This window comes from Mixophyes fleayi, chromosome 10 (assembly GCF_038048845.1).
Source record: "Mixophyes fleayi isolate aMixFle1 chromosome 10, aMixFle1.hap1, whole genome shotgun sequence".
Taxonomy (NCBI): Eukaryota; Metazoa; Chordata; class Amphibia; order Anura; family Limnodynastidae; genus Mixophyes; species Mixophyes fleayi.
This window is the reverse complement of record NC_134411.1, coordinates 14,380,301-14,444,471: the sequence shown is the minus strand read 5'-3', so window position 1 is coordinate 14,444,471 and position 64,171 is coordinate 14,380,301. Positions and strand designations below refer to the sequence as shown.

Genomic DNA, 64,171 nt, shown 5'->3' with positions numbered 1-64,171 from the left:
GTGGATGTAAGGGGTATTTGGAGAGATCTGACAGGCATGCAAGGGGCATTTAGTTAGGTTGGATGGCATGTGGAGTGGTGTGATGGGTATGTTGGCCATGTATGACTTTTTGTATCCCCACTTCCCAAAGTTCCCTCCTCAGTTACTGTGAAGAGACTATATGTAGCCCTTTGAACCCTCCTCCATTGGATACAGCAGCGAGGTAAGAGCTGGACTGATTTGGTGATTATTGTGAACATTGTAGCATTTTTGAATATTTTCTTTTTCAATTAGTAAGATATTATAAATTGTTATATTTTCTATGTATGTATGTATGTATGCATGTGTGTTTATACTGTGCATATGTATAAAAGGTAAAGTTGGCTCTTTGCAGTAGCTACAGATATTTTCTGGCTCCTCGTGTCTGACTGGTTGGCCACCCCTACAATAGAGAGTTTGAATTAAGAAGAAATATGAATGAATAATGTAAGAAACAATTTATTTTAAATTTACATTTTTATTCCTGTGAGTGGTTGTGTAGGTAGGGCCCCAGTGCACTGCTTTGCCCAGGAGCCTATTATGCTGTTAAGGTGGCCCTGATGTGCTCCACCCCGCTTTTCCATTTAAATAATTCCTTTCAACAAAATGAAATTCTGTTTCTGCACGTCAGTGCAAAGCTATTCTACACTTAGGAAGGAACAACCCCCGCTCCCCCCCCCCCCCAAAAAAAAAACCCAAAACAAAAACAAACTCCCATTCATGGCCACTCCAGGTGCCCCTGTGTAAAAGTAGACACACTACATCATAAAACATCTACAGTGTAACAAGGAAATCACCAGTGTACCTGCACAATAGGCTTCATTTCCCCGCGTTTGTTCCCATCCTAACAATTTTTAATGGAGCTCGGCAAGTACTTTATAGGTTACAAATCTTTCTGTACCTTGGACACTTACCACAGATGAACCTTACACAGGTGCAGCTGACTGTACAGCACAGTACTCCTGTGAAACTCTTCCATATGAACATGATTGTGATACATCTTGGCTATACCACACATGTGGTATATGTTTGGTGCATCCATCAGAGGTGGTTAGTTTTATATGTGATTTCTATATATTAAAATTTGAGTGGATATTGTTATTGTACTATTTGGTAGTAGCCTCCCATACAGCCTTCATAGGTTATGTTGTTTAATCTGTTCTGACATATAGACACAAGGGGGTAGATCTACTCAAACATCTACAAAGGTGGTGCTGCCCCTGGTGGAGAGGAGGACTCTGCGCCCGCTACAAAGCGGTCCATCCCTACCTTCTATCCCAAATTAGACCTTTAAAACAAATGTTTCAGGAAAAAATACAGAAAGCACTTACCGGCCTCAGAACTGAACATGCAAAACGGGATTCTTAGGTAGACCAACTAAAAACAAAAGTGATTTAATTTTAACAACTGGCACCTCTGCCAGGAGGTAATCCTGTTACATATAGAGAACAACAGTATAAACTCTGATAAGACAAAAGATCTTCTGTAGTAAATATGAAGTCTTATTCCATTCACATCAGGGGGTAAATGTATCAAGCTGAGAGTTTTCTGGCGGGTTTGAAAAGTGGAGATATTGCCTATAGCAACCAATCAGATTCTAGCTATCATTTTGTAGAATGTACTAAATAAATAATAGTTAGAATCTGATTGGTTTCTCAAACCCGCCGGAAAACTCTCAGCTTGATACATTTATCCCCAGATGTGGACACCTCAAGCAGAGAGAAGTGTGTCCTTGTGCAGACAAATATAATCTTATAACAGCATCTGTTACACAATGTAATAATCTGTTTATAGTTTGCTAATATGGTTAAGAAGTTTCCAATAAACATTGGCTACTTTGAGATAAAGAAACAATATACATCAACATTGTTATAACCGATGGCATCTTAAATCTCACTTCACTCTATTTAGCTTGACCTTTCCCATTGTCTTTTAAACCTAAAAGGTAAATACGTTTGTCCTTCTATCACTAGAAGGGTACACACTGTACAAAATTCCTCCCCCAGTCCCCCCCCCCCCTCCGTGTGATACCCTTAAAGATTTTGCCAAGCATTACAAAAAAAAAAAAAGTCCCAATCAGCATGCTGATTCATGTGTACCAACTAAACACACATAACCATAGGCTGAAAAGATCATGACTGCGCACTCCATAGAGATCTATGGACACTGTCGATCGCGAGTGTACACACTGCAGATTGGAACGACATCGTTCCATCATTGAACAACAATTTTAGTCTGGTTTAAAAGTCAAATGAAACGATGCTATGTGCTTTGAAACAATAATTGTTCAACATTGGAGCGTACACACTAATGCAATATTGGCCGAACAGTCGTTTATCGTTTGATTGGCCCAATAACCATCTAAAAACCTAGTGTGTACCCAGCCTAAGAATACAATTAATGATAAAATAAATGTTTACCTATGAAAATACATACACTTTAACAAAAGGTCCATATATCAAGAGCAACTATCAGGTCAGAAATGAGTTTTGTGACCATTAGTAAATCAGGAAATAACAACTGAAAACGTGAGTGTTAGTGTAAAGGCCTGATGGAGATCTTCTGCAATGTGTATAAGACTAAGTACATGGTCGGGGTGAAACACGTTGGCACAGGGGAGAAAATGTGCTCAGCCACCACCCAGATTACTGCCAAACGCTTCACAATGGGTCTCTCTGAAACGGGGGGCCAGGAACAATGACCTCCCCATCCTACCTCACCTGAAATCATCTCTAATGATGCACTGCATTACAAGCAGAATAAAACTACAATATAATTACAGAAGACAGACAGCCAACCTATAAGTACATGAATAATGCGCACACATACTGTATATTGTTCTTCTCTATCTCCAGTAAAGTCATTTAAATGGTAATAGGATTACATTGTTTTGAGACCTTGGGTAGGGAGTTGCTGGTATTTACTGTGATCTGGCCTTTTCTACAAGGCCCCCTCAGAGTAAAAGCGTACTATCCGGATATATAGGAGGCCACCTGCTCAACTTGTTACCTGCAGACATGGAGATCAAAATGTACTTCACTCTGATACTCACCTTCTGCGGCTTCTCCCACATCTTCTCTTCCCCAGGTAAGTTCAGCTCTGTCATTATACTGAACTCAGAGTGATCTATGAAATATCTTTGTTGTTAAACTATAATCTACACAGGCAGCAGGGAGTCTTCTAGCCACCCGTATGGTAATATTCTTATGGAGTAACCTTAAAGGGGGACAAAATCCAGGGCCTTTTCCAGCAACTGGGTCATGTCTATATAATGGACCCTCCCCATTAGGTGCTGCCTATTATAACTCTCATTCCCCTTTGTAGCTGATTACTCTACTCATCTGCCAATCACTGCACTGCTCATATGCTGACTGTAGGGTAAGGCACACAGACTGGTCTCTGCGCAGTACAATACCCATCCGCTCTTTCACGCTACCAGTGTTTGAAGTGGTGAATGGTGACTAGCAACAGGAGTAGAGGAGGAAGAGGTGAAAGAATCAGCAGTAATAAAAGTCAGAGTAGCATAGACATTACTAACAAGGTCATTATTTTTATGTTTATGTAAAAGTCCAAGAGTTAGGAGGAATAATAACTGTAGACAGGAAAGGAATTAATTACGCTCTTTGGACCGGATATAAAGTTGGACATAAGTTCAACTGTTGTGTACAAAATTCTGCTTTGTTCTACTGCGCATGTACAGTAAGCAAAGTAAACTTTAGAATTAAACGTTACTTGAGCTTACTGCCCCCTATGCATTTAGAGGCAGATCCGTGCTGTGCAAACACAAGTTACTTATAATAGGACCAAGCACATGTAAGTGTAATGTGCCTGCAGCAGATCGGCCTATTTTGAATAAGTCACATCTCCAGATACGCGTCTGTAAAGATATGTGTGGTTTACGATAAAAACTAAAATACACAATGTGTATATAAAAATAAAAAGTATGCCCACCCCCCCAAAATAAGTAATCAGCACAGATATTATAGCGTGGGCTGGTTACTGCTAATGCTGGAGGGGCAATGAACATAGGGTCTCTCTGTGGAAGTGGAAACAACCCCCATGCGGATAAGGTCAGGCGTGGGCTGGCATATTTCAGCCCTGGGGGCGCACAGGCGTCCGCATCACATGACACGCCTTCCGGCCAGGCCTTACAGCTGTGAAACTGAGCGGCCCGGGGGACCAATGCCCCCCGGCCCAGCCCGCCCCTGGATACGGTGACAGTACAACAAGGAGACCCGTAGCGTGAGGTCCCCCTATCATAATGTGATACCAGCCCCAGCTAGGGTACAATTCCTTAGGGCATTAGGGTTGCAAAAAAAATATGCGTTATCCCAAAGGAAACCAGATCCATACTAAATAGCGTTGAGGTTTCTCCTGGCACCGCTGGGTAGAAGACTAATGGGTTAAAATAATTATTTGTAGAATTGGAAGACCTAGCAAACTCTGGCAGTCATTAGCTGTAGAGCATGCTAGGGCTTGAGGAACTACAAATGCCAGCATGCCCTGGCAGTCAGACCTGCTGGAACTTGTAACAGTGCAGGTTTTCCAGGTCACAAGTGAAATAATAAGTACAACCTGTGGATCTTTTAGTCGGTCAGTAATCAATACACCGGTGCTCCAGCAAGGAGATATGGAAAACATGCACTGTTAGAGTTCTCTGAGGACTGGTTTTGCCTTAATCCATCACTCTGGCACTCACTAAACCAGACACAATAAAACAGCCCCAACTATAATAATGATTTCAGCTGCAGCTCTCCTTGGACAAATAAATCATATAGTAAATGATCTCAAAATGTATTTAAATTGTCCAAGAATCTCTGTATGTTAGTGATTATAGGATTATCCAGTAGTCTTATTTACTTTATTATTATGCATACATTGTTTCCCTATTATTTGTAATTTAGTATTTTGCTGTTCTTTACTATAGGTTGTAGATTTAGTAAATAATAGCGTAGAAGCAGATGAGGTATAAGATGCTTTTAACCAGACTAAGCGGTATATTTACTAAACTGCGTTTTTTAAAATGTGATATAGCAGCCAATCAGAATCTAGCTATCATTTATTTAGAATATTCTACAAAATGACAGCTAGAATCGGATTGGTTGCTATAGGCAGCATCTCCACTTTTTCCAACCGGCCGTTTAGTAAATATACCCCAAAAATACTTATGTTATCGAGCTCTTGTACTTGTTGAATAAAACACAGCTTCCCTTAGATCTTGAGTAATGCTCTGTTCAAAAGGTGTTTGGCAAAGACAAGTCAGCATTACTTTGGCCTCTATCCTTTGGGGATTAAATCTAGCACAAATCATAATGCGGAGGCACCCAAACTCAATCCCTAAGAGCTTCCAACAGTTCACGTTTTCAGGATTTCTTTAATCATACACAGGTGATTTCATCTATTTTTCTGGGTCAATAATATTCCCATCTGTTTCTACAGACAGAAATGCTGAAAACATGGCCTGTTGGTTCCTCTTTTCAAAATGTATCTTTCAAGTTCCGTTATCACATTTAGCTTTTTTCCATTTTTATGGGGGAAATGGATTTAGATTTTAAATTGTCATCTTGTCTTTCTGTAGTAGTTCCACCCTCCAATCCCCCCTGCACAGCCCCCTGTACGTGGACACAGTGGTACAACGTAGACCATCCTACAGACCAGCCAGATGGAGGAGACTGGGAGACACTGGATAACATCAGGGTCCATGGGTATAAGGTGTGCCGGGCACCTATGGCTATTACCTGCCGCTCCGTCCGATTCCCCTATGTCCCCTTTACGGAGCTTCAGTACAAGACGCAGTGTGACGTGGGCACCGGCCTGATCTGCCTCAATAAGGACAATGTGGACAAATGTGTGGACTTTGAGATCCAGCTGCTGTGCTGTCCCTGTGAACTAGTTCCAGATTTACCTGAAGATGTAACCACACCGGTGCCAACTGTGTATACAGGTGAGTTATTCTCCTTACCAGAGAGCGATTGGTTCATAGCACTACTTGTCCACTGCTCCTGATTAAAGCTGTGACCCTGGAAAACAGGCTGGTTACATGCAGTTCTTTTCCTCAGGGCTGTGGCTAGACAGAAGGGCCTCTTTAGGGAAAATGGTTCATAGGTGGTAATGCAGCTTTAAGTACACATTGGGTCAGTGTGGTCAACCTGCTGGATTTAAAAAAAAAAAAAAGGAAAAAAGATGATTTTGGTGCTTTCTAGTTAAACAGGTTCTGTTAGTGCTGCCCTAATAGTCTAACAGCTCACAGCCAGCTGATTCCAACTCTCCAGGATTGGCATGGCAGCTGGATCAGGCTTAGTGGCATACTTGCCTACTCTCCCGTGAGGCTCCCGAATTTTGGGGAGTCCTCCCGGATGAGTAGGCAAAGCTCCTGCATTCGCCCAAATTCCCAATCGTGTCATTAAGCCTCACCCCCGCTATTCAATACCGTGAATTTTGCATTTTATAGTGGGGGCGGGCTATGGTGACGCGACAATGTCACCACACACCCCTCCTACCCCTTGTCACATGACTTGTCCCCCGGATCTCCCGGGGGGGTGGAAATCTTAAAAGTTGACATGTATGCTTAGTGGGCTTCAGCTTTTCTAAGGTATTTATTTAAAATTATACTTTACTGCAAATATTGTGAAAGCTAAAATTGCAAGAATCACTAAGCTCCCACTTCCCGGCCTCTACATGCTATAATCTTGTTAAACGTTGTAAAGAACATTTTATTTTATTTTTTTTGCATATAAAATACCCAAGTAAGGTCACTTTTTCCACTGGACATTCTAAATCTGTCACTACCAGTATGCACTGTGCTCTGACTTGAATGCACCGGACATCCCACCTAAAACCACTGTAAACAAGTTAAAAGTACAAACCTTGTTTCATACCAGCGTTAGTCTGACCGGAGTCTCACATGGCTTTTCTATCCTGTGTTGTTGGAAGACCCTGGTATGTCCACCATCAAACCCTCAGGTGTAGATATATCAAACCTGCTAAAAAAAACAGGCCTGCAAAAAAATATGCATTATCCCAAGGGAAACCAGATTCATATTGAATAGCATTGGGGATTCTCCTGACACCACTGGGTGTCGGGTTAATAATCTATAATATTACGATTATTATTTGTGGAATTATAAGGCCCAACAAGCACTGTCAGACATTAGCTGAAGTGCAGGCAAGGGCTTGTAGGACTACAAATACCAGCATACCCTGGTAGCCAGACCTGATGGAACTTGTAATTTAACAAATTAATTTAATTATTTTAACTCCTTAACCCAGTGTTTCCCAATCCCAGTCCTCAGAGAGCCCTAACAGTGCAGGTTTTCCAGGTCTTACGTGAAATAATTAGTACCACCTGTTGGTCTTTTAATACAGGATGCAGTCGGAATGTCAACAGTTAAAAGACAGTTAACAGGTCGACATTCAGAATTTCGAAATGTTCATTAAGTCGACTGAGTTAAAAAGGCAAAATTGTGAATGTTGCCAGGTTGTAAAGTCGCCAGTCACAATGTTGACATAAAGCATTAGATTTAAACCGAAATACAGAGGGGAAAAATTGTCCCCCCAGCTTATCCAAACCTAGTACTAGCAAAATCAGGAAAACAAAAAGCATAGGGTCTTATTTCACAATTACCAGCACTAGGCTTTGCCAGCCGGGACTGGTGGCACTATAGCAGGGAAACATGCGGAGTCCCCCTCCCATAATGCCAAAACCAGCCCCAGGATGGAGTCCCCTGGGAGATCAAAGAAAGAAATGCAGACCCCACCCCTGCCATGGGTGTACTCAGCCCCATGCTGAAAGTACTAGAGCTCTTCCCACAACCCTGGGCAGTGGGTGTTCTGTAATAGTCATTGAATTAATGTAAAAATAAAAAATTTTTCTGGTGCCCTCAGGTCACAACATGGTCAGGTTGTCATTAAGTGTCTGGGCATGCTGGTGGTTGTAGTACACAAGCACCAGCATTCCCATAGTTGCAAGGGCTCGCTGGGACCTGTAGTGCACCAAGAAAAAATTTAAATAAAATAGACAAGCGAGAAAAGTATTTTTGTTGAAGTAACAACAAAACATCCCTCATACACCCTATTCATCACACACATATACCCAGGGTCTTCATCTCGATCAGACGATCCATGGCTTGGCAAAACAAAAACCCCGATAGAAAATGCAAACCTAGCTCCGAAGCGCTTCGGATGCAAAATGAGCTATTACAGCACTAGCCCACGGCTTGAACTCAAAGACAAGTCAGCATTAATTTGGCAACTTTTCCTTTGGTTTTGAATTCTAGTACAAATCATAATGCAGAGATGCACAAACTCAGTCCTCAAGAGCTTCTAGCAGTTCATGCTTTTCAACCCTGCACATATGTTGATCTATATTTCTGGGTCAGTAATTGTTTCTGTTCTACAGCCAGATATCCTGAAAACATGACCTGTTGGTTGCTCTTGAGGACTGGGTTTGAGCACATCTTTCATAATGTATCTTTCAAGTCCTGTTATCACATTTGTACCAAACAGACATTTAACTTTTCTCCATTTTTTTCTGGAAATGGATATTACTTTATATTGAATTGTCATCTTGTCTTTCTGTAGTACCACCACCCTCTAATCCCCCCTGCACAGCCCCCTGTACGTGGACACAGTGGTATAACGTAGACCATCCTACAGACCAGCCAGATGGAGGAGACTGGGAGACACTGGATAACATCAGGGCCCATGGGTATAAGGTGTGCCTGGCACCTACGGCTATTACCTGCCGCTCCGTCCGATTCCCCTATGTCCCCTTTACGGAGCTTCAGTACAAGATGCAGTGTGACGTGGGCACCGGCCTGATCTGCCTCAATAAGGACAATGTGGACAAATGTGTGGACTTTGAGATCCAGCTGCTGTGCTGTCCCTGTGATCTAGTTCCAGATTCACCTGAAGATGTAACCACACTGGTGCCAACTGTGTATACAGGTGAGTTATTCTCCTTACCAGAGAGTGATTGGTTCATAGCACTACTTGTCCACTGCTCCTGATTAAAGCTCCCATATGTATGACTCTCCCCCTACCAGGAGCCCTGGAGGTCTGCTACATGCAGACCCCTGTTTTTCCCAGGGCTCCCCCATTTCTCTGACCACAAGTCACACTCCTGGTCACACACCCTCTCACCCCCTCCAACACCATTTAAATATGGTTCTCTTTGTTTTTCGGTTCTGTGTTACAGAACCAGCAGAGACCCTAGAATACGGGCTGGTTACATGCAGTTGTTTCTCCAGGGCTGTGGCTAGGTAGAAGGGCCACTTTAGGGTAAATGGTTCCTAGGTGGTAATGCAGCTTTAAGTACACATTATGTCAGTGTGGACAATCTGCTGGATTTTAGGAGCTTTGCATGTGGTCAAACAGTGTTAGGGTAGGGCTAATAGAGCTAACAGCCAGCTGATTGCAACTCTCCAGGCTTGGCATGGCAGCAGGATCAGACTTAGTTTTAGGGTGCTTAAGATTTTGTTTTAAGTTAGTTATTTTAAAACATACTTTTTATTGAAGATATTGTAAATGAGAACGTTGCAAGAATCGTTTAGCTCTCACTCCCTAGCTCAGTGTTGGCTAACCTGCGACACTCCAGGTGTTGTGAAACTACAAGTCCCAGCATGCTTTGCATATATATATATATATATATATATATATATATATATATATATATATATATATATATATATATATATATATATATCAGCTTATTGCTGGAGGGGCATGCTGGGACTTGTAGTTTCACAACACCTGGAGTGTCACAGGTTACCCAACACTGCCCTAGCTGATGTCATCATTCAGTCACTGCACACAAGAGGTTTAAACACAGCCATCAGCTTAGAGATTCGTGCAATGTTATAATTTACCACCGAGGTAGGAGGCACAAAATACCTCATGCCGCAGTGATGTCACACTTATTCCTAGAGATTTTAATAAACGTCTTTAACATGTTTATTGGTTCAGTCCATTCGATAGTTGCTAGAGAATTGATGGATTGCAGTGTCAGGAATATTGGTTCCACCCACAAAATGTCAGTCACTAGTGGGTTCACTAAGAATAGTCCCTTCTGTAAGGAAATAGACAAGGACTGAATTATACATTTCCTCAGATCCATTTGTCAAGATGGGTTCTGAAAATTCAGACTAATTTCACCAACAATAAAAAGTTTTTACATGTGTAGTAAGATTTGTATTTAAAAATAAAAATGCACCAGACGCTAATCAATTCATGTGGTGATTGAAGTGAAATTAAAATAGAGCTCCTGTAATAGGATGAAATGGGAGTATCACTGAAGAGCAACATTAATATGAACTACATAAGTGATCTTATACGTTATCATTCCTTGATAAAGAATGGCACACCGGTATTCATACATATCAGATCCAGCAATGTCAGTAAGAGCGCATTTTATCATGAATGAAGCCTCTGCATTATTTATGTCCTTCTCTCGAGCGAAAAACAAAAAGTTGCAGAAAAAATATTTGATATGTTGGAGAGGGGTGAATTGTACGGTCTTGCTTTCGTTTGCGTTGCAGAACAAAACAGAAAATTATTCAGTAGTTGCTCAGTGAATGCTACCATATTTGTGCAAGTTTGTCCCTAAATCACTCTTATTGAATGAATAAGCTGCCCGGTTACCAGTAGTGCAGTGCTGTAACATCCAATGAGCAGCCTCATTTTTACTTTTTCAGTTAAAACATTAATTGAATTGTTCTAGTTCTCAGTATATGCAACATAGTACCACTCACATTCATATAAATACTACTACTGTACTTAAATCCTCTTTTATGCTTAAATTAACATTTTAATAGCACCTTTCTGTCTGTGCTAGTTTCCCCTTATTGACGTACTATATTGTGCCAGAGCTTGAGCCCTTCTAAACATTTTTTTTGCCTTTTGCAGAGAGTACAGCCAGTCCCTGCCAGAACCCACAATGCACCTGGACACAATGGTTTAACACTCACCAGCCAACCACCGGCCCCGACGGCGGAGATTTTGAGACCCTGAAATTGATCACTGACCGGGGATATCCTGTATGTGCTGCTCCTAGTGCAGTGCGATGTCGGTTAGCCAGGTTTCCCTATATACCACTGGAAGAGTTATACAACAAGCAGGAGTGCAGTGTATCTAATGGTCTGATCTGTCTAAACAAATACAATCAATCCTGTTTGGATTACGAAATCCAATTTTTGTGCTGCAATTGTGACGTCCTCGACAGGAAGTCCATAAAGGTTCTTTCTGAAAGTCCAACACAACCAGCTACAGCAGGCCTCTTTGAGGGAAGTGCACAGAAGCAAGCAAATGATATAGAACCAACAGCTAGAATGACTGCCGCGTCTGGTATTCAGACTCCCGACGATGGTTCAGGGATGGTTGGTGAATGAGAAAGAGACCCCCATTAAATTCAAGAAAAGGACTAACTCGGTTACTGCAATTGACAAAGTATTAGCAAACCTCAGAATTTTATTATTAAAGTATTCACTTCTATGTTGCTTTGTTTGGTGTTGATTGTGAAACTATTCAAAATGAGTTTACATGGCATGTCAAAATCCTTAGTACTAGGTGCCTGATTACCAGTTACTCCACATATACTGTGTGGGTTGTGTAAACCCTCATTAGGAAACCTACTTATGTATGTGAACCTTATATCGCCCTCGGTTTCCTCCACTATTTTGTGCACTGAGTAGCAATACCCATCTCTGTATCATTGGTGGAGCCTGTGACTACAGAGTGTATGTACACAATGGTTACATTTCAAGCAGAAGTTAGGTATCAGCATGATTAATAACATTAAAAAAAACATTTTTTTGCATATAAAATACCAACTTGACTTTCAAGATCTGTCACTACAGTATGTACTGTGTCCTGACTTAAAGCATAAATTAAATGCCCCGGACATCCCACCTAAAAACACTGTACACAAGTTTTTGAACCTTGATCCATAGAGATTTGTTTGACACCAGAATCGAGTCTCACATGGCTTCTCTCCTGTGTTGTTGGAAGCCCTGCTCTGTCCACTATCAAACCCTCAGGGGTAGATATATCAACCCTGCTACAAAGGAAAAGTGGAGGTGTTGCCCATAGCAACCAGATTCTAGCATTTATGTAGCACTTTCGAGAAAATGATAGCTAGAATTTGATTGGTTGCTATGGGCAACATCTAAGCTTTTCCTTTTTTTATAAGGTTTGATAAATCTACCCCTCAGTCTGTTGCTTCTCCTGTACAAATTCATGCCTCTGTCCCAATCACACACAGCCCTGCCTTCACTTACACCCTTGTGGGCGAGTCACTGCCTTCCAGGGCCAGCCGACTCATCTATTGTGATAATCTGTGCTGCTGTGAGCATCCCATAGATTGTAAGCTTCTTACCTCGGTCTGTATTATTCAGTATCGTTAAATTACTGATTTTGTTCCCAATTGTAAAGCGCTATACAAATAAATGATGAAGATTCTAACGATCTGATAGGTTACAGGGTTTTCTACCACTGACCACTTATAAACATGGACTTGGGAGGAGCTAAAGAATGATAACAAAGGTACTATGACCCCAGTCAAATGCACCTTACAAATCAAATAAGGAAATATCCGGTAAAATTAAAAACTTTACCAATAGCTTCACCTCATCATCGATTTCTCCAAAGCTAAAGGGCATAAAAAAATACAAACAGTGCTTATATATCAGTTTTGAGAAAAGAGAAGGTTGGGAAAAAAACGTTTATATTGAGCATAATTATCCATTTATTAACTTGGGCAGCTTATTAAAATGACAAACAGACATTTACAGCATAATGTGCATTAAGTTACACTTAGTAGGGATAGTAAATAGTCAGAACTGCAGCTGGAAAATCAGGAATTACAACAGTATGTATGATACAGTTACTTTACGTATGTATGTGTGTATATACAGATATACATACAGATATATACACACATATATACACATACCACAAAATGCCTCATAGTACACAGTGCACTGCAGTCAGCATTAATTACATAAATTAAACATAAGTACAGAGGTTGATACACTGATATGGAACATCCTTATTTTGAGTATTCAAAGAAAAAGACATGAAAATGCTGTTGATTGCTGCACTGTCCTGCATTCATCACCATACTATACAAACCAACTATTGGAACTGTAATTAAATTGGTCAGCTGCATTATTGCACCATTTAAAAAGAAATAGCAACAGTAGGACAGCGATGAGGGCATAGTCCGTTGACAAACCCTGTTTTGTATCCAGCTGTTCTTTCTATTGCCCCAGAACTGTACAGCTTTCATTTATCACCGCAGCCTTCACCAACTATTGCAAATTTAAAATAAAGGACGAGTAAGCCATTTTGTTTTTTTAATCCCCCTTCTTAAAAATGACCCCTCAGCCCCTTGGGTTGTTCAGTCAGATGTACTGCCGCAGAGACAGTTTCTCCAATAAAAACCTGCCCTATCCTAGGCTCATCAGCTGCATGAGCTTGTAAGGGGCCATCTTTACTGCCCACCCTGCTTCCGGTCTGAAGACCTGAAAGGGTATTGAGGCTGAGAAGGATCCTCCCACAGAACCTACAGTGATATAATAGAGACCATACAGTCAGTAAATCATTTTGACTTCAACCTATGACTTGATTCCAACCTGACATATGAATAGTTTTTAATAGTTCTTAAGAGTGACACCTATGTCCCCAATTGTAATATATATATATATTTTTTTCATTCTTCTTAGCCAGCAGGCAATTCCAGCTATGCACGAGCAGCACACATGCGCTAATCACTGCTCAGTGGTGGATGTCATTGTGACTCATTGCAGCGCTAGGCTCCCTGATACACTGTGATATGCTACATAGGACTAGAATGTACCATCACATATAGCAGAGAATATGTCTGGAAGTGAGAGGAAATGCCAACACACTGCCAAATGCAGTAATATGCTAACAACATTTTGATGGAAAGCAAGTCTACATAGACCTCCATCAGTCTTAAGAGCCTCCTCAAAAGTGATGAAGGTGGACTGCACCCCCCCACCACCACCATAAATGGTGATGGCATATTGCATGAAATCTTCATTTGCAGCATTCGGCAACGTGTGCTGAGGTATCCCAGAACCACAGAGACTGTGAGCGGCCATCAGCTCCTGCAGCTTTAGCGGAAAGAATCCCTTCCTTAATAAAGGTGGTACTTTGGAAACTTTCAGTCTTAAAACAGTCCAATAATTCCAACTCATCTGAATATTGATAATCACAAGCCATAAACACATCTATATATAAATGAATATTAATGTGCAGTGTTCTCCCCAGCACGCACCTATTTCCCGGGTGCTGCACCTGGCTGATTTTATTTGTTACCCAGCTCTTGGAGCCCAGCAGAGTCCTGTTATAATAGAACAAACCATTGTTTCTCCTGTTGTAAAAGGCACTATGTGAGCCAGCAGTGTGTGATAGACCACCGGTCTGACCTGGCAGGTGTGGGCAATAACCTCCAACATTTTTCAAATTATTTTGGAAAAGAATCACACTGCCCCCACCCGGTTACTTCTTAATGCCACCCACCCGACTGGCAACATTTTCTGGGGAGAACACTGATGTGTATCGCCATTACTAATGTTACTCAATGTAATGTATTTATTGTTCTCTTCTTTCCCTATATTATAGCACATAATGTGCATACTAATAATATTACAATGACGACGTGCAACTCTGTAAAACCAAGCAACCATTCATAAAATTCCCTGTAAGGAACCAGCAATATTGTGGAGAAGGGTATGAAGAAATAAATATTATAGCACATGGGATGCTTACAAGCTAATTACATTATTTCAATCTGTGGAAAGTACATGGGTCAACTCTGCTGCAGCATTAAAATGTAGAATCCTCAGCAACAGTGGAATCACCAATGGATGCCTGTATGAGACCAAATACATCAAATGCTCAATTCTCTGCCATGTCAATTACTTATAAAAGATTCTAAGAAGAAAAAAAAGCTTAATGAAACCAGAGTTGTAAAAAAATAAAAAGTATTTTCTCAAAGGTGAATCCCAATATTCATTTACTACTCACTGTTTGGCACACAAAATTCCACTGGTTCCACCAACACTATCCACAGTTCCCCCATAAATACCTGACACAAAATAGAACATTTAAATATAAAGATGGAAATAATGACCTTTGGTTTCTCAATCTCTCGAGCTTCGGCATAGGAGTAATTTCTTCTCAAGATAAGTGATAATTACAAGGGGAAGGTACATTATTTTAGAGTGGATCTGTCACCTACACACAGAGGCAGCATTTGTGGGCTAGGACTTAGTACATATCCTACCTCAGGTCTCCGTGGTATCAGAAGTTCTTAGTGTATTGAGATATTGCGTCAATCTCTGAAAGAGCGGCCTGTACTGGCTGTAAGTGATGGGTCTACGTTAAAGGGATAGGCATAATTAGAATATTTTGCTATGCATATCACATTAAAAAAAAAAAGAAAACATTTTGGAGACGTATAGTTTTCTCCTTAAGTCCCTCCTTTCCCAGATGTTGGGTAGTAGCCTACAGGGGTATCAGCTGCAGGGACAACCATACAATAGCTATAACTGTCATATAAGTGATAAATCAATAAATAAGAGGGGGTAGTACTAACGCATGTGCAGCATTTTGCATATTTTCCACCTGCACGTGGATGGATCAGACCTGTGCATTGTCACCAGCTGAACATAAAGTAGTCTAAATAAGGCAGTAATTGGTCACCCTATGATTAGATCAGCCCATGTGCGCAGTCATTGGGCAACAAGTTGCCAATGCTCAGCCACATTAACAAATGACTGGATCTGACAACGTGGCAATTTGGCATCCACAATTGAAACACTTTGGGTCATCTCCACAGTCCCTTTAACCCGTTTCTCATAGTAATGAATACAAATCATGGAGGATAAACTTTTGCACAGGACTCTCTCAACAAAACATGTCCCCACAGTTCTGAAAACGGGGGATCCCCACTCCAGTAAGCGGTTACCTGAAGTCATGTGCCCAACTGAGAGCTGTGTCCCCTGCCTCTATGCTTCAGGTAACAGAAGCCGCTATTAACCCCCCCCCCCCCCCCCTCTGTGTTGCTATAAGAGTAGAGTATGTTATATTGAAAAGTGTTTGTCTAAAGGTGAACAACGCCTCAAGGCTTGAAAGTCCCCTAAATAAACATCAAATGAAACCTGCAGCTGAATAGTGATTGAATATATTGTTCGTACATGTTGTACAAGGAAATGCATCTATTGTCTGTATTTAGTGCTATAATGCCGAGTAATATCTGCAGCTTGCAATGATGATTTCCCTACTGAATGTATGGCCTGTCATGAAGTGTATGACCCATTAAAATTGGCTATATAAAACTGCTCATTACTTCTGTTACAGAAACTTTGCACATCACTTCTTTCCCGTTCCCAGCTATTGCATCTATTTTAAAATGTTGTGTTACCCACGCGGCGTGATATTCCTATTAAAATCACAAACTGATACATCTGCACACGACAATAAATAATTAAAATAAACCTCATTTGATGCATATAGTTGTGCTTTGCTGCAATTCTGGTCACTTTACAGCAAAGATGATCAGTTTCTTCGCTAAGGTTGGACACGTCTCCTCAAATGTGTCCCAACTAATAGTGTGTAATGGCATTCTGGTTTAGAAGCGGTCTGAACGATACACGTTTACATGCTAATCCTTGATGTTCCTACAGGATACAGAACATCACTAGAAGACAGGTTTCCTCCACCCACCACAATAACGCTTTACTAGACCATAACATTGCTCCACAGCCTGTGAGATTAAAGAAACATATATATAGTAATAGATTATTGGATTGTCTGAACCAACATGGTGCCATTGAAGAATAATCCTGTGTTAATCTTTGTAGCATTAATCTAGTGTAGTCTATTTGTTAGGACACAATTAAATACATTTTCAACTAAATCCTACACCTGAGCATGTTCCACACGAATGGGCAATCAAAACAGGTCAATCTTCTACGAATCCTAAAAACAATTTTGGACATTTGTAAAGCTCATTCCCTTTATAAACAACATCGCTTATTGTAAACCAAGCTCAGAAGCAAACCGAGAAGAAGGGATCTTCACTCAGGAGGACACTGCGGGGTCAAGAGTTATGTAAGGGAATCCCCAACTTGGGTAACTGTTTAGAAGATGCTGAGATCACAATGAACAATGAGCAGCCACAACATAACATTTTATGGGTCGGGAAAAAAAAAAAAGTCAAAGGAGATTCCATCTTGGCAAGTCAAATAGGACACTGGCAGGGGGAGGGACAACCAAACAGTAGGAAGGTGGTGCCACTAAGAGTCTTCTACCATCTGAAGCAGGGAGTTGATGGCAGCTTCCTTGTTGCCTCGGTGTTCCTCCAGGACTGATTTGATGACCTCGGGGTCCATGGTTGGAAACATATCTTGTAGGGCTTTTAGGTCCTCTTCCCGAGTCTGGTGCTGCGGGTTTAAAGCAGGCTGTGGTAAAGTCAGTGGTATTCCGGGATTGTAGACGGTCGGCATACCTAGGAGCACAAAGAGATCTTGGGTAACATTCACTAATATATTCTCTATTTATTTATTTATATTTTTAATTGCAGACAACAAACACCCTTTCAAACGGAAGAAAGGGAAATAGCAGTGAGGTTTACTACACAGCTAAACAATGCATCTCTAAAAAGCTTCATTAGTTTTCAGAGTAGCCAAACGCCTGTCTCCAAATACAGGTGACTTTTAGGAAAATATTTATATAAGGTCAGATAATCTACTGTTGAGAGTTCTGTTTTCACCCCACAACCGGCATAACTAGCCAGTACCAAGCAAATCAACCGCATTTGCCGTGTGAAAATATGGAGGTGTAGGAAGGGGCAACAGAACCGTCACAATCCAATGCTTTTCCACAAATGTGTACTGTGCTACCCTCTCATAATGGAGCAATGACCATGATGCCCATCATTGGTATATTAAACGTAGCTTTCATACTAATAGAAGGGTGAATTGGTGCAAAGAGCAAATGACCATCTTCCAACCCCACTAGAAGGCCTTAGTGATGTCAGTTATCCACCAAACAGCTCGATTTGTTCAACTTGGACAGCCATTTGTATATCTAATCTACATAATGATCTTGCAGTTCGATTCTTATACCAAACAGAATCAAAGTGTGTGTGTCCAGCGTAAGGATCACTAGATGCACGGTTACACAGAACAGATTGTTTGGGTTGATATATAGTAGAATGGATGTTCAAGTACCTATAAATGACCCACAAAAAATGACCTCCATGACTCCACACCAGTTTCCTAACAACTAGCATAGAAATTTGTACATGCCCCCCTACAAATTACTAAATATAATGCTTTATTTCTGGCATCCTTCTATAGTTCTCAGTCACACGTTTATATCATTAGGTAGCGCTCCTCTGAATTTTTCCTCCAAGATCAAGTCTAGTTTTGTGACTAGTAGAGCTTGGGACACGCTGCTATGGTCATTAAGTAAAATGCAGAAGCATTAAGTGCACCTGAAGTGGTGATCCAGGGTCGCCTGAAAATCACAGAGTGTGTGGAGCCCACACTGCTCTCTATAGCACTTAAGTCAATTTCTTCTTTATATTTTTTTTTTGGTGCACTGCGTCTTTGGCCCTGAGCAAGAAAAGAAAAGAGATTTACTATCCCTACCGAAAGGCTGGGTAACCACGTTCATACCACCGCTTTGTCTCAGACTTGTCCTTGTTTTTATTTTTCTGTTCATGCATCATAGTGCTCTGCCCCCCCACCACCCAGATCTAGGATGTGACCCCTTTTTGGAGGAGCTGAAGACGTTGATGAATCCCTGGGTAAGGCTTTGGAGGTGGGTCCATAGACACTTACCCCCCTTTAGAGCCATGGTAGGAAAGAAAACATTTTAATTCCAGTGTCCTCTACAATTGGCACACAATGGCCCGCTGCCATTTTCTCCATTTGTTTTCAGTTCGAAATAGCCTGGGCTGAGTTCAATAATTAAAGCAAGATCTTGAGTGTTTTAATGAGGTTTTGAGCTTTCCCCTATCAAAAGTAACAAGCAAGCAGGTGTTATGTCCCCCGTTTTTTTAACGCAGGATGTAGATTTTTCCATAGTGTGGTTGCATTTTTATTTATTTCATATGGAGACCTTAAAAAAAGTTTTTGAACAAAGAAGAAAAAAAAAATGTTTTACATGTGTTTTTTTTTTTTGATACTTTTTATAAATTTAACCCAAGACCCAAATGGATCTTAAAGGGGTGAGGAGCAGAGTGACACGTTCCTGCACACCCCAATGTGATCATAAATAAAGTGTTAATTCACCACAAATTTCTGCAGCAACTTAAGAATATCTGATCAACAAGAGCACCCAGGAAAGAGCTAGCAAGGTTGACCAGCTCATCCAAGAAAAATGCACTCAGGGGTCTCAAGATGGTGGACCCATGTATGTAATAGCCTTGACATGAGATCAACTCGCTCCTCCAGAGACTCCACACCCCTCCCTTTTGGTGATTATTTGGGAGAACATAAGTGCCCTAAATAGATGAAGTAACAGAGCCTAAATCTAGCACACATAGGAGGAAGGACAGGGCACCTGGAACCTGGAGTCTAAATGTGCAGATTTTGCCTCCACCAGCAGCTTACCAAGCTACATAAGGAGTAAGAGGTGCTAGAAATCAACCAAATAAAACTACTGATTTGGAATATGGCTCCAAGAGCAATAATATTAGGCCCTAATTTTCAGCCAATATGAGGCGTGGTCCAACTGATCTCAGCTCTATGCGGCACTACAGTCTCCCTGAAGCCCTCTCTGGCACTATCGTACTTGTGTCACAATAACTAGGAAAATAACATATAGTGAGAAACATAACTACTGACACTAAAGCACTTGTAGCCTAAGCTCAGATATCCCCTTATATATCTCTTGTTGCAGAGATGGTGCTAAGCAGCTTGTCCAGTTGCAGTGTTTCTCAGATAGCGGTCATCAGCACCGTGACAGTATCATGATCCCCTCAATGTTCACAGCTGTGTAATGTGTCAGCACTTATAATTATAATACCTCTTCTACTAATGACTGGAATCTCTGGTTTACATTCTATTCTACATGCATCTAAGGTTTCTTACCCATGATGCTCTGCGGCCAACTAGAGAACCAAACATGGCCTTCATCTAGCATAAAAGTTTTTCTAACCAATGCTATAAGGGCATTGTCTTAATAAAGATAATAGAGGGGTTATGCTCCTCAACCTATTTAAACCAAGATGTATCTATCTTTTTCCTACCAAATATGTGTTTAACTGACTACATCCCACCCCTACCCCTAGATACAAAAAGGCAGACATAACATACACAACTAAAATGTAAAGTGCCTAAAAAGTATCTTTTTAAATTACATAATCCAACCTAGGCGATAGCAGTTGTAAAATACATGGAAACAAATGGAACAGACGGAAATAATAACCTGCATATAACACATCCATTGTCTAGACTGCATATATCTGTGTAAAGAGAGATCCATTTACCATGTAAGATGGACATATACAGTACTTACTGAAGCAGCCGCTCAGGTTTGGCCATTGTGTGGGCACCATTACAGGTATTAGACGACCACAAAACGTTTATAGTCTGCCAAATTCACATCTGAAGGCTCCTTATTAGATGTTTATCAGGATCAGCCGCCTTTCTAGCAAAGTTATGCCCTCATCCAGAGTGACCTCTACAGTACAGTGGTCATACCCGGCACAGTTCTAGGAAGTCTAATCAGATCTTTCTACCTTTTCATAGAACAATTTACACACACAGAACAATCTAAATCTGATAGGACATACTAAGCATGTGGAGATGATTAAATCTGCCCACACACACTGATACAAATGTTTTAAGGTACTGTACATAAGAGAGTTCACATCTCTAAAGTAAGTTGATTAAGATAAGTGTGTCAAACACCTAGTGATAATAAGATCTTATTAAATATGATCGCATTGTACGAAAGAAATTGTGCATATAGACACCTTTATACTTCAACATATCTAGGTGTAAAGCCAGGTTCAATTGAAATCAGGGGAGACTAAAGTACAAAAGAATGAACCAACTTTTCTACGTGCAGCGCAACATAGACTTTCAGAAATAGGTTGTCACATTGGCATTTTCACCAAGAACACCCTTTGTTCATACTTCCCTTGTCTGCATGATTACTCTTCACCAACACATGAAATTGGATTTGCGGATGAGACGACTATGACCTAACTTGCGATGAAGAAGGCTGACTGACAGGTCTTGGATGGCCTCCAGTCATACAGCCTGCATCTGTCTACAAGTAGTGTATTCATCTTCTATCTGATGTGTCTGCTCAGTGTGACAAGGGATGTAATGAAGCTATCTTACTGTACAAATGTACTCTGTAATAGGACAGATGGTGGCTGAGCACTGTGTCTTTCCTTTTAACAAAGATTCAATTATGCAACACAGGACTAATTTACTCTGCATGCATAGACATTTCTAGTGCATATTTCCTTTTCTTTCCTTATTTGTCACCATCAGAGAGAAGAGGACATGACTATTACATTATACAATAGGAGATCAGAGTAAGTTTTACCCTTGAATAAAGTACAATACCTTTCTACCATCACTTGCAACTGGTTATACAGAGCTATTCAAAAAAAATGAACCAATTTTATTATGCAATATTTATTAAGGAAAAGAAACAAACCTCCAGCCAAGTCACAAATATTCTACTCATTTACAGGGAATAAAACTTGATTATAAGTCACTGACCATTTGAAAGAGGAGGTTTCTCAGGTATTTCATGACGATGCTTGAGAACTGAAATCACATTGAACACTTGTAATACAGGAAATTAAACTTGATTAGGAGTAGAATATTTGTGACTTGGCTGGAGTTTTGTTTTACTTTTCCGCAATAAAATACTGCGTAATGAAATCGGTTAATTCTTTTTGAATAGCCCTGTATTACTTTTTGGAAGTGTTACAGTTTATCCCTATGGTGTGTGGGCGAGGGAACGCAAGTGTGAGTCTTATACCATTTGTACACCTGAATGTGTTGTTTGTTCCCCTGTTTTTGTCATCTGCTCAGTTTTTAGCGGATACTTTCTGTATCTGCCATAAGCCCAGATGTCACGGCACAATGCAAATGGTCATAGCGAGTTTATAATATCCAGCATGATGGCAGACAACCAAAGCATGAAGATTACACTAGAACTCTAATGGGTGCTTCACACAGGATATGATTAATTGAACTTCACATTGAAAATTTGTCCAGAAAACGAAAAACAATTCTTTCATCATGGAAAAAAGGTTATTTAAAATATCTTCAGCTTAAATATATTAGAATATATCTATAATATGCTGTACACAGAAGACTGAGTGGTGACTGATGCTGACCATTTGGATGGTTACATAAAAATAATTAAGCAGGCAGTCACTGGCACTCAATTGTGATGGATGAACGCTGTCGTGTAGGTTTATCACAGGATATACCTGGAATGGAGGAACACACACAAAGGCTCACAGCAGCAATGATGCCATAATGATTTTATGCACCGTATATGGGATAGTACAAAACAACATTTACATTTTTTGTTGATAAAAATCTCATTTTAAATTTAAAACTATTTGTGGAGTGATTAAGATATGGCTCATACAAAATGCAATTAGAGAGCAAAACTGCACTTAAGAAACTTAAATCATATTAAATTAGGAAAACCTTCCTGACTAATGTCAAATGCAGCATGCACAGGTTTAACGAAGGAACAGTAAAACAAAACAAACACCGAACAGTTTAAACATCTACAACTCAATGCATTTAACAATGTATTAATCAGTCATTTATTTTTAAAAGACTAACTCCAAGAGATCAATGTATAGAAAAGAGGCACAGCCGTACACTTCTAGGTCAAGGTGCTTCCTAGACGAGTTCAGTGCAAGTCAACAAAGTCACAAAACATAAAAGCAATAAAATATGCATTGCTCAGGTCAAGGACCTGCAAAGTTCACAATGAGTGATCAAGTCACACAAAAACGTACAAGAGCACTCATAAAACAGACATTACTAACACAGTAAACGCAGGAGGTAAATTATCAATTAGCAGGTAATGGGTGAGCACAGCTTTGTGGATAACACAACATGCAGCAAGATATACCAACTTACCCAGAGACAAGTAATCAAGTCCTGGGTGGGTGTGTATGCAAGAGAGATAGAAATGAGTAGAACAAACAGTGAAGACAATGTTAATGTTCCATATACATATACAGTAGATTAACACACATAAAAAAGTAAAACTAAATATTGATGTATGTATAACGCTAGCCACACATGCTGCAATATGGCAGTCAGCATCAAACAACTGGTTCAGTAACACAGCTTGTGCGACTTGAAAACTACTGGGGTGCCAGAAAATAATCCAATGGAAGTAAAGCGGTTCATTAATGGGCATTCTGGTACATGTACTCAGCAGATGACTGTTGGCTTGTGCCATCATCTTCCCAGCTCATTAACATGCCCCAATCATACTACATGAGGGGCTACAATGGACATTGGTCCTGTAGGCTGCCACGTGTGTGCCCCAGTTGTGTGTCTGGCACTGCCCAGGAGATACTAAGAGTAGTGACACATGGGTTACTGCAGGGTGCTGCCTTTGGGCTGCTGTTTTACAACCCACCTGTTATACTACGTATAGTCCTGTTTCCTGTCACATGCTGCATTTCCTAAATGAAATGCTCCGCTGCTTTCAGCTTGTGTGACACTACTATAACATTTCTATTGTATCCAGAATCTAAACTTGTTCGGCGTGTGCTTATTCCACCAGCTGGTTCATTAATAGGCCACTGAACTGAAAGGAGAATTCCACTAAAAACTTTACATTTACTTTTGGGTGGAACACAGAATGTTTAGCTAAAATACAGAGTTACTATCACTATTAGGCAGTCTGGTGAGCCAGCAAGGTCCCCTGAAAGCTACCATTCCTGTGCTGCTATTGGCTGCAGTTTTGTGGATGCCCCTTGTCTGGGAACTTCCTGCAGGTGAAGCTCAATGGGGAGGGGCATCGACAACACAACAGTGTCTGAAACAGGCAATCCAAAAGAGGAGAGCAGCACCATACAGTTACAGGTACTGAGAGTCTGCTGGATCAGTAGAACTCAGCTAAACGTGCAGGTCATACTCTATATTTAGATAAACACATTGAACTCCACCCAAAGCTGAATTTAAAGTTTTGGCCAATTCCCACATCAGGGACAGAATTCAGAAGATGGACGACAACGTACAGTGACTATAAAAAGTATTCAACATCTTTGGAATTTTTCACATTTTCTTACATTATGGAACCAAAATAGAATGTGAAACATGGCTAAGGGGGTAGAAGAATTTATAGGTGTTGCTATATGTTATCAGCCACTTTAGGCTCGGTGAGGATCCTTACAGTCACACCACTAACAGTCCCTGAAGCTAAGCCGTTATATAGCCATATATCTGTCATTATCAATCGTGGATCTCTCTTGTATAAAACATTTCAGGTTTAGTTGTACTTGACCCCTGGAAGGCACTTTATACCTTAGTGATGAGATTTTATCAACTGTGCTGTGTTCATTAAAAAGAGATTGATAAAAATTAATATCAACCCTGTCTTTGTCATATTCAATAAATCACTCTGATCAGGCTGCATGACATTACAGAAAAGCAATGATCATTTACTATTTGTTATTGCCACACTTGTATTATTTAACAGACACAAATGATATCCCTTAAAAGACACACAGACTTCCTATTAAAGATGACAACACTAAATGCACAAACACAACGAACACCCCCTCCCCTTTCACATATACACACACACACACACACACACACACACACACGACAGATGAACCACAAGGTTGTATCTATATTCAAAAATACTACATTTTTTGCAATATAAAATGTTTCAGGCAATGAATCAGCCCCTGCAGCAGACATCTGGGACAAATATGCAGCAATCTAGTATAGACACAGATACATTTGCTTTGAAAAACTTATACCATGTAATTCACTTACCGAATACTATAGCACAAACCTGACTAGATTCACTGAACCACTATAATGCTATGATGTTATCAGTCTCCAGCATATACACATGATATGCTATGATATTATCAGACTCTTGTATATACACATGACATGCTATGATGTTATCAGTCTCCAGCATATACACATGACATGCTATGATGTTATCAGTCTTCAGCATATACACATGACATGCTATGATGTTATCAGTCTCCAGCATATACACATGACATGCTATGATGTTATCAGTCTCCAGCATATACACATGACATGCTATGATGTTATCAGTCTCCAGCATATACACATGACATGCTATGATGTAATCAGTCTCCAGCATATACACATGACATGCTATGATGTTATCAGTCTCCAGCATATACACATGACATGCTATGATGTAATCAGTCTCCAGCATATACACATGACATGCTATGATGTTATCAGTCTCCAGCATATACACATGACATGCTATGATGTAATCAGTCTCCAGCATATACACATGACATGCTATGATGTTATCAGTCTCCAGCATATACACATGACATGCTATGCCACAACCAACCACACAGCTTGGTGATCTATCACACTCACCTGCAATGGGTACATAGCCAACTCCCTGCTGGTATACTGTAGGCATCAATACCACAGGCTGAGGCTGCATCATCATTGTTGCTGGCACAGACTGAAAGAGATAAATAGTAAAGGAGAGAGAAAACAAGAGCACGTTGGATTTAAGAACTTTGTATCAAATATGACAATGTGTTGTGTTTCTATTGTGGCTGAAATGTCTTATTTAGGCTGATTGGCTCTAAGTTGATTTAGTCTTATGAGCAGTTTAATTATGAATGGCTTGCAGCTTGTCTAATGTGGTGTATGTTCTACTGCATTGGTTACAGATAGGTTTGTTCATGAAACGTTACATGGACCCGTTACTCTGACCTGAGATTTTGTAATGCAAGAGTGTATACAGTAAGTGGCTTTAGAAAATATACACTATATGGACAAAAGTATTTGGACGCTTGATCATTACTCCAACAGGGACTGTAATGACTTTGTATTCAAATACATATACTTTAATATGGAGTTGGTCCCCCTTTTGCAGCAATAGCAGCTTCCACTCTTCTTGGAAGTCTTTCCACAAGATGTTGGAGTGTTTCTGTGGGAATTTGTGCCCATTCATTCTGTAGAGCATTTATGAGGTCAGACACTTATGTTGGACGAGAAGACCTGGCTCGCAATCTCTGTTCAAGGTTATCCCAAAGGTGTTCGATAGGGTTGAGGTCAGGGCCAGTCAAGTTCTTCCACACCAACCTCATCAAACCATGTCTTTGTAGTCCTTGCTTTGTGCACTGAGGCACAAACATGTTGGAATAGAAAAGAGCCTTCTCCAAACTGTTGCAAACAAAGCATTGGCCTAAATGACTTGGTATGCTAAAGCATTAAGAATGCCCTTCACTGGTGATAAATGGCCTAGCTCAAACCCTGAAATACAGCCCCATACCATTATCCCTCCTCCAAACTTCACAGTAGGCATAATGCAGTCAGGCAGGTAACGTTCCCACGGCATCCGCCAAACCTAGACTCGCCCATCTGACTGTCAAACAGAGAAGTGCGATTCGTCACTCCACAGAACATGTTTCCACTGCTCCACAGTCCAGTGTCGGTGTGCTTACACCACTCGATCGGATGCTTGGCATTGGTCTTGGAGATATGAGGCTTGAATACAGCTGCTCGCCCATGGAAACCCATTCCATTAAGTTCCCGCCGCACAGCTTTTATGCCCACATTAATGCCAGTGGACGTTCAGAACTCTTCAGTTATGGAATCGGCAGAGCGTTGGTGATTTTTACACACCATGCACCTTGGAAGACATCAACCCCGCTCTGTGGCTGAGTTGCTGTTGTTCCGAAAAGCTTCCAATTTTTCATATCACTTACAGTTGATCGTGGAATATCCAGCAGGGATGAAATTTTTCAAACCATCTTATTACAAAGGTGGCATCCTATCACAGTACAATGCTTGAAGTCGCTGAGCTTTTCAGAAGGACCCATTTTGTATCACAACTGTTTGCAAATGGAGACTGCAGGGCTTGGTGCTTGATTTTATACACCTCTGGCAATGGGTCTGTTAGAAACACCTCAATTCAATAATTAACAGGTGTGGCCAAATACTTTTGTCCATATAGTGTACATAGATTATGCCAAGCATTTGTTCCAGAAAAGTTTAAATGGACATTATTCTAAAACTTTGTGTTTTATAAACAATATATGTTTTTCAGATAGTAATGAATAAATTATTTATTAAAAAAAATTAGGTTGTTAGTGCAATGTGTGTCTTCATGTTTTACCTATAAATTAAATGTGTGATCTCTGCAGTGATCTGATCCAGGTTAAATGGATGCACAGGATGTACAATGTATATTGAATACAATGTGACTACTACACACTAAAATGTTTTCCCGATAGCCTGATTTAGTCAGTCTGATAGAGGATACAGCACACACTAAATGCAAGAGGATCCTATTATGACTATTGGCGTAACAGAGCAGGGGCGGATCTAGAGAATTCTTCTACCCGGGGCGATTAAGGGGGGGGGCGATTTAGGCCCCGCCCCCTTTTTGACTTCTGAGGCTGCCGGCGGCTGCACACTATGTGCAGGTCCATTCAGCAGTGACAGGTAGGGACAGTGTGCTCTCCGGATGCTCTGATCGTGTTTAAAACACAATCGGAGCGGCCGGGCAGCACACTGTCCCTACCCGTCACTGCCGAACGGACCTGCACATAGTGTGCAGCCGCCGGCAGCAAGCCCCTGCTAGCGCCCCCCCCCTTTCCTGGATCCGCCACTGTAACAGAGGGAAGGGAGGTTCAGACAAATAGTCTTTTATAGGAACTTTGCAATGTTTAACACATGGTGAAACAGACAATGACATCAAGGTACACAGATAATTCATGCTCTATGGCATTTTGGCAGGAAAGCTTGGTCGATACATCTGTCATTGTTCTATGAATAGTAAGTGTTCTCTTCAGTTATTCCAAAATAGAATGGACTTAAATGAGTATTTCAAAGCAACTATACCACTATATGAAATCACTTTCTTTAGTGATATCCTCTTTTCCAGCTCACAAAAGGGGTAAACTGATTAAGCTGCAGGTTTGAAAAAGTGGAGATGTTGCCTATAGCAACAAATCAGATAGCTGTCATTGTGTAAAATGTTCTAAATAAATGATAACTAGAATCTGAGGGACTGCTATCGGCAACATCTCCACTTCTTCAAAACCGCAGCTTGATAAATATACCCCAAAGTCTTGATTACCCACACATTGCACTCAGCCAGCCCTCACCGTGTAGGACATCACAAGGTTAATCATCCCCTCCTTGTCATCTCCTTGTCTCCCACTCAGACTGAACCATTCATCCGCCACCTTCCCCTCCTTCAGTGTTTCTGGGATAGTAATGTGTGTCCAAGCAATGCGGTCATCCATGGAGAAAGCTCTCTGTGTGGAAGGAAAAAAAACCCCATGTTAGCCATATTTCCCACAATACAGTGCAGACCCGGATGTACATATCCCAATGTATACGTTGTATTATTCAGATTAGAGCATTTTCTTTCCAAAAATAAAATAATAATAATAATACTACAGCATATATTAAAACCATCAGGACTCTACACCATGTTTTCTTTTAAGGAAGTATATATCGAACATCTCTAAATGTATCTGATTCTATAACGGTTAGCCAGCTAAACTCTGCATATCTGTTTAATGTGGCCAAAGTGATATCTTCCATCAACATAAAGAAGTCTATTTATCACATCACTGACATGCTTTAGGAGAGATTTCTTATATGAAGAAATCAGAGCCTTAATCAAATTTGGGTCCGATTCAATTCGGCCACTTTATTCTAGGAATAACGCAACGCTAATAATTACCGTTAATACGGTAATTTTAACCTGAGCAAAATGACGCTTTAAAATTACTGTACTAACGGTAATACTGCACACTATTGCTGTAGTAACGGTAAAAGTGTGCAGGCCGCGTTATTACTAGAATAACGCCTCTGAATAGAATTGGCCCCTTAGAATCCAGAAATCTGGACCCTCTGGCATTCCATCTCCCAATATCTACTTAGAAATTTTAATCACCTCCCTCCAAAATGGTTGGAGGTTCGATCATCTCCACAGATGTGTCAGGGATCTCATATTGAGCTAACATACAACAAACACGTATCTTGGAGTCCAGGGAACATCTTACTAAGGTCACTGGGACATCTGTTCAATCTAGTAATCATCTTATACAGAGTCTCTGGAGACACACTACTTGATGAGGTTTGAGTGAACTGGAAAATGTATCTCTAAATCTCGCCGCCATGACTGAGTGAATCCGGGAGGGGAAGGCCACAGGTCAGCTACAAGGAGTGTATAAACTGAGCAGACAATATCACATTGTGGACGAATTACACCAAAACTAACCAGATGGCGAACACAGAGGTCCACCTGAGCCCCAATTTATAAGTATGTGAGGTGCAAGACCTGGAGGAAAATCTTTGCTATGTATAAGGGAAGTCTGGGAGGGGTGGATGGGGATAATGGTGAGGAAATGTGTTCACAGTGTCAACATTTCTCCATTGAGCCAAAGTTAGTGTATTAGTGGGACAGAATTTTTTTTTTAGTAAGATTTTCTTATAGAAGACTGAAAAAGAGCATTATGCTGATCAATTGCCCCGAAGTGCAGAAATGTACATTTAAGACATAATTACTAATACTAACCTCATCAAAAATTTCCAGGTAGAAGGAATCCACTCCTGGCGGTATGGTACACTGGATCACCTTGTTCCATCGGGGGTTTTTGGCCCCATTATGTGCAGTGGGAGTCTCGTACACTGCATATCCCAAACGTATCCTGCAGTACGGGTCCATGCGGGTCATGCCGTAATTCTTTGCCAGTTTGGCCTAGAGTGAGAGTGGAAAAAGAAATCAATAAAGTGCCCAGTATCTGTAAAAATCAGATGCACCAATAAAGATGACAGGTATCCTGGATGTTCCTTAGGCGGGAGATTTAAAGGTTAGAGTGACAGGGTGAAGAAGGGGGCTGAGCCCTTCCCACACGGGCAGTGCGTGGACAGGGGGAGGAAGCTGCAGAGAGAGAAAAGACAAGGTGGCGGAAGAAGCCCACCCTGTCATAGATATACACTGGTGGCAGCAACTACTCTCCTACAACTAGTGTGCAGTTGGTGAGTGCCTGGTGGCCGAGCAACACCAGTGGACACCGACGGCACAGGAACACCAAGCAGTTAAACCACAAAGAACAGACAGGGTGCTGTGGATATCCCTGTCACAGACGTGTTTAAGATGTCCATATGTATTTTTGCAATACAAGTTTAGAGTTTCTATCGAATCCTTGGTCCTTCTTAATCATACCAAAAAAAAAACATTTACCAGAGCTCTGGCTGTAGCACAGTAGGAGAGGTGAATGCGGCTGTTCAGTCATTAGTAAGGACAGGTAATCGTGAAAGAGAAGGATATCATTGGCACATTCCATTATCAAATACCCTATCTGTAGACGTATGCACTCATTTCTTTTTAGAAAATGTATCCAGAAAGTGCAGGTCCTTGTAATAACAAAGTTTACCAATATCTTTCACAGGTCCCTGCACAAACAGTATAGTAGAAAGGCTATATCTATAGATAGATATATACACACACATACATATAAGACAGACAGCATTCCTGTTACAGAGTCCATTCTAGGAGTGTGCAAGGTGTGGCTATGTCTGTGTTACGCAGAGGTTTTACATAACACCAACTACTGTCCTAGCAGTCAGGTTTGTTGTAGTCATTTAATAGATAAACTATTTGATATAACCTATTCTCTATCAGTTCACAGAAGCACAGGGTGCACATGTTCATTCCACCTTCCCAACGCAGCAGTGATATTACCTACCTGTACCACAGTGATTCTGAGCCGTGCCATGGTGCCCACTGCCCCACCGTACTGCAGCTGCTGTGCTGCCTGGGCATCTAACTGTATCTGTTGCTGCTGCTGAGTGGGCATGATCCGCAGGAAGTCTTGGGGGAGTTCTCCAATGAACACCTGTAGAGACAGTCAGAGAAAATAAAATGTGTGGTCTTGGCTGCAGTGTAATGAACAGCACAACTGTCTACCTACTGGCCATCTCTCAGGTCAACCCTCCTAGGAAAAAGACTAAATTGGCCTCAACCAAAAGCATACGGCTCACTCTCTTACATCTCAGAAAGGTTACATCCAAGAGCACAACATAAACCCTGTGGCAAAAGCTTCAACAGATAATCTACTAAAACAACCACTTTAAACTGCATAATATAATCACATTCCTCACTATCATTTTGCCTTTACCAACTCATCACACATGTCGGTACAAAGACGCAGCAGCTTTGAACTGAACACCTTGCAGGTATAATGCTACCAGTTATCGTCTACAATCGAACAGGTTTATTTTTATTGCTAATGCACTGAAACACTAAAATTAACACCGGCAACGTATTTTTACTTAATTAAGGCACATTATTTAACATACAAAGAATTCCTTTCCCACTTCACTTTTACTTAGACTCTGCGGTGAGATAAGTGACAGCACACTGCTATATAGCAACTCAAAAAGCAGCCCTACCCTGTCTGTCATCAAGTATGTCAGCAAGAATTCCAGGTGATGAGCAAGAGTGAGTCACAGCCGCTTTGAGCGTAGTGATAGAGGAATGCGAGTAGTTGGGACAGAATGACGCCTACCCGATACCGCACTATATTTCCATCAAAGGCCTCTTTAGCATCGTCAGGAGGGTGCTTACATATTTTGGCCTGTGGGACCCCACCCCTGTTTACAATAGAAGACTATAAGGGGAAGAACAAGAGTCAGTAACCCATGATGAGCTGGAAACTTTGCCCCTCCTGGATAAAGATGCCCCCACTCTCACAGCCAATATCGGGCACTGGAACTTTAATGAAGCATATATGGGCCGAAAACACCTCCAATGCCCGATTATGATCCTATTGAAATCTATAGGATCATTATAAGGCGTGGAGGAAAATGCTGTTGGAAAGTGACAACAATCGCCTTGTGTGTGCAAATGATCCAGAGGTTCAGCCCAGGGCCAAACGGCTAGGTCTTGGCAACAAGTGTGTGGCCATATTGAATGATAATCCTGTTGTTCTCAAGTAGAGTATCAGGATCGGCCTGTCTGTGGCCAAATTTAGGTTAGCTATGATTATTGTATCTCCTACAACTACTATATGACTATGTATGGGCTACTCAGGCCCTGTAAATAGATACACCTAGTTTATCCCTACATGCAGTATGTAGGATTTATTAAATGCAGCCCTTTGTCAATCTCAAAGTGCCCTGGGTCTGTGTAAAACAAGTGCCCTCCAGGTCCCTTGCCAACTGACCCTGAAAGACTGAACACTTAACAACCAGACCATTCAACTTAAACCAAGTCAATACTTCAATTCAGCATAATGGATGTTGCAATCTGAATGTGTGTTATAAATATGAAACACTGTTGAATACGTTTATATACCTATCAGTTATAGACATTAACTAAAGAGAGGAAGCAGGAACAAAGAATAGCGCTACTTCTGCTAATGATATATTACAGAATATTGGTGGACAGAAAAAGGATTCGGAAATCAGGAAGTGGCGACAGTGCATCGATTACTTCAAAGAAGTGCTGTGATCATGAAGAGAAGGAGACGATAGACAGGAGACGAGTAGATCCCATTGACGTGAGCGTGCTATACTCACAGTGCATTGTACATGTCTTTACCTTGTGTTAGTGTATGGATACATCTCGTATATGATTCCCCAGGGACCACTGCGAGACATGTGATTTGGGACTGTGTCACAGACAACCATGTCAGTTAAAAATCACATAATGTGCTGTGGGTATAGCTGGCTGCTATACCCTCATAATGCCCAAATATCCCTCAATTCCACCCCAAACCCACAGTACTTACACCCACAGTAAGATCAAGCTGGGGATGAGCAGTATGGCGTCATGATGACAAAGGACTTTATGAGTCTACATATGGTGGCAGAATTAAACTTCTATATGGGCTTGTTAAGGTAGACATGGCATATAGTGTGAGACATGAACATAATAGCACACAATAGGACTGAATGTGTTGGCCGTGGGAATAAACTATGTTCTCGACATATGTTGCAAACAGGTGGCTTTAAGATGCACAATTATATTTTTACCATGTTGAGCACTTCAATGCACAGTGCCATAATATCCAAGTAGGTCAATATTCACCATGCCATGCGTGTTAATTATATTTCACCCACTGTACCATGTGCTGTGCTAATTTAAATCGTTGACGTGTTTCTTTATTTAAACATCCCTTGCCAAAGTCTTTTGGAAAACAAATAAATAAAACACAAACACAAGGAGAAATGCCTGTCCTTTGACAAACGTGCAGGCTGCATCTTACAGACAGTACAAAGTCTCTGTAGTCTGGCCATTATTGTGTTCCATCAGACAAAGCAATAAACACTGAGGGAATGTTCTCAATCTTACCACTAGAGGTCTCCCTCTCCCCACAAGATTGCCACTATAGTGCCAGAGAATAATACAGAGACTAACAGATCAGCCAAACATTGAGAGGAACATAAGGTAACTTCAGCAGTGTGATTCTGGACTTATTCCACACAATGTAATAACATAAAACCTAGTAAAACCAAACAAAGCCTAATGGCAAAAAGGTAAATTGACAGTTCTGCATGTAACCAATTGACTTTATCCTAACGCAAGTACTGGATGTACTGTGATATCACAGCCAATATCTGGCAATAGGCCCAACACTGCGGCATGCATGGCCCAAAACCCACAAACATGCCAGATAACTTGGTTGGAATATGACCGTATATGACTGTACGTGTCATCGTACAGGCTCCAATCACGCTGGTAGTGGTCCAGCCACAGGATCTCTTACAATACGTACAGCTAGGCAGCTAGCAGATCCTGTAAGAGTGCTCCCGTGGCAGGATCGGATCGTGAATGCCACTAGTGTCCAAGAGAACAATCATAAACCTTCAGATGTATTAATGGTGGTTTCCACCTTTTAAAAACCTTTATTGGATGAGCTACTGTAATGTACTGAAACAATAGCCAATGCTTCAAAAATACAGCCCTTCTGCTCACTTCCGTAAATGCTGCCTGGCTATAATGGCAATCTATGTTTTTTGGGGTAAAATTGTCTTTTCCTCTAGGACAGAGCCTCTACAGGAACCATGCCATCCTATCATTCTAGTCACTGGCAGATCCCTACCGTCCTTCTGGATTATTGCACTACTGCCAGCAGCAGTCCCAATACAAGTGGAAGTCTCAAGTGTGACATCTGTAATGTACTACTAACCTGAAGTGACGCAACTTGCGCAAACCTCTGTCAGCGCTCTGGCTAGCCCACCAGCGAATCTCCAAATCTAATATGCACACTAAATCCCCATTAAAATAAAGGTTATAGCAATCCAAGATTTCTCTGCACCTCAAGCTGGGACACCAATCGTGAAGATCACTTGATATTTGAAGAGAACTCAAGGGACTGCACCCATTCCAAAGGACTTCACTAAAGTGATTTAACTTCTTTATGTACAAGAAACTCCTTGGCTTCCTGGTCACATCACGCTCTTTGTGACGCGGTACTAAAGTATGTCTCAAAAGGTGTGGACGTGATGTAAATACAGAGCTGGAATTTGCTCTAGGTGAAAAAAATCCTTAAAAAAAACAAAAACAAACTTTATAGAATGCGAAAATAAGTATTTTGAGTTAAACCGGTTCAGCCTCTGTCTGTGCAACATTTAGGCAACTGTTACATATAATTCTTTAACTAGTTTGTTTAGGGATTACTTATTAAGATTTCTTAGAAAGTTATAGTCAAGTGATAAGCATAGATAATGCAAAAATTCTAAATTTGTAGCAGCTTTAATGGTCCATTAAATATACTGAGTGAAATCAAAATAAGGAAACTAAATGGTTAAAAAAAAATCAAAAAAAAAAATCAGTTCATGTGGAATGACCCATTGGTGACAGCATTTTACAGAAATCTTACAACAGTCAGTTGCAGTCAACCATAACTGTCCTTATTAACCAAACCTACTTTCTGTTCCCGAGAACTTCCTTGTGTGTTGCATGGGAACTCAAGTGTTGTGTTAAAGTTGGCTACATCTAAACACACAAAGATGTGTGCAAGTCTGCCAATCTCTAGTAGGTACAGAGCAGTTTAGCCAGGAGACTGGTAAGCCATTTGTTTCAAGTTCTGGCTCCTGTGTTGCTCCAAAACAATACAAGGCAAAGAAGCATCACCCAAAATAGCCACTAGAAAGTGTCTGCTTAGAACATTGGGATTTGGCAAGCAGCGTGCTGGACAGTAAGTGTTGAAGGCTATGTCCATGTTTGGACAACCCCTTCTCAATAAAATATGCCCCTCCCTGTCCACAGCAAATAGTAGGGGGAGCTTTCGCAGAGTCTTGGCACTTGTGGTCTACGTCAGTGGTTCCCAAACTTTTGCAGTTCACGGCACCCTTAGAGTCTCCAAATTTTTTCAAGGCACCCCTCCAAAATAATTACTGAGCAGTCCTGTTTTAGAAGTAGTTGGGTCAAAACATTGTAATAAGTATTTAGGTCACGACAAAAATACTTATTTAGTTGTATGCAGAAATGCCCCTCTGCATCCAGAGGCACTCTGCCCCCTCTGCATCCAGGCACTCTGCCCCCTCTGCATCCAGGCACTCTGCCCCCTCTGCATCCAGGCACTCTGCCCCCTCTGTCACCTCCTCTGCCCTCTCACGCTGCCCCCTCTGCCCTCTCTCACGCTGTCCCCTCCTCTGCCCTCTCTCACGCTGCCCCATCTGCAGCCCTCTGTCACGCTGCCCCGCTCCGCTGCCCGCTGTCCCCCTCCGCTGTCACACTGTCCCCCTCTGCTGCCTGCTGTCCCCCTCCGCTGTCACCCTGTCCCCCTCCGCTGCCACACTGTCCCCCTCCGCTGCCACACTGTCCCCCTCCGCTGCCACCTGTCACCCTGTCCCCCTCCGCTGTCACACTGTCCCCCTCCGCTGCCACACTGTCCCCCTCCGCTGCCACCCTCCGCTGCCACACTGTCACCCTCCGCTGCCACACTGTCCCCCTCCGCTGTCACCCTCCGCTGCCACCCTGTCCCCCTCCGCTGCCACCCTGTCCCCCTCCGCTGCCACCCTGTCCCCCTCCGCTGCCACCCTGTCCCCCTCCGCTGCCACCATCCTTTTCACTCTGCCCCACGCCAGACATAAAAAAAAGAGAAGACAGAAACTTACCAATCAGCGCGGCGTCGGGACCCAGCAGCCTCCTCTCTCCCGCAGCTGTCACTGAATATAGACGTCAGTGACAAGCTGCTGCGGGAGAGAGGAGGCTGCTGGGTCCCGGCGCCGCGCTGATTGGCAAGTTTCTGTCTTCTCTTTTTTTTATGTCTGGCCCGCGGCACCCCAGTGACAGCGCCACGGCACCCCTGGGAGCCGCGGCGCACTTTGGGAACTGCCGGTCTACGTCCATAGCTCTATGCAAGTTCTTTCCCAGAGCTCGATTTAAAAGCTACAACACATGCAATGTGCTCATGTTTGCTGCAGGAATAATTAGCAGCACTTAGGAGTGGTCCGTTCCATGGCTTCAGTTAACGGGGACAATTTGGGAGGAAGACCCCTATTTGCTGTAAGGAGATGTTTTATTAAGAAGAGGTTTTCCAAAAGAGGACAAACCATTTAATTGTTCAAAACTGTAGATTAGTAACACATAGACCTTGATAAATGATAGAGTGCAGTAGTGGGCTTTATTGCTGGTTCCCCTGTTCCTTTAACTTACAACTGGCCTGTCTATTTCTGATAAACCGCTTTGATAAGTGTGTGGGAGGGAGTTTTCAACAATATCTATACACAACTGCTCCTAATAAGATTACATCAATAATAGTGACTGTATAAACATCTTTGTTGTTAGCACACACTAGTCTGGAAACTGCTTACCTCAATACAAGCTTAAAAAAATAAAGAAAAATACTACAACTATAGCAAGAAAAATGTGGCCATTTAATTTTGCATAGCGCATGAAAATATTATTTTATTGAATGTATGTAGTAAATGCATACCTAAAAAAAAAAGTAAAGAAATCCCAGCTATCTCAAGCTTTCAGCACAAATCAGCAGAAGAAACATAATCCAGATATAAATTAAAGAGACCAGGGGGTATATTTACTAAACTGCGGTTTGAAAAAGTGGAGATGTTGCCTATAGCAACCAATCAGATTCTAGCTGCCATTTTGTAGAATGCACTAAATAAATGATAACTAGAATCTGATTGGTTGCTATAGGCAACATCTCCACTTTTTCAAACCTGCAGTTTAGTAAATATACCCCCCCCAGGATTGCATTGATTTCACATAAGACACAACAAATGGTCATGCAATACTATATAAACGGTTATATGACCCATTTCCAGGAATGGAAGCAAATGCTTCACTGAATGCGTTATTTTTAATAAATGTACCCCATATGGAGATAATTTCCATATATCTCAATGTGGTCACATGTTCCTTGACTTAATAGCTAAATACTGCAATATAGAGATTGTAAACTCGGACATTGCAGAAAGTGTGCAGTGAATCTGGATGCAGCATGAATGTAATGTACTTTTATTTTTTCCATCCATGCTTAGTCATGTGCATTTTCTTTCTAAGTTTACACTTTATTCCGCATAGGGATCAATAATTCCCAATTTATTTTTCTTGTCCAACACACAGTGAATGACATGGAGCTCAGATGAGGCTAAAACGTCTCTGACACATCTATGTAGCTAGCAGCCTAAACAGGGCCAGCTGGCTGCTAGTTGTGAATAGATGACCTTTCACCCCAGGGTGTAAATGTATCATCCTCCGATCTCTGCACCTTGTCGGAAATCGGCGACTTTGCAATGAAAATTGAAAGCGGTGATGACTTGAATAGGCAAGTTTGACTTTAACAAGCCATCGCCGCTTTAAATTTTCACTGCAAAGTCGCCGATTTCCGGCAAGCAGATTAAAATATGGTCATGCAAAGTTACTGGAGCTGCAGCTCTGTTTCCTTCCCTGCCTATAGTCACCTCCCCCTGCCTACCAATAGTCTGTGCTGGAGTATAGTCAGCGACAGAAGCTGCGCAGCTGCTATTGTTCCGATGCAACTGCAGCCGGACACCTTCAGCCTATAGATGTATACCCCCCCAACTGTCCCACGTTTGACATGACATTCCAATACCCAGGCTGCAAAAAGAGCCAGGCTTAATCCTAAACTGGGTGGTGTTTAAACCAAATCTGTGCATTTGTGGGCGGAGCTTAATTTGTCCTGATTTTGTCATTCTAAGGGGGAAATTCAATTGGCTGCATTACTGTAAAGGGTGCGCAGGCCGCGTTAATTACTGATAATACAGTAATAGTGTTCATAATTTCAACGCCGGCTTTTTGCTTGCAGTTTCTCCCTGAGCAGAAATCTGAGCTAAAATTACCGTATTAAGGGTAAAAGACTTAGCGCGGCGGTATTATCGGGGGAATAGAATTCCCCCCTAAGGGACATATTCAATTAGCCGCATTATTACTGTTACTACGGTAATTTATCCGCAGAATTTTGCTTGCAGCTCTATGAACCACGAGCAGAAGAAAAACAAAAACTAAATTATCGAGGCCGCGTTGTTCTAAGAATTGAATCTGCCCCTAAGTGTTGGGAGGTATGTGAATCACACAGGCTTTTCAGACCTAAATGTGTAATAATGTATTTTTAATACTACAATAAAGCAAAGAAAATGATTTATGTCATGTCAAAAGTATTATAAAACCGAGTGAGATGTGTCTAATGTGAGCCAAGCAAGTCAGTATAATGAATTTATAACATACGACTATTATCAAAGATAAGTGTAGCAGTATGTAGTTAAGTTGCCTATAATATAAAGATATATCTTTAATACTCATATCTCCAAAGTTAGCTGCATGTTATACTTGCGCTTTGTTCTTGCATTGCTGACAATTGTGCTAAAGAGAGGGGTTTTTGATCCTAGTTGACCTATGTGATCTCATTGTAAAAATAATTAACACCCCTCTCCCCTTCTTCATGCTAAACTGACGACAGGGTCCAATAGCGCCGCCATCTCCTTTTGGTATATGTATCTCACTGATGGGGGAGAACCCTGGAAGCCTCCTGTCAGCTCCGCTGGGAGAGGGAGATTGGTCAGGTGCTTAACTCAATCCAAAGGGATATTGTTTATCACACCGTCATATGTTGTGATGCCCAAACCACATGGAGATGATGTTTAAATTGCTCCACAGGCTTTATCTGACCCCAGTCAAACTCCACAAGATTTGGCCCACACAATACAAGAGTTGTTGGCGTAACTGTGGGGCAACAGGCGATACTTTCCATATATGGTGGCAGTGCCCCGGGGTCCGACCTCTATCATCATCATTTATTTATTTATATAGTACCACTAATTCCGCAGCACTGTACAGAGAACTCACTCACATCAGTCCCTGCCCCATTGGAGCTTACAGTCTAAATTCCCTAACATACACACAAACACACACACACACACACACACACACAGAGACAAAGCCTGTGGGAGGAGACATCTGTATTTAATCCTGGAGTTGTGCTCTTGTCAGGGGATGACTGACAGGCGACACTCCCACCTTGTCTTTAAAGGATGGCTCCTCAGGTGTTCTGTAACGCCTACTCAGCACAGCCACCCCTATCAGCTCTGTGGATACAAACACGTTAAAACATGCAAGTAAATTACTTTTTACATTTACTTTATCACATGTCTCTGACCTGTACATTACTGAACTTAAGCCCAGTGCTACACCTGTATATAACTTGGTCTGCAGCCTATTACCTGCAGACAGTTAGCACCATAGCTAATTCCACCATTAGAGGCCTGTGCCAAACCACTCCCATTGCCACAATATATAATTCTTTGCGAATGGGTTTTGCTGCGGAAAATAAATATGCAGGTTGCAATTCCCTTCAGATTAGCAACAGATGTCAGCGGTCAGCTCTGTTACATGGACCAAGTACAAAAATTTCTCTTTTAAAAAAAAAAAAAGTCTAAGTGGGATGTGAGAGCTCAAACTATGATCTCTTCAATTCACTTGACAGGTCACAATATCTGTAGCTCAAAAGCAGTCATGTTAAAAAAAAAATAAAAAAAAATAATGGACAAGTGATTGTATTGTATATACGTAATTTAAAATTAAAAATGTGTGGAGTTCCCTCTTAAGAGACACTAACAGTCTTATGTAACTATTACAGACTCGCTGAATCCTGACAGATCACTGAACCATTCTGTCTCTGTCTCTCTCCCATCCGCTCACCGGAAGGGTTGGTTTCTCCTCTAGGTCCCCTTCCTCTGAGCCGAGAAGGACCCCTGATGCTTAGAGCTTGCCGCAGTGTAATGTTGAACCAGCATGTTACTCTGTCAACATAATTACATTTGTAGGACCCAGCGTGGTAACTATTGGCAGTTATTACATCTGCGCTCTGAAGTGGTAGAATGACGCGCATGTCGTGTAATCATCATTTACACATCTATGTGGTTGCAAAGCTTTTATGTGAAGACACTGAATGTTTGTTTAGGAACTTGACCAACGCTACAATCACTTCCTCTTAACTGCACTACTTGATGCCCTCTTCAGAGCATAATCTCCACTCTATGAAGCCTTGTTCAACATTAGACAGCTGCAAAATAGACTCCTGCCTCTAACTGGCTTTCGCCTTGTGTTGGATTCTCAGTGCACCAACAAAAGGGATGATTCTAGATTTTTGGGGATTTGAAGTGGAGGTAACCATTTATCTGCAAGATATAACATTTATGGTAGGTATGATCGATGTGAAGCAATATACTGCTTACCTAATTTTTTGTTGTTGTTCAGTGCTTACCTAGGTAAGAATATGCTTGATTAGGTATAGTGATATAATGCCTTGTCAGTTCCCTCTATCTAGATAATCTCTACCTTGTTACCCAGTTATATTTTTTCAAAATTGTATTAATTTTAAACCGATTAATGTATAAATATATTTATACACTGATCAACAATAGCAAAATAAACTACATTTTCTGGGTAAGAGGGCTGGTCTTTTGGTCTTTAGCTCATCAAATCATAACGGCTGCCATACCTATAGTTGGATGGCCTACAAGTAGTTCATGTGCAGCCTTCCTGAGTATACATATTACCCTTCCTTAGGCCGTTCTATTAATTTTAAGGAAATGTCCCCCCCTCCCTGGTGCATTTCTACTTAATGTGCAGCATTAGATGTTGATGTCTTCTTGCTCCATGACCATAATAACTAGTCCACATAAGATTAATCTGTGGTCTTGGTCTGTTTATACATTAGGGACATTTATGATAACTGGGGCATTCTAATGCGGTTTCATTAATGAAAGCAAAAAAGTGTCTATGAGCAACAATATCCTTTTTCAGATACAATTTCACAATTGAAACAGATTGGCGGTTGCTTACTCTGGATTAATTTCAAATATAAGTGCAGGATCGCAGGAGATCCAAAATAGGTTGAACTTGATGGACTGGTGTCTCTTTTCAACCTCATCAACTATGTTACTATGTTGGATGCACCAGTTTTTGTAAAGGTCTCCTATAGTGTACCGGACTAGTCATAATGGGTTCAGTAACAAGTTATCTCCTAGTTCTTTTTGCGAAAACATGGGCCACAAAACGCTTCTGACATATAAAACATTTACCACCATTGCCCGAGTCGCCTCATCACCAGACTTTTCCTCTCCCATATTTCTTTATATTGCAGCGATCAGTTTAGGTCTTATCCTTGAGGCTTTGAGACCTCTTAGTGCAATTAAAATTTGGTTGCATTTAGATGTCCCTTATGTCCAAACACACAATTGCAACAGCACCTTCTTCTATAGCCGTGGTGGGCAATAGGCGGCCCGCCAAGCCTTTGCCAGCAGCCCCCATATCAGGCTGCTCCCGATCTGCCTCATTCTCTGCTTTATGAAGCAGAGAATAAGACTGGATGAAAGCAGGTGGTTTCTGGGTCATATGACCACTTCCGCACACTGCAGTGAGGTCACACAATCTTATCCAATCAGGGAATGAGGAGTTAGTGCTGTGGGCGCCAGTTTGGGATCACCAAGGGTCATGCGAGGCAGCTCTGAGTATATGTGGGCTATGAGGGCATGTGGGGCTATTTTGAAGCAAGAGGCATGTGATGGAATTTTGGAGCATGGAGGTGCATTTTGGAAAGAGCGATGTGGGGACTTTTTTTTTGATTCTTGAAATTAAGGGTAATGTGCGGCCCTTTTGGAGGAAGTATATTGGGTTGCCCATCACTGCTTAACAGCATTGTTTTAGTACAATGTCTTATTTTGCTTCTGGAAGTCTAAATAGATTTTCAGACACATTTTGACAATTCACCCAAGTCAAGTCAGACACAACAAGCCAAGTTCTTTTAGGACTTGTTATAGGCTAAACACTGTGCAAAGTCCTTACAATGAATTGAAGTCTACCTGCTGTGACAGAAAGACTTGCTGACTTGTGGGCTTTGTTCTACTGCAGTTTTCCAGAGTGATAAATAAACTTGACAGATAGGTTATTGAAAAAGCGGTTTACTGGTTTTTTTTTTATCCAGTTTATTTATTCAGTTTGTGACAGCAGCAGATAAACAAAGCAGTAGTCCCTGCTCCTTTGACAAGTTAACAGATGCTATTTAAACTATAGTTTGTTAACTTTTCTTCGACTACAATCTGCTATAAAGACTCGTGCACGAGTGTCACATTGTACCGATAATGAGCTGTTACAATAGATATCAAATACATTAAAGCAACTTTGGCTCATTTTCCATCAGATAGCAGATGACGCAGATTATCAACCAGAAAATGGCGGCTTATGCCCGTGTGCAACATGATTTAATACAATAGATGAGACATGCTCTAACTCAGTCCTCAAGAGCTACAAACAGGTCATGTTTTTAGGATTTCTTTAATCATGCACAGATGATTTCATCTATTTTTCTGGGTCAGTAATTATCCCTCCTGTGTCTAAAGACGGAAATGCTGAAAACATAACATGTTGGTAGCTCTTGAGGACTGGGTTTGAGCACCTCTGCAATAAATTTACAGAACAAAATGATGCTCATGAACATCAGCTCTAACAGTAACTTTAGTCTGCTGAGCTGCCTCACAGAACTGCCTGTTCACCTCTGCAGTAGCTATTAATTTAATTACAACAATGCTAAATATTTTTTCAAGCTTTATAAAGCAACCCCCTGGTGCCCCACAGTCTGCACCATTACTGGACAGTCACACATTTTTGTGTTTTGAGTTCAAGTTCTTTCAACCCCCTCCTGCATGGACTTGTACTTATCAAAAGTTCATGCCTCTCAGGAAGTGCCACTCTACACACAAAACCATAAATGCCTTCTCTCCCGGAATTTCCGTGAGGCTACCGAATTTTGGGGAGCCCTCTCGGACAGTTGTAGGGGTGGGGCTTAATGACGCAATTTCACATTGTTAAGCCCCACCCTCAGCTAGGCAACCACGCCCCCTAATACACCTGTCACATGACCACCCCTCTGGGATCTCCAGCTGACCTAGTAACCAATTTTCATTAATACTTTGTTTGCTACCAGCACCAATACAGTAACCATTTTAACTAACAGCAGCTCCTTTGCTCTGTGTGAGTGTGATCTCTTCCTTGCTACATTTCCCCAAATGTGGGCGGTGGAGAAGCTACAGCATTGTCCTGTGCCACCAACCCGAGGTCACCAGGTGAAGCCAGGGATTGGCAAACCATTACAGACATATAGGGGGTTGTTCTATTGCAGGCCATGTGCCTTCGGACATCGCCACAATACCTGACTGAACACATTGCCAGCCATTGCAGTAGGGAATCTCCACTCACCCATAGAAGTGCAAGGATCAAAGAGTGGAGATTCCAGCCAGAACATTTGTGCCATGTGTGTCCTTGGACGTCCACATTGCACTGATAGGAATTTCCGCCATAGAAGGATATATATTGTTTAGTGGCACTTCCCTACATTCTAAAGGCCAGAGACTAAACGGACATACAGATGAGCCTGTCCACAGTAGGGACATTTCACCAATTCTCAAATCACAGCAATCTACTCATGCTCGAATGTTCACATTTGGCAATGTCAGGTTAAGGGTAGGCAGTCCTGCAACTATTCCACAGTCTGTTTATACTATTATGACATCACACATTTATACACACATGAGAAATCCTACTGGATACATTTGCGATGCTCCCTGCAGTCAATCTGTATTTCCACCTTCAACACACACTGTTCTTTCTTGCACTAATCCAGACAAAGTCAAACCCCTGGCTGTTCATTTCTGCTCTATATAACATGCGATTCTGGTTGCGGAAGGTACCTCATTGCAGCACCTACCCTGCATACTTACAAAGCATTATAGTATTTTGACGAAATTGCTGTACTACTGAGCATTGTAAGATACTGGGAATACTGTAGAATACTGTAGATGGGTAATGTGGGCAAAGGGTGACACTCTCCTATATGTACCCAGGGATATTTGAGGGGCATTCAGCAGTGTAACTACCCGGATGCCAGCTCACAAAGCTGCTACAGGTCCCCGTTTGGCATCACTATTATCCATGACCCCAGGCTTAGCATTTCTGGATCAGTTTCCTACCATGTGAGCAGCTTTTCTAATAGCTGGAGTGTCATGGCCAGAAATGTGACCATCACTTTTTCCTGTTCCTATTGCTCAAGACAATAAAGAAGTTGCACACATGATAGGAAGCAGTGTCCTTAGTACTGGAGCTACCATATAATTGCAGAGCATGCAGGGACAGGACAGACATCAGGGCTGTGATCCCAGCAGCGCAGACATAGGCAGAGGCAAGGCTTTTCCTATGGAACAATAATTTAACAGGAGCAGCGTCAATTAACAAATGTTCTATGCTGCTTAACCCAGGAGAGCAGACAGGAGAATGGCCCTGTATGCGAGTGTTCCACTCAACTTCTGAGTTGGGCTTCTTACTGATCTACACTTTGGGCCACTTCCTTCATTCAGTCCCTCTGAATGGTGAGCATGTACAAGGCAGGAAACAGAGGCATTATGTTCTCCGAGACACAAACCCCAGAATAAGGCAACCGCCCCTCTGACAGAAGCCTACTATATGTACATTTATCAATATACATTATACAGTACCTCTTAGAGGACCCTAGCCCTATACTTGCTTAGTTTCCCTTTGTATTTCTCTATACAATTTCCCTTAGAATTTGCTTCAAACATCCTAATTATAGGACTTGCCTTCAGTTTCGTGATGGTGCTAGCAATTCTGCAGAACTCAATTTAGGGAGGCCATTGTTTATCTTCTCTTACCCATGATGGGCCTCATTTAGAGTTTATAAGGGAATAGGTGGGTTTATTTATTTTTTGCATGCAGGGAAAATACTGGCTGCTTTTGTTTATAGCACACAAGTACTCAACTCATTTTTTACACTTCAGTTTGGAGTTGAGCTAGGACACGGCCCCTCCAAAACTCTAAATCTGAGCACTCCTTCTGTTTTTGCATTCTACAGTAATACATTGAATTGCATTACTGTACAATGTCAAGGTCCCGTTACTAAGGCTTATAACACAACTTGCGAGTCGAGCTGCACATGGCTTTCTCTATACAGCAGCAGCACAGTTGAAGCAGGGGAGCTTGTGACTTATGAGGAAGCCATCCAGCAGAGAACATGCAGTATGGAGCTAGAAGCCAAGTCAAGCTATTTCTATAAGCATTCTCACATTCTTTTTAATACCTGTATTCCTTCACTAACAATGATGTGTTGAAACTAAAACTGGTAGTTGTACAGCAATCTACTTCATAAGAGTCTTCATTTATCTTGTATTATCTACTGTTACTCATCTAATCATTCATTTCCAAGTATGGAGTGATTTGAAAAGGCTTCTTTACTTCACTGAACCTGCAGCCTTCTTGGGTGGCCCCTTCAGGATAATGCCATGGGGCTCAGTAATGACTAGCTGCGTCTGCTAGCTACCCACATTGCAGATCGGTTTTCAGACCTTTTGAGTCATAATTCATTTTGTGTCGTTTGGTTTTTGTTTTGTTTTGGTTTTAACTCCATTACTGTATGATTTCAAGCAGGACGCAGATGTAGTGGGCTGAAAATTAGGACCAGCTCCAATTATCAATCACCATGCAGGACTAGGCTAGTGAATATTCTTAGGATGGGCTGAGGTAATGGCATGCAGTAGAATTTTCATGAACCATTTGACACTACTAAATTGGTGCACGATTATGAACAGTTTTGAACTGGAGGATTAAATTGAACCAGTCACCTACACGCCGTGTGGCAGCCCTTTTTGTGGGCTTCACCAATATTCATAAAAATACAGTTAACTCCCCAAGAACCAGTACCTCATGCATATTAGTCACTCAGAGATGCTGGCCCGAAGCAAATGAACGTGCTTCACACTAGTTCAGTCCACAAAATGGATGCCTCCACTGTGTGCAGGAGACAAGTTCACTTTAAGGAGCCATCATGTTGGTGACTCGCTGCTGCTCCATTTTGACGTGAAAATCAGGGAACTGCTAGACTGCCCTTACTGGTTATCGACTTTAGTCAGGTTATATTTATAATCTAGATATTTATTTGCTCTAAATCCTTCACACAAGTACACATTTCACGTTCTAGGACCTAATGGGATTGAATGAATGTGTGGCTTAAGAACAATGGGCTTGACTATGTAAAATAATGAGGCTAGTGAATTGGGAGGGGTGGCAATGTATTCCTGTGTAATAATCTTCAATCTTCCAGCATGGAGAGCACCTATCCTTTTCAGTAAATTTGTACATACATTTTATCTGAGCCCACAAAATGGCCGCCTCCAGTGTGTGCAGACGACCGATTCAGCTGAAATCTTTCCTTGCATATTAGCATTCCCTTTGATTCCTATTCTGTACTATGGAAGCAAGAACTATGTATAAATGGCACGTCAGGGCAAATTGTGCATTGTACATTCAGCTAAATTAGATAATTTCCCCTGAATTTGTTCGCTCTGTTGGCGACAAACACCGTAATTATGACAAAATCCACTTCAATTAGTTAATGTTACAAAGAAACGTTACAATTATCATTACAGCAACTTGCAATTTTTCACTCGTTAATTTATCTTACAAATTAGTGAGTTAAAGCAAACGGATATTTATATCTTTCATTTTAGCTAGGACAAAACATCAGTTTGTTTAAAATCACTCGTTGGTAATATTACATTATTTTAGAGAAAAGAATGTGAATGAAGTGAAAACTGTGCGTGTACAAAGTGCCTTGGAAAAAAACTGCCAAAAGACAGAATTGTAGTGACAAGCACTCCTTAATATTCTTCTCAAAAAGACACTGGCAAATCTCTGCTTGTTTGTTAAACATAATTACATATCACAATGGAAATCCCTAAATCCTTGAATAAATAATTTGAAATGGATTTTGCAATGCTTCTTTCAAGGATACACAGTAAACACTTAATTTCAGAGGCAATGCATACCTTAAATGGGACATAGACCCTAATTTATAAACAGCATTCGAGTTTGCTTTATTGTTATAGTCTCAATAAAACATGGACATGTTTTTCTGTAATGAAAAGCTTAATTATATGCATATTTTACATGACAGCCCCTTAAACATTGCAGTTGATAAAGCATTGATTTGAGTAGGACACAGGCTAGTTTGATGCCTGCTCATACGAAACTGTGGCTCACAGTGTAAAAGCAGTTTTGTGATGTCATGTGCCCATTTATAGAGGTATACACATGGCATAGCAGGTGAAAGTGACAGGGACTGGAGCGGCACGGTGGCTCAGTGGTTAGCACTTCTGCCTCACAGCACTGGGGTCATGAGTTCAATTCCCGACCATGGCTTTATCTGTCAGGAGTTTGTATGTTCTCCCCGTGTTTGGGAGGAAACCCACGCACACTCCAAAAACATGCTAGTAGGTCAATTGGCTGCTAACAAATTGACCCTTGTCTGTCGGTCTGTGAATTTAGACTGTAAGCCCCAATGGGGCAGGGACTGATGTGAGCAAGTTCTCTGTACAGCGCTGCGGAATCAGTGGCGCTATATAAATAAATGGTGATGATGACTTCAAGGGTTCAATCTTTCTCTCTGATTGGAGAAGCTGGATGGCAGTCATTTCAATAGGATGCGGGCTAGACGTAATAAAGCACAAATGCAAACATGAGATTTCCACACCATGGACGCGACTTATGTTTACAATGTAAGCGTAAATTACATCCTCTAGCTTACTCTGTACAAGGGGTGTATTTCAATTAAAGTTTTTTTATACGGTGTGTTTTATTTGCATTTTTCTCTGATGCTCTACGGGTGCCAGGGCATGCTGGCACTTGTGGTTCATCAAGTGCCAGCATGTCCTGGCAGCCCTTCTTTTTTATTTATTTTAACACCAATTACAAGATCTGTGCAGATGTTAATCCTTATCACCACACATCTTGCACCAGAGAGGAAGCAGGCACAACAGATTGGTCTCCCAGATGCATATCTACGGCTGCTTCCTACTCTACATAGTACGTAATAAGCGATAACATGCCCTTACTGTGCCTACACCAGGCTGCCCGTTCGGCCATGTTAAGTGTAGAGAAGCGCAACAGGAAGATACAAGGCGTAATTCTTTCTACTGTGCATCTGCCGTAAGCAAAAGCGCATTTTGCATCAGACTTACGTCCGAGTCCCAATATGGAAATGGACGTGAAGTGGAGGAGAATGTACATTTAGGTGGAATTCCTTCTATATCAGGTGGCTTATGAACCCTGCTCTCTAAGTAAAACAAAGAAGTCCTCAGACAGGGACAGCCTCACTGAAACAATAAGAGTTAGGCTACCTACACATATGTAATGGGTTATTATGTTAACACGCCAGTAGAAAACATATACAAATCACACTGCGTTTATCCATGCCTTTAATGTGTTTTTAGACGTGGTTGCAAATGTGATCAGTCAGCATCTGACAAACCAGTACTCATCCTGTTCAAACCAAAAGCACATGGAACTGCATATGTAAACAATTCTTAATCACATCTCAATGAGATTACAATGTGCCGTTTCCGGGACGAATGTACGTTTGTAACGGAGTTGACACACATCAGATGTACTGAAACGGAATGAAAAAACGCACATAAACAAGCAAATATGTAACATCCAATTGGGTACAATGATTTATTGATTTCTTTGATTTCTTTTTCATAGCCATGTACATATGCTTAACTTGAATTAACATTTTAACATCAGTGAGAATGTATCCTATCGAAGATCCTTAAAACAAATAAATATTCATGGTTTGATTATACTTATTGTTTTGTCAATACACTCCACCTGTTCATTATATGGCTGTCTGTGAAGTGATTTTCATCAGTGACTTAACTACTTCAAGATGATCACCAGAAACTCTGACACATACAAGCAATAAAATAACGGAGGCAACATGCTGAATAGGTAGAAATATAGTGACAAAATAATTACATTAAAATGATACGTTGTAATTGCAAAATAATAAATAACACCCTTCAAATTATAATTATTTACCTTCAGATAACTTTCTAGCTTCCTCGTGTGCTTCTGCACCATGTCTTGGGGACATTAATCAGACTTGTATCCAAGGACACCAACAAGCTAAAGCAACTCTCCAGATACAAATGTATCAAAGCTAGGGGGCTCGGGTAGACCAGTCTTGTATTTATGGGTAACAAGAATAAACAACTCTGACGGACTATAAATGTGACTGCAAAGCCACAAAAGTAAGGTAGAATGATAAAGCAAGGCATTTAGTTATTATAAAGTAGTGTGTACAAGACAATAGACTTTCAAACTGCTCACCAGCTGAACCACTACTCTGTCAACTCTGAAACCAGCCTATCAGACAGCCAGGGTCCATGCTTCTCCAGCCCTGACCTACTCACTTGTCACTCAAAATGTTAGGAATGTGAAGGTTTTCAGAACAATGCACAGTTCTGCCAAGTGTTCTGGGAGACGGAGAACACCCGACCAGCCTTCTAAAACTACCAGAGTTCCTCTCAAAGACACCTCTCACCTTCACACAGTGGAAGCAGCCATTTTGCTTACTGAACCAATATTTATGACATCCGCAAAAAGAAGAAGCACAAAACAAATCCTTACCGGAGATAAAATATATCACTGTAGCATTGAATCATTATATAAAGACAATTATTTACCACTCTCAGGACCTGCCGTAGATAAATAGAAATAGTATGTGTAGTCCAAGTGTAAATGCTGTAAACACAATCCAATTCAGATCCTTTGTAACAAAACTGACGCGTTTCTCCGCTGGTGTTCTGTGGTTTCTTTCTTTTTGTGTATTTTGAGGATTTAAATAATACATTTTCTCTATATAATGATTCAATGTTACAGTGATATTATATCTCAGATAAGGATTTGCTTTGCGCTTTTTTTTTCTTGTGCTTATTTTGAAGTTGATACACAGACAACTTCTAGATTGAAGCAGCATCGTATATCCTTACCCAAGTTGCTCAACAGCATTACAGATGGCTTATTTTGTTAATATCTAATATTTAAGGTCAGCGCCTAGTCTTAGCGCTCAAGGTTGGACGCTAGATTTTTGGAATTTATGACATTAACTAGAAACCTGTGACATCTATGAGGTAATAAAGTGCTTAAATCCAATCAGAAAGAATTGGGAGACTGCAAAAGGTGCTTTTTACCTTCGGAAAATCACCTATAAATCAATGCGAGAGCAATTTCAGCTTTGACTGTTGAAATTGAAATCATTGCTTGTTGCAATCACGAGCAAAAGACACTTTATTGTAAGTGTCACTGGACAAAGTAATGCAACAATACATAGTTAACAGCAGAGTGTTGGAATATGGCCCTAGACCAGGCCTGTCCAACCTGCGGCCCTCCAGGTGTTGTGAAACTACAAGCCCCAGCATGCTTTGCAAGTAGACAGCCAGTTGATAGCTGGAAGGGCATGCTGGGACTTGTAGTTTCACAACATCTGGAGGGCCGCAGGTTGGACAGGCCTGCCCTAGACGATACATAGAGGGCTTTCACCACCTCTCAATGCCATAAAAAAATAACCATCAAAGCTAAAACAGTCAGTGTCACAATAATCTCAGGTTAGTCAGCTTCCCAGAAAAGTTGAAGGCAAAGAAAAGATATGTGCTTTTGCTGAAAATGTCCAAGTGATACTCCTGGCGTGCCAGCCGTCTACCAGATGCGGTGTGTGGAACAAGTTCACAGACTACCCAGATGATCCCAACAACCACCATACTTTCCTAACTATAAAGATAACACTGCATAATTTGGCTGGTAAAGGAGGCCAGAGAGGCTCAGGATGATTATAATTTTATCTATCCAGATTCCACCGTAGACACACAGGAAGGGAATGTACATTTCAAGAACTGGACACTACAATGTTGTTTAAAATTCAATTTGTGATGGGTCTTCATTGGCACCAGTTAGCCAATAAACTCAATATTAACAAATTCCAAATTAGGGGTCTAGGGAAGAATTTTAATGTCACTCATCAACACATCATGCCTTCATCCAAATAGATTTAGCAATTGGTAAGTTTAGCCTGCTGTCATCCGTTCAATCTGAAGTCTTCCTCCCAGAGGTATATCTGATACTACTTCATTAATGCTCATTTTAAGTTCAGAACTATTACTGAGCCTTCATGAGGGTCAATAAATACCTTCTAGCTTAAAATTCCCCTCAACTGATAACCATCTTCATAAGGAGTACAAACGTTTTTTCTATTATAAGGAGGACTCAGCTACATCCCAAATCATATGCAAGCTTGCAAAGGCCCATGTGGAGGGAATGGTAATACAACTGTGGACATAGGCACGAGAGTATCATGCAGGGGAAAAGAAGCTGAGCTCTATATAGTCAATAAAATTGAGACTTAAAGGGACTGGTGACAGGCTGAGCATCAAGGATGTGACTGGGTTAAAGCGCTACTGATCAGCAGTTATATGGATCTAAAAGTAACTTTTTTGGGGCAATATGGAGAAAAGGCATTTAGATGGCTCTCAATGGTATCTAGAAAAAATTCTGTTGCCCTTGGTCATTAACCAAAGTGACATGAATTAATGATCAAAGACATTTTATGAGACATTGTACATTATTTACTAAACACAATGCACTGTCAAACCTTAAGGCTTATGTTAACTGCAGAAAATTACCTAGACCATCAAAAAATAATGCTGTAGCATTGGATTCCCCCTCACCCGGATGTCTCCTCTCACACCCTTTTCTGGTACAATATGAAACAACGAGAATTCATATCTTTATGGGGAAGGAAATAAAGTGTTTAAAGGAGATATTCACTTTTGGAGACCCTTATATAAAGTGCTTCCCTCTTCTTGTGATCTTCAGCAACAATTTGGTATACCTAATTAGTCGTTTTATAGATATTTACAACAAAGACAAGCTACATATGTACAATGGAAACCTGGAAGCTCAGATACTGTTATATCCCCCTTTGAAACCTTACTGCCAACAGGACCTATACGATGCCTGGGTTGGAGACCTGGGAAACAATGAGTGGAGGGGATGTCTGAAGTTACCCTGGGTGATCTTTATTAGAGCTCAAGATAGATTCATACAAACTCTTCTGACATATCTATATCTGCTACATATATCACAAGTGTAAAAATAATAATAGAAAGGTACATTCTTTCACCTCATATGATTATGTTGTACAATTAGTTCCTTTTGGAATTAAATGTTTAAATACTTGGATAATTTGCTTCAGACAACCATCACCCATGAACCACATCTATGTTTAATGGAAATAGTAGGTCTAGACTTTCTTAGACCATACACTTGTTATTTAATTCAACAAATTAATTATTATCGTAGATCCGGAAGGCGCCACAATGCTCTGCAGCGCTGTACAGTAGGAAAAACAGAACGTACTTAAAACAGGGACATACAAAGCAGACAAAATGAACGCAGACATGAAAACAAAAAGGGTATGAAGGACCCTGCTCATTAGAGAGCTTACATTCTAAGTGGAAGAGAGCACAGCTGAAACAAGAGGAGCGAGTGTGGCTTAGAGTGGAGATTGGGATAGTTGTGAATGACAATTAAATAACAAATGCTATTTTAAGAGTGTATGGCTAGACTTTGGATGCATCATAAATCACTCTTCTTCCAGCTGGAGGTACATAATAGACAACCTATTTTGTCTAATCAATCAATGTACATAAAGAGGAGAGCGCTCCCTAAATTTGAGATAATGTGATATTTCTAGCGCCAATTGGATGTGGGTCCCAGAGTAACATAATTGCGAAGAATAATGGCCTAGCAAGATTTGAACAAATTCTATCAATGATATAACAGTGACAATGTTATAGATCTCTATTGTTCTGGTGCCAGTTACATTGCCCTCTATGATTATGTCACATACTGTACTACTGTTACCCATTGCAATTTGATGTAAACAGATTAGCGGTTTGTACATTATGTTTTATATATGTACCTCAGTGTATGAGCACATTACTTGTATATCTTGCACGGGTTTTAAAACAAAATAAATATATATACACCGGTATATATTATTATAACAACTTAATTCCATGCAACAACACTTACTCAGTATCAGCCTGTTTGTGCCCAGGTTTACTGTTAATATATTGCCATGGGTGGGTCTCAATTCAAAGATCTTTTAGAGAAGCCTGACCAAATACTTAAGAAATACACAGATCATAAAAATAGGAGGCTCCCATCAAGGAACACAGAAAGGCTGTGGACAGCAACAAAGTAAACTTTCCTGATTTGACAATAGGTACAGAGCAAATCTTATGCCACATAAATATACATGAGTCATGAGATATATATGTATATGTATATATATATATATATATATATATATATATATATTACACACACTAATTTAGAGTGAGGATGTTCAGGGCAGATGCGCACGCAGTGGGTGAATGTCATGATTATATAATGTGTATGATTAATTCACTTTACATACAACATAACATGACAAAATACAGTGACACTTTTCATAAAAAATAATAATGGTGTAAACGACAAGGTTGTGTCTGCCACAATAATAAAGACATTTGCTTTAAATTTCTAAAACATACTAAAAATATAAAAGTGAAAAATTGGTTGCAGTACATTTTGTAAATTTCTCTCCATTTGCATAAATCAATAGTGTGAATGACCCTCCTGAACTCTTAACATACACTCATTGTAGTCATAAATTGGTGATTCACACTATTCAATCTCTGCTTTCTATGACATTTGTAGTCCATACACTAAGAATGTTATTCCAAACTCACTTGAACACAGGATATTTCAAACGACGAATATTGACTGCTGACCTCAATTTCCAAAATCATTTGCTGAGCCTTTAATATGGTCCTTGCCCCTTCAGATGCCAATAATTTATTAGCTTGTACAGGTCTTCCTTTTATAAAATACATTAATTTCCTTTCTAGCCACGTGTTTATATGATCAAGCAGAGCTGTTTATAGTCATTCCCATGGGCTATGACACATACCTACACTATGGATATAATTACATCCAATACAGACAGCTGTGTAAAGCTGTGTCCTAACCCATAGCAAGAGAAACAGCTCCCTCTGTTGATATGAAGACATGGCTAAAAATGACTAATGGAACTTGGAAGAGTAAAGTATTTAATAAATGTTGGTCCAACTATTCCACTGAATCACTTGTCCCCCTATTCATGAGACAGGCTGAAGCAATGTCTTTACAGCTGTTGTGGAACTACAAGCCTCAGCGAATCATGACACATTCTAATGGAAGGAAATGCAGTGTGCCTTAATATATTTACAAAATCTAAAATACATGTAAGAATGGATGTGGGAGAGACCAAGTTTTACATGCATTTACAGTCTTCCACATACACCTCAGTAGATGTTCAGTTACAAATGATCAACAACTATACAGTTGTGGGCAGCACGATGGCTTAGTGGTTAGCACTTCTGCCTTACAGCATGGGGTCATGAGTTCAATTCCTGACCATGGCCTTATCTGTAAGGAGTTTGTATGTTCTCCCCGTGTTTGCGTGGGTTTCCTCTGGGTGCTCTGGTTTCCTCCCACACTCCAAAAACATACTGGTAGGTTAATTGGTTGAAATCAAAATTGCCCCTAGTATATCTGTGTGTGAGTGTCTGTCTATATTAGGGGGTTTAGACTGTAAGCTCCAATGGGACAGGGACTGATGTGAGCGAGTTCTCTGTACAGCGCTGCAGAATCAGTGGCGCTATATAAATAGATGATGATGATGATGATGATGAGGGACAGTTTGGAGGTGAAGTCCCCCTCCAGCTGCACAGACACAGCCAGGTCGCTGCTGCCTAGTCACAGGGTCCCTCCCCCTGGCTGCTATCTCTCCACCACTCTCCCCTCCCGCTCACCGGTCCCCGCTGCGTGCTGACACTGGTAGCCATGGTGCTCGGGCGGCCGCTGTCTCCTCTGCTCTCCGACACTTCCTGTTCTGTCTGCACCGTGTGACACACAGTCACCTGACCCAGCCCTGCGCGCATGCGCACAACCTGAAGGAGCCAACTGTGCAATAACTTTATTCACACGGACAGCAGAGAGACAACAGCCAGACACCAACATGGCAACTGTTCATATGTAAAAAAAAAAAGTTAATTAGATTATAAATAGTTGCAACCTAACGTTATAAATGGATTTATATTTGTAAATAATATGTATTGTGCATTGTGTTGGCACATATATTGCACCTACATCCTATAATGGGACAACCTGAGCACAGCGACCCCTGCTGGTACAGACTAGCTTATGGCAATGGCATGATTGCAGCAGTGACATTTGCTTGCAGTTGCAGAGGTGAATGTAGAGGGAGAGCTCGTCTTCTCTATAGGATGAAATGTATTTTTTTATCTTCCATTATGCATATTTATGTTACACTGCAGTTATTTGTTATTACACAGCTTACTAGTTTTTATTTGTACATTATAGTTTTATTTTTATGAAAGACTTTAATTATTTTTCATTGTCATATCATTATATATTATCATTCATTACCTAATGTATTTTGATACTTAAAACAATGTTTGATGTATTATTATAAATATTGTATTTTTATTTAAATGAATAATGTTTCGTATGTAGTTTTCTCATTTATATCCATAACTACATATACAATTTGCATATGTCTATTCTGGACCCTTAACCTGTACTATCATCATCATCATCACCATTTATTTATATAGCACCAGTAATTCTGCAGCGCTGTACAGAGAACTCATTCACATCAGTCCCTGCCCCATTGGAGCTTATAGTCTAAATTCCCTAATATACACACACACAGACTGAGAGAGACTAAGGGCAATTTAATAGCAGCTAATTAACCTACCAGTATGTTTTTGGAGTGTGGGAGGAAACCAGAGCACCCAGAGGAAACCCACACAAACACAGGGAGAACATACAAACTCCACACAGACAAGGCCATGGTTGGGAATCGAACTCATGACCCCAGTGCTGTGAGGCAGAAGTGCTAACCACTAAGCCACCATGCTGCCTACAAATGTCCCTGCCACTTGTGTTTTTACCCGTTTCTTACCCTTAAAGTGGTCATCCGCAGTTCCAAGAATCTGTTGTGGAACCTAGAGCAGGAATGTCTGTGTCAGCATTGCATACAGTTAAAGCTAGTTGTAGTTGTTGTCCCTACAAATGTAAACAGCTGTTGTGTTTTTATTTTAAAGCAATATTTTAAACACAGATTCACCTTAAATAAAATTTTCAAATATTCAAATTCAAGAACCATACAAACAATGAATAAATAGTTTGTTTTTTGTTGAGGAATAGGATACTAAGGCTGGGTACATACTACAATGTTTTCAGCCGATTATCGGGGCAATCAAACGATAAACGACCGTTCAATCCGATATTGCATTAGTGTGTGCACTGCAAGGATGAACGATTACACTGGTCAACAGCATTTTTGCTGCCCAACATGTTCAAGTTGTTTTAGGACCAGTGCTGATTCCAAATATGCAATTATATTTCCCAGATTGACTACAGTTTTTGAGGTATGAGTGGTCACGCAAATTTGTTGAAAACTGGCGATTTAGCGTGATCACATGGGTATGATCTTAAATAATACATAGGTAATTGCACAAAATGAACACATTTTATTTTTTCTGAAGCACACACACAATTCCTTACAATAATTACAATTAAGTTAGAAAATCCTGTAAAAAATCATTTGTAAAGCAAATTTTCAATCGTGAATTTTCTTATACCTTTCAATAACGCTGCCTGTAGGATTTTCTTTTGTACTGTAACTTAGAACAGTCCCGCTGGGGTTCCAACAGTAGTCCGCCATCATATCTATGTCCCAACTGCCTTGGTATCTCTCCTCCATCACCTTGATGTCCTGGTGAAACTGCTCCCCTTGTTCTTCACTAAAATCACAGAAGTTGTGTTGGAATTTGTCTAAGTGGCTATGCATTAAGTGCACCTTTATGCTCATATTAATTCCCAAATTTTTTCTCCAAACCACGGACACACCAAAGCTTAAGCTTTTCTGTTTACCATTTTTCCAGTGTCATGGTCCTCTACACATGGTTTGCAAACCTTATGTGATGACTATGCCTTGTCCTGGTCTCCTAATTTGATCCCAAAATATGCCAATTAAACTTGTTTCACAAAGCTGTTGATGGGTTTTCTTTGTTTCACAAGAATATAGCTTCTATATGTAGCAGAATACGTCTGGGTCATTCAAACAGCTTCTAAGGGAGGAATTCATTTAAAAAAAAAAGTTATATTGACATTATTTATATGTTTAACCAAAGTGTAATAAGCTGCACAACATGTTATGTTAAAGGAAACATTCATTTAAAAAGACAACCCAAAAATTATCCACCTATGGATATCAGCAGTAACGCAGATGTTGCGGAAAAAGCACTTAGCTGCTAGAATAGTACCTCACATATCTCGAGAACCGTAGCGAATTGCGAAAAACGGATTACATTTCTAAAATAAGCACCACTGATATACCCCAAATCCAGTTAAAGTTCCTGGACAGCAGAAAAAAAGATACATTTTGTTGAGCAGTGTTATCATTCCAAAGTACATAGTATTGTTTCATTTGTTTTTTAACTGGACTAAAAATCTTGTTCAACGATGGAACAATGTCGTTCCAGTTCTGCAGTGTGTATGCACTCATGTCCATAGATCTATATGGAGTGTGCGGAGTCACAATCTTTTCAGCCGATGGTTATGACAGATGAAGAGCACAGATCTGAAGGTAAATCGTGTATAGTGTGTACACATGAATCTGCATGCTGATTGGGACTTTTTTATTTTTAATCATTGGTAAAATTGTTAATGATATCGCATCGGGAGAAATTTTGTATAGTGTGTACCCAGCCTTAGTCCACAGAACAACTATTTTGCTTGTTCCATGTCCAGTTTTAGTCTATCAGTGCTAAACGATTGTTAGCGGTTAAATATGTAAATATAAGACCTTTCTTATTGTACCTCTCCTGCAGCTCCTGGTCTCTTTAGGGAGCCGCTCATAGTGAGCCCTCTGTCCCTGTCCGTCCCTCTGCTCTGTATGATAGATTTGAACAGAGTACTGTAATACATATTTTATTTGGATTATATAAGGGAAAATCATATTTTTGCCTTTTGTATTTTCACACAGTACAGCTAAACAGATAAATGCTTCAATGTATTCAGCAACTTCTAGAGATTATAGTGATGCTATTTTGAGCTTCTGTTTGTTTATTTTTAATGAAAAGAGCTTGTGTTAACATGCATTAACATAAGCTCTGATGTCAATGACATAACCATATTGTCACTCAGTGACTGGACAAGATATTGTTACAAGACATGGCTTAGTTTTCCTGAATAGCAGGGGTCCATGGCATGGCGTTCCCTTGGGGGGGAAGGGGCAGGTTAGTATGTATAAAAATGATATTTTAGGTGGAACTTGCCCAATGTTGGCCAACGTGTGACACTCCAGGTGTTGTGAACTACAAGTCCCAGCATACCCTTCCAGCAATAAGCTGCTATATATTGGCAAAGCATGCTGGGACTTGTAGTTTCACAACACCTGGAGTGTCACAGGTTAGCCAACATTGAACTAGCCTATAACTGCTGGAATTGGTTCCCAGCTGGTGCACTGGAACTAAGTGTTATCATTAATAGGAGGTAGAAGCTACATCGTACTTCGGAAAGACTGAGCAGGAAAGGGTTAAGGTATATAGACTATAATAAGGTATATTTCCCTTGGTGAAATACTGGGTATGTGTAAATTCTGTTGACTTAATGTTATATCTTTTTTTTTTTTTTTTTTTTTTACAGACTGACAACACATAATTGGTAGCATTCATTATGTACCAGGCAACTTTCAGCTCCTCTCAAATATATGTTGACGTGGTTCCTGTGAAGATACCATTAGGTAGGATTTTTTATACAATCATTATCATCATCTATTTATTTATATAGCGCCACTAATTCCGCAGCGCTGTACAGAGAACTCATTCACATCAGTCCCTGCCACATTGGAGCTTACAATCTAAATCCTCTAACATACACACACACAGACAGAGAGAGACTAAAGCTGGGTACACACTACAGAATTTTCCACCAACTTTTTATGCTGATCGATTTTACATGCGACCGATGGTCCGATCACTTGGTCCGTGGACTGCATACACACTAGAGTTGTTTTAGACGATAAAGGGAAGAGCGGACGTCCCTTTAGCGACTTTTTTCAGCCATGTTGTTGTGAGCAATGATTGCAATTTCGTACACACTGAAGCAATATCGGTCGGAAGTTTATACACACTACACAACGGAAACGAGATTGGAACAAAAATATTTAACGTTACGACCAACCAAATGAGGCGACAATCGTCCATTTGGGCAGACTTTCGACCATCGTGTCACTGCACACCCTGACCCGACTTTTGAACGAGCGGTCGTATGTCGGCTGGTTGAGACGATTATTGGACGAAAGCGTTGTAGTGTGTACCCAGCTTAAGGGCAATTTAATAGCAGACAATTAACCTACCAGTATGTTTTTGGAGTGTGGGAGGAAACCGGAGCACCCGGAGGAAACCCACGCAAGCACGGGGACAACATACAAACTCCACACAGATAAGGCCATGGTCGGGAATCATACTCATGACCCCAGTGCTGTGAGGCAGAAGTGCTAACCACTAATCCACCGTGATGCCCAATCTGCATAGTCCTCTAAAGAAATATTTTGTGTTTATTATGACTAGAATGGAATAACTAGCAGCCATTTTGGCAACAAGATGGTGTCCTTTACAGGAGAAGATGGCTGTTCTTGTGAGTGCACACCCAGATAGGCAGTGTATATTGATCTAGCAAATTGAATATAGTGCAATGTGTGTCCTCTTTTTATAGATATAATTCAAATTTATATGTAGCCCTAAAGGGGTGGTGCATTTCATAGTCAGGTTAGTCTTTCCTCATCTCTAATGCAATGCCTCCATCCTGGGGTTGTCTTGGGAAGCCCCAACCTGACTCACAATATGTGACTGGTTTATTGAATGGCCAGGTAACTGAAAGTACAATAAGTTAGTAAATAAGGATTAAGAGAAAAGGACTTTGTCCTCTGCAAAGATTAAATGTCTGAGATAACTGTAACCCTGAGATGCAAATAAGGAAATGATACAATTCCAGTGCTAAAGATTACCTAAACAAGAACAGGTTGATATAGTATTCACTAATGACATAAAGCAGTAGCGTTCAGTAGAATAATCAGCAACAACAACACTGGTTACAATGGAAGAATCCACAATGACAATAAATTATAATGACAGTGGCATGTAATCAGTAGTTACAGTAATAACCTATTATTACACTTCATCTTTTGACTCATAACGCTCATGTTAAATGTTTTATTTTTTTGCATGAGACCACTCACACTTTGGGTGTGAGCTTACTGGTGGCAATATTCACATTTAGACCTACAGACACACACCCTGAATTGACTTCTGGAGGAGAGTAGATTAAATAAGAAACAAACTGCTAGAACCCAAAGAATTGAACTCTGAGTATAATCCATTCTCTGATTTAGAAAAATATGGAGTAGCAGCATGTAGTGGAGGTGATCACTGCATCAACTATAATATGAAGACAACGACAAGGTTACACTGAGTCCCGTTTATAATAAGAACAAGGAAGAATGTTGTTGTCGAAGAGGAAAAACATGTATTATAGTCCCAGCACTAATAACTATCGCTAAGAAGAAGAAGATAATGATTTGGCTAGTATTTCCAGCAAGTATAATAATTGATAATAGGAAGAAGACAGTGATGTGGGTATTAGCCTTTAAATAATAATAGGTAAAGCTGTGTGCAGAGCAAGGCCAGACCTCTAGCTCAGACAGGCCTCAGTACTAATGGTTACGCCCTTGTGGAGTGCTGTGCAGTAACTAACAGGCTACTCACATTTGCCGTGGACACTGATCAGTTCTGGAAACCTGGTAGGCTCTTGAAATACAATTTAAAGGCCTGGATTGGTCCTCATTGGTCCTCCTCAATAAGCTGCAAGGTAGAAACAGTGTCACAAGCAGGCATCTGAAATAACTGAAACAGATCAGGTAATTCTGCAAATAAACGGAAGGATTCTAGACTCCATCTGGATCTTCAGAATGGACTTGAACTCCCTATGAACCGGACCTGGACACCATGTTGACCTCTTGCACCTTGCACTCCACCTCTGACAGCTTACTCTGGCAATGGCAGACTCCCCACTAGGAATGGCAGTTCCCCTCTGTGATTCTGGCAGCTCTTTCTAGTAACCTGGCAGCACTCCTTGTTAGATTGGCAGCTCTTTCAGCAAGACTATCAGCTTTCTCTAAGCTGGCAGCTCTTTCTGTTGGACTTGCAAATACTGTGACGTCAGACAGTAGACTAAACACTCAGCAGGAGTTCCACAGATACAATAGTACTGCACATATCATGGGCACAGCAGCATGGAGCCTTTGCACTATAAAGTGCCGGTAGCCAATCAGAAGGCTTCTAGGGAAGGAGAAACTTCATGATGGAGCAAGTTTATACTGCGTTTAAACAATAGGTCAGAGTAGGCAGTCTCCATGTAGTAGTCAGAGTCCAATGCAGAGGTCAGAGCAGGCAGCAGTCCATAGAGAAATTAGAGTGTGTCTCTGCACACTGATCCTTACACTACGGGATTTATAGCCCTCCTCATCACCTTTAGTCTCATTGTAAAGGCATTGCCCATTTTCTGCAGTACCCTTCTCAACAGTATTAACTTTCCCAGTGGCAGGTTCAGTGGGCTTGGCTGCAATGCTTCTCTTTTTCCAATGACTCCGCTTGGTTATTCCAAGAACCCCCTAAGGTGTATGTATGTGTTTACTAATACATCTTTCATGTCATTAAATGTTTAGAATTTTCACATTCTAACTAGTTTTGAATATGTTTTATTCATTCCTAATACATTGTTATACTATAAACTATAAATTAAACTCTAATTAATAATTTAATTTATCAGGTAGAAGCACCAGTGTCTGAGGAACCCCAGGGGGTAAATGTATCAAGCTGCGAGTTTCCATCGGGTTTGAAAAGTGGAGATGTTGCCTATAGCAACCAATCAGATTCTAGTTATCATTTATTTAGTACATTCTGCAAAATGATAGTTAGAATCTGTTTGGTTGCTATAGGCAACATGTCCACTTTTTAAACCTACTGGAAACTCGCAGCTTGATACACTTACCCCCAGATGTTTTTAAATTCTGCTTTAGAACAATTACATTGTGCCATGAATGTCTACAGGTTATCATATATCACATTTGTGCACTTTTTGCATTATTATATTCTTGTAGGAGTTCTGGGTAAGTATGGCTAAGGCTGAAAAAGTATTGCTATATTACAGCGGAGAGGGAACTGTATTGTCTGCCTTACCTTCCTAACTCAACTCCACTTTCCCGGTCACCAACTGCCCTATTTGCAATAATGTATTATACAAATATTTAGCTAATATTCAGGAGTGTTTCATATCTTCCTGACCAGACCTCATCTGTGTTTCTTTCCATAGTTACTTTGACGTAAATTACGATAGGTCAGATGGCTATTCTGCCCTCCACTGGTGCTGTGGAGAATGCAACCGGAACGGAATTTTAACAAGAGATCACTATTCACTCGGCCACTTGAGGTAGTGCAGGGTGAATGCTGAATGAAGTACAGACACGGTTTACACTGTTTTTCCCATCTGTGCTACATGAAGAAGTCATGGCCGGCCACGAGATCCTCATACGGATTAAATATCCATTATGTTTTCTTTAGTGGCTGGTAAAAGATTCACAACTCAAGTTGGGGGCAAAACAGGGTAAAAGCATATTATTATTACCTTTTATATAGCACCATCAATTTTGCAGCGCTGTCCAGAGATTATTTGTTATACACATCAGTCCCTGTCCCATCGGAGCGTAAAAAGTCTACCTCCCCAACACACACATACACGGGTTAATTTGAATTTTAAGCTCTGCGAGGCAGAAATGCTAACCACTGTGCCACCATGCTCCATGTGCACCTTCATCTCGCCCTTGTCCTTGGTTCCACTTGTCACTTGTTTGGCTTAATCGTTATGTCAATCTATTTCACTTGAATATCAGTCCAACTCAGTCATTTTACTCCTGCTTTATACATGCACGCGTGTGATACAGGAGAGCACAGCCATGTACTGGTCCATTTATTTTATTTCTGTACAAATCTACATCAATTCAGTTGTCTGAATAATGTCTTTTGCATAAGCTGATCAATACATTAATTAAAGCATGTACAAAATTGTTTCAGATTTCTGATTAATTTATGTAGCATTTGTTTAGTGACTAGCCTGTGCATGACAGATGGCACACAAATTAAAAATAGATAATATGGAAGAATCTCTGTTTTATTTCTTTCTTTATATGGCTTATAGCTCCCTCTCCTACCATGGATCACATTCTGTTATATTACTGATTTATGCCTGCACAGTGTAGATTTTATCATATCTATCT

General features: G+C 40.8%; 2 protein-coding genes across 3 annotated transcripts; one reads left to right on the top strand and one right to left on the bottom strand.

Annotated features, from left to right (window-relative positions):
* Positions 1-5,600: 5,600 nt before the first annotated feature.
* LOC142103414 (mucin-5AC-like) lies at positions 5,601-11,466 on the top strand. The gene is made up of 3 exons (XM_075187473.1): positions 5,601-5,962; positions 8,599-8,964; positions 10,921-11,466. Exons 1-3 carry the CDS (start codon positions 5,746-5,748, stop codon positions 11,400-11,402), a joined length of 1,065 nt encoding a protein of 354 aa, XP_075043574.1. The 5' UTR covers positions 5,601-5,745; the 3' UTR covers positions 11,403-11,466.
* Positions 11,467-12,733: 1,267 nt separating this feature from the next.
* Positions 12,734-55,668, bottom strand: TOLLIP (toll interacting protein). 2 transcript variants are annotated; one of them, XM_075187922.1, is made up of 7 exons: positions 55,560-55,668; positions 31,016-31,165; positions 29,842-30,024; positions 28,418-28,570; positions 25,668-25,758; positions 23,187-23,207; positions 12,734-17,551 (listed from the first exon to the last, which is right to left on the bottom strand). In XM_075187922.1, the coding sequence occupies exons 1-7, from the start codon at positions 55,590-55,592 to the stop codon at positions 17,340-17,342; spliced, it is 843 nt and encodes a 280-aa protein (XP_075044023.1). In that variant the 5' UTR covers positions 55,593-55,668; the 3' UTR covers positions 12,734-17,339. The 2 variants fall into 2 exon arrangements, with proteins under 2 accessions (XP_075044023.1, XP_075044024.1); XM_075187923.1 differs by lacking the exon at positions 23,187-23,207.
* Between the last annotated feature and the right edge of the window lie 8,503 nt (positions 55,669-64,171).

Excerpts from the sequence above, each read along its gene's own strand:
- TOLLIP (XM_075187922.1), bottom strand. The coding sequence starts at position 55,592 with ATGGCTACCAGTGTCAGCACGCAGCGGGGACCG. Across the intron at positions 25,759-28,417 it reads ACCTTGTGATGTCCTACACG|TCTGTGCCAGCAACAATGAT; the intron begins GTGAGGGCTGGC and ends TATCTCTTTCAG. Across the intron at positions 23,208-25,667 it reads TGGCTATGTACCCATTGCAG|GACTTGATTACTTGTCTCTG; the intron begins GTGAGTGTGATA and ends ACACCCACCCAG.
- LOC142103414 (XM_075187473.1), top strand. The coding sequence starts at position 5,746 with ATGGCTATTACCTGCCGCTCCGTCCGATTCCCCTATGTCCCCTTTACG. Across the intron at positions 5,963-8,598 it reads GGTGCCAACTGTGTATACAG|TACCACCACCCTCTAATCCC; the intron begins GTGAGTTATTCT and ends GTCTTTCTGTAG. Across the intron at positions 8,965-10,920 it reads GGTGCCAACTGTGTATACAG|AGAGTACAGCCAGTCCCTGC; the intron begins GTGAGTTATTCT and ends TGCCTTTTGCAG.